Raw genomic sequence first — 72,089 nt, forward strand, 5'->3', positions numbered from 1 at the left:
CGACTATATGATGAGGACCACAGGCGTAGCCCCAACTGGAATAGGGGCAACAGAGAGGACGACCACCGTGCTCCCCTGTTCAACACTAGGACCGTCATTGCTCATGGCGTGGTTGACTGAGCTCGAGCTGGCAGGGAGCGCCCTGGTGGACTAGGCGTCTCCGGCCTCGAGTGCTTTGCCAGGCACATTCGCGAGTATGAAATCCCCTCCAAGTACAAGTTGGCTACGGGATTTGGCAAGTTTAACGGCGAAACCAAGTCAGAGAGTTGGTTCGAGGATTATCGAGTGGTCGCCTAGATCGGCGGCGCTGACGACTTCGTCGCGATGAGACATCGTCCCCTCATGTTGGAGGGGTCGACAAGGGTGTGTCTCAACCAGCTACCCACCAAGAACATCCTTAGCTCGGAAGACCTTACCCGAGTGTTTGTCAGAACATTCGAGGGCACTTACAAGAGCTAAGGCGGTCTGACTGAGCTGCAGCACTGCGTCTAGAAGAGTAACGAGACTCTCCACGAGTATGTCCAACAATGGACCACGCTGCACAACACCATGGAGAATGTGACCGAGCACCAAGTCGTTTGTGCCTTCAAGGCAGGCACTCGGTATTGCGAGCTCATCTTGAAGTTCGGTCAGGCTGGGGACCTATCCCTCAGTCGGGACATGGAGATAGCCCATCGGTACGCCAATGGAAAAAAGGAAGACCGTCTTTGTAGTGGAAAGGGGCAAGTGAGTGAAGCCCCTTACTCGAGGGGTAACGCTGGGAAGAAGCAGAAATGGAAAGCCGATGCCTCGAGTAAGGCAGAAGTTGCGACTATTCGCAAGCAAGGCCAAGGCAAGTCAAAACAGAAGAGAAAGAAGGACTGGCGGCCAAGAAGAAGAGTGAACCCACCAAGAGAGACGAGGATGGCAACCCCATCTTCCCTAAACACACCGCTCGGGATTGTCGTGTGCTCCAACAGGAGATGAGCGGAGAACCCTCTAGGGAAAAGGACAATAAAGACGAAGGGGAAGATGTCTCCTGGTACCCAAACATAAAAAAATCCTCATGATATTTGCCGATGTCGAGAGAAAGAGCCGATTAAAGTCCTTCAATGAGACGTCAACATGGCAGCTCCGACTGTCACCAAATACCTTAACTTGGTGAAAACATCCATCACATTCGATCAGTCGGATCATCCAGCCCACATAGCCACCCCCGGGCAGCGGGCGCTGGTTGTGGATCGGGCTCTCAACGGAGTCTGAGTGCGCAAGGTCCTCATGGATGGATGTGGTGGGCTCAACATAATCTACGCCGACACGCTCAAGGCAGTGGACATCCTGATGTCCCGATTGAGCAAGAGCAACATGCATTTCCATGGGGTCATCCCCGGGAAGAAAGCATAGTCACTCGAAAAAATTGCTCTTGACGTCGTGTTCGGAGGCGAATAAAACTTCCAGAAGAAGCGACTGACCTTCAAGGTGGTGGACTTCCGCAGTGCCTAGCACATCATCCTGGGTAGGCCCGCATACGCATGTTTCATGGCCCGATGATACGTATCCAACGTATCTATAATTTTTGATTGTTCCATGTTGTTATGTTATCATTCTTGGATGTTTTATAATCATTTTATAGGAATTTTATATCAGTATTTGGGACTAACCTATTGACATCGTGCGTAGTGCCAGTTGCTGTTTTTTGCTGTTTTTCCTTCGCAGAAAATCCATATCAGATGAGGTCCAATTGCCATGAAACTTTACGGAGATTGTTTTTGGACCAAAAGGAAACTTGGGAATCAAGAATGAGTAGCAGACGAGGCCCAGGGGGCTCACTAGACATTAGGGTGCTCTAGAGGCCCGTGTCGCAGTGTGGTGTCTAGTGGGGCCCTCGGGAACCTTCTCCACTGCCTCTGAGCTCTATAAATACCCCAATATTCAACAAACCCTAGGAGTCAACGAAAAATCGTTTTAGCCGCAGCAAGTTCCAGAACTACGAAATCCAATCTAGAGCGTGTTCCGGAGAGGAACACGATCACGGAGGGGTTCACCATCTTCATTGGTGCTCCTCCGATGATGCGTGAGTAGTTCATATCATACATATGGGTCCTTAGGTAGTAGCTAGATGCCTTTATCTCTCATTTTGTTTCTCAATACAATGGTCTCTCGGAGATCCATATGATGTAACTCTTTCTTTTGCGGTGGTTTTGTTGGGATCCGATGAATTGTGAGTTTATGATCATATCTATGAAAACATATTCATGCTTGATTATTATGGTCTCGTATTTCTTCTCCGATATTTGGTTTTTGTGTGTCCAACTTGATCTTTTATCTTGCAATGGGAAGAAGTGCTTTGTGATGGGTTCGATCTTGCGGTTCTCTATCTCAGTGACAAAAAGATACATGACACACATGTATCGTTGCTATCAAGTATAAAACGATGGGGTCTATTCCTACATGAATAGATCTTGTCTACATCATGTCATCGTTCTTAAGGCATTACTATGTTTCTCCATGAACTCAATACACTAGATGCATGCTGGATAGTGGTCGATGTGTGGAATAATAGAAGTACATGCATGCAGAAGTCAGTCTACTTATCTTGGACGTGATGCCTATATAGATGATCATTGTCTTGAATATTGTCATAATTATTTTCTCTTCTATCAATTGCCCAAAAGTAATTTGTCTACCCACCGCTTGCTATTTTCTCGAGAGAAGCCACTAGTGAAACCTACAGCCCCGGGTCTACTTCACATCATCTATTTGCAATCTCTACTTTGCTATTTGCTTTTCTACTTCATTTGGTCTTTTATTTTCATATATATATATATATTATCAAAACCCCAAAAATACCTTGCCGCGTTCTATTTGCTATCACTCTTATTTGCATCTATCAATCTATCCTTACTTTACCCACGAGGGATTGACAACCCCTCTATGCGTTGGGTTGCGAGGATTTCCTATTTCTGTGCAGGTGATGCTTACATAGTCTTGTGGATCTTCCTACTGCATTGGCACCTTGGGTTTTTTAACTGAGAGAAATACTTACCATCGCTGTACTACATCACCCTTTAATCTTGGAGGGAAACCAATGCACCCGTGAAGACCGTCACCCGACCATGTTATGTGTATCTTAAACTTAAGATGCCAGGGCCTAAATGCGTGATCACGGTGAATGGCAATCGGGGCATCGCCGAGGAGTGCCTCTAGAAGGGCTCCTAAATTTCTAACAAGAAGGTGCTTGCTCTCGAACTCGAAGGATAAAAAAACGGTGGACACCGCTGATTTTCATAGGTCAAAGCGGCCGGCTACAAAATCTGCTTTAGGTCGCCCGACAAGACAAAGTAGGTCCACGTTCAGCCAAACGACCCGAGTACCTCTGCGATGAACATTTCCATGTCACTCGGTGAGAAATTGGAAGCTGAGCTCATCCAGTTCCTTCGTTAAAACTAGGACATCTTTGCACGGAAGCCGTCTCACATGTCGGGTGTTCCCAGGGAACTGGTTGAGCATCGACTCCGAGCCGACCCCAAGGTCAAGCGAGTGAAGGAGCACTTGCGCCGATCTTTCATTAGGAAGCGGAAGGCGATTGGCGACGAGATCGCTCGGCTCCTAGCTGTTACGTTAATTCATGAGGTATACCACTTCGAGTGGCTCGCGAATGTCGTCATGGTGCCCAAGAAGAAAAACTTACTCCGTATGTGTATTGACTTCAAGCACCTCAACCGGGCCTGCCCGAAAGATAATTTCCCCTACCCCACATATACCAGGTAGTAGATTCTACTACCGTACGTGAACACATGTCATTCCTCGATGCATACTATGGGTACCACCAGATACAAATGTATGTGCATGATGAAATAAAAATGGCCTTCATCACCCCATTTAGGTGTTTCTGCTGCATCACTATGCCATTCGGTCTCAAAATGGCGAAGCTACTTTCCAACACATGATCGAGAAATTCTTGCAAAAGCAGATTAGCTGGAACATGGAGGCTTACATGGATGAAATCATGGTCAAGTCTAGGAAAGGTTCTAACTTCTTGACTAACCTCACTGAAATCTTCGCGAACCTGCGACGCTTCGGGATAAAACCTAATCCGGCCAAATGCACTTTCGGAGTGCGAGTTGACAAGTTGCCTAGTTTCATTGTTTCCGAACATGGGGATCGATGCAAAACCCGAATTTTTTTGTGCTATCGTTCGAATGAGACAACCAAAACGTCTACATGACATGCAAAGGCTCATAGGTTGCCTTGCAGACCTAAGCTGATTCATCTCAAGATTCCACGAGAAGGCACTGCCTCTTTGGTGATTGATGAAAAAATTTGATAGGTTTGAGTGGATGCTCGAGGCGCAAGGTGCGTTCGAAAAAATCAAGGCCTTCCTTTGCACCCAACCGGTGTTAGCTGCTCCACGCAGCCGGGAGCCATTGCTCCTGTACATCGCAACCACTAGCCAAGTGGTCAGCACCATCCTCAATCTGGAGCGCGAGGAGCGAGGGAAGGCATACAAGGTTTGAAGACCCAACTATTACATCCCAGAAGTCTTGAAACCCTCCAAGAAAAGGTACCCACACTATGAAAATGTAGTCTATGGTATTTAGCTGACCGTAAGAAAGGTGGTTCACTACTTCCAAGATCACCCGGTCACGGTTATAAGTGATGGCTCCTGCTGGAAATCTTGCATAACAGAGATGCCACTGGCTGAGTGATGAAATGGGCAGTTGAGCTCCTCTGGTTGGAGATCATGTTTGAAGCCAATAAGGCAATCAAGTCTCAAGCTCTCGTAGATTTCTTGGCCGAGTGAATAGAACAAGAGCATCCAGCCCCAAGCACCCCCGATCATTGCACTATGTTCTTTGATGGATCCAAGATGCTCCATGGCTCGGGGGATGGAGTGATTCTTGTTTCCCCTAGGGAGACCGACTGAGCTACATACTCCAGATCCACTTCGATTCATCTAACAATGAGATTGAGTATGAAGCCCTCCTGTATGGGCTCCGTATGAGCATCTCGCTCTGCATTTACCGTTTGATGGTCTATGGTGATTCAGACCTTGTTGTCAACTAGGTGATGAAGGAGTGGGACATTTGGAGCCCAGTCATGACTGGTTACTGCAATGCAGTTAAGAAGTTGGAGAAGAATTTTGAAGGCTTGGAGCTGCACCACGTACCTCGGGCCAAAAATCAGGCGACAGATGACTTAGCGAAGATCGGATCCACTCGGCGAGCCGTTCCAAAGGGCGTATTTCTTGAACATCTACGTGAGCCTAAAATTAAAGAAGATCCTTTCATAGAGGAGCCCCCACAAGAAGTCAGCCCATCAAACCCGATTGAGGTTGACATTCCAACAGTGGTCGAATTGGTCCATGAAATGTTGATAATCAGTCCCGAGTGGACTCAACCTTATCTAGCAAACTTGCTCCAGCAAGAGCTCCCTGAAGATGAATAAGAATTCCGCAAATCATCCGGAAGTCTAAAGCTTTCGAGGTGATGGGAGATCAGATATACAAGAAAAGCACTACATGAGTCATTGAGAGATGCATTTCCCTAGAGGAGGGGCTGCAAATCTTACGCGAGATTGACTAGGCAACTTGTGGCCACCATGTGTCCTCTCGAACATTGGTTGCCAAAGCCTTCTGAGCGGGTTTTATTGGCCCCAAGCCAATGAGGCAGCAATAGACTTGGTCGAGCTATGTGTCAGATGCCAGTTCTACAAGAATCAGTCGCACAAGCCTGCATCCGCACAGAAGACAATTCCGCTCACCTGGCCATTCACCGTTTGTGGTCTCGACATGGTCGCCCCCTAAGGACCGGGAAGAGTGGATTTACCTACATGCTAGTGGGAGAGGACAATTTCACCAAGTGGGTCAAAGTGAAGTAAATTAAAAGCCTCGACTCAACGACTGCCATCAACTTCATTTGGCAGATTATCTTTAGATTCAGAGTTCCACACGACCATCACCGGCAACGTGCCCAATTTCGACTCGGATGAGTTCCACAAGTTCTCTTACTCCCAAGGCACTCGGGTTAACTAGGCCTCTGTGGCTCACCTGCAGTCAAACGGAAAAGCAGAGCGAGCGAATGGAATTATATTACAAGGACTGAAGCCCCGACCGATGAGGGATCTAAAGTATGTTGTAGGGGCCTGGGTTGAAGATCCGCCGTTCGTCCTCTTGGGCATGCGAACGACCCCAAATTGCTCCACCAGGCGCACTCTTTTCTTCATGGTGTACATGTCCGAAGCTGTCTTGCTGAGTGACCTGCGTCACAATCCCCTCAGGTGGAACAATACAATGAATCTGAAGCCGAGGCAACACGTCAAGTCAATCTAGATCTCCTAGAAGAGGAGAGAGAGAGAGCTAACCCTCATCCTTTCAACGATGTATCAACAGTATTTGAGGCGCTACCACGACAAACAGGTCAGAGGGAGCGCCTTCCAGGAAGGTGACCTTGTCCTCCGACTGGACCTTTTTCTATCTCCAAAGCCCGACAAGATGGCGCCTCCATGGCAAGGGCCTTTTTCTATATCCGAAGCCCTGCACAATGGAGCCTATCGGCTTTATCACTTTAAGAACGTTGTAGAAGAGCCCCGAGCTTGGAATGCGGATGTGCTTCGCAAGTTATACACATATAACATATCAAACCCTTTTTATTTTTCATTCCTGTAATGAACCCGAGTGATTTTGATGAATAAAAAGTTTAACTTCTTTATACTTTGTCAAAATTTTACCTTTTTCACTACGGTGAAATACTCCCTCTTATTACCCTGAGTGGGTGAAAATTTTAGCTGCCAACTTGACTTTGCCAAAGTACATAATTCTTCGAGTGAGGACATCATCCACACTTCGGGGCTTAGCAGCGAACCTGATTTCGCCTAAGTTAAAACCTACTCCGAGGGAGGACATCATCCACTCTCGAGGACTTAGCTGTGAACTTAGCTTCACCCAAGTTAAAACTGTTCATAGTGAGGACATCATCCATACTCGGGGGCTTATTTGCGAACCTGATTTTGCATAAGTTTAAAACTATTCAGAGTGCGGACACCATCCACACTCGGGGGCTTAGCAGCGAACCTGATTTCGCCTAAGTTAAAACCGACTTGGAGTGAGGACATCATCCACACTTGGGGTCTTAGTTGTGAACCTGGCTTCACCTAAGTTAAAACTACTCCGAGTGAGGAATCATCCACACTCGAGTACCAAGATGGACAAGACCACCATTGTTCGCAGGAACAACTACTCCAAGTGTGGTCACCATCCACACTCGAGGGCTTAGTAGCGAACCTGATGTTGCCTAAGTTAAAACCTACTATGAATGAGGACATCATCCACACTCGGGGACTTAGTTGTGTACCCGGCTTCAGCTAACTTAAAACTACTCCAAGTGAGGAATCATGCACACTCGAGTACCAAGATGGACATGACCAACATTGTTCGCAGGAACAACTACTCCAAGTGCGGACACCATCCACACTCGGGGGCTTAGCAGCGAACTTGATTTCGCCTAAGTTAAAACCTACTACGAGTGAGGACATCATCCACACTCGGGGACTTAACTATGAACTTGATTTCACCTAAGTTAAAACCTACTCGAACTCCAAGCGAGGACATGATCCACACTCCGGGACTTAGCTGCGAACCTGATTTCACCTAAGTTAAAACTGCTTCGAGTGAGGACATCGTCCACACTTGAGCACCAAGATGGACATGACCATCATTATTCGTAGGAACAACTACTCCGATTGAGGACATCATCCATAGTTGGGGGCTTAACAACGAACCTGATTTCGCCTAAGTTAAAACCTACTCCAAGGGAGAACATCATCCACACTCGAGGGCTTAAAAGCGAATCTGATTTTGCCTAAGTTAAAGCCTACTCCGAGTGAGGACATCATCCACACTCAGGGGCTTAGCAGCGAACCTGATTTCGCCTAAGTTAAAACCTATTCTGAGTGAGGACATCATCCACACTCGGGGTCTTAGCAGCGAACCTGATTTCTCCTAAGTTAAAACCTACTCCAAGTGAGGACATCATCCACACCCAGAAACTTATCTATGAACCTGATTTCACCTAAGTTAAAACTGCTCCAAGTGAGGATATCATCCACACTGTGGCACTAAGATGGGAAGGACCATAATTGTTTGCAAGAACTACCTTCATTTTTAGCTACGAACCTAATTTCGCTTAAGTTAAAGCTACTTCGACTGAGGGCTCACCCACACTCGAGGACTTAGCTGCGACCTATCAGTCGCCTAAGTACTTTGGTGCTCCCTGCGAGAACCTGCTAAACACTCGAAGATAAAGAAAATAGAAAGTGCATTTTGTTCAAAGCAAAAGTATGAATAGCACGAGCCTCAGGGTCACTCAAAGTTTACGGCTACAAAAACCACTCGAGTATGAGGCAAGTCAAATTTGAAGTCTCTTATCCAAGAACCAGTTGGAGGAAGATGGGACCACTCCTTGAATGAAGGTGTTGAGCTTGATGTCGTATGCAATCTTGGTGGCAGCCCCCATGAACATCTCCATGAAGTCCTGAAGCTTGTTGGTTTTCCCGTTGACGACCTTGAGGTTACTCAGCTTCTCCTCGTCCACTCCCATGCAATGCACGTGGACGAGCGAGAGGGCAATGTCGGCTCTGGCTCGGGCTGCCGATTGCTTCGGCTTGGTACCTCCTTTACTCGGTCGAGGATGGAATGCAAGTCCTTCAAAAACTCCTCGCTAGGGGCGACTTCTCTGTCACGACTGAGCTAAGCCATCTGAGGTAGACGAGTACCTGTTCGATGCGCTCCTCCATTTGTAGAAGGGCCATAGGTGAGCTATCCTTGAGAAGTTGCTGAGACGGATCTAGCTCCTTCTCGATTCTCCCGGTCTCTTCCCCGATGTCAGTACATAATTCTCGACAAGGTTAGGTGAATAAATAAATCAGAGGTGAACAAAATGTCGAAGCAATACAAAAATCACTTTGGTCGATGGCTTACCTCTAAGCTTCTCACTCGCCTCATTCTGAACTCCTCAACAAACTGCTCCAGTTTGAGCTTCTTGGACCAGACGTATTTGAACTTGGAATCCCACTCGCGTAATTGAAAGGATGTGGATATCGCCTAGAGGGGGAGGGGGGGTGAATAGGCGCTTTTAAATAATTATGGTTTAGGCTTGAATAAATGCGGAATAAAATTAAAGTTTAATTAGTCAAGCACAAAACCTAAAACAACTAGGCTCACCTGTGTGCACCAACAACTCACGCTAAACAAGATAAGCAACTAAGTGATAGCAAGATATATAACATGAAATAATATGGCTATCACAAAGTAAATTGCATAAGTAAAGGGCTCGGGTAGGAGATAACTGAGGCACGCGGAGACGACAATGTATCCTGAAGTTCCCTTGCGGATGCTAATCTCCGTTTGGAGCGGTGTGGAGGCACAATGCTCCCCAAGAAGCCACTAAGGCCATAGTAATCTCCTCACGCCCTTGCATAATGCAAGATGCCGTGATTCCACTAAGGGACCCTTGAGGGTGGTCACCGAACCCATACAAACAAGGTTGGCGCAATCTCCACAACTTAATTGGAGGCTGCCAACAACACCACGAAGTTTCACCAGAATTGATTGTCGCTCCGAGATGACCTCAAATGCTTGGGGAAATATCCACAACCTAATGGGAGACCCCGACGCTTAGCCGGAGCTTTACACCACAATGATTGAGCTTCAAGACATCACCAAGCTTCTAGGACACCAAAGTACCCAAGAAGAACAAGCTCTAGGGTACCAAGCACCCAAGAGTAATAAGCTTCTCAACTTTTCACTTCCACGTATCACCGTTGAGAACTCAAGCCAATGCAACTAATGTAATGGAAATAATACACGAAGTGGTCAAGTCCCTCACACTCAACAACAGAAAAATCTATGAAGGAATATGAGAGGAAGAAGGAGCTCACAAAGAACTCCAAGATCAAGATCCAAGGGGTTCCCCTCACATGGACGAAAAAGTGATTGGTGGAAATGTGGATCTAGACCTCCTCTCTCTTTTCCCTCAAGAACTAGCAAGAATCATTGGAGGGATTGAGAGTTAGCAAGCTCGAAGAAGGTGAACAATGGGGGAAGAACATGAGCTCAAGGATTAAAACCATTGGGGAAGAAGACCCCCTTAAATAGGTCTTCCCAAATCCAACTGTTATGTGCACATGTCGTGCAAAAGCGGTACTACCACTTGGCTGAGTGGTACTTTCACTTGAGCGGTACTACCGCTCGGGCCACATTGGTACTTCCACTTAAAAAGAGCAACAACACCCCAGAAGCAAGATAGGAGAAATAAGCAAAATAGGGGCCAGTAGGGGAGGGCGGCAGTACCGCCGGAGCGGTACTACCGCTCTGCGCCCAACGATAGATCCGCTTAAAATAGGCAACGCCGCCCAACATGCCAGAAATGGAGAATAAGCGGAGAGGTCGACAGGGGAGGGCGGCAGTACTGCTTGGGCGGTACTACCGCTGTGCCCCCAGCGGTACTTCCGCTTGATAAAGAAAGCCTTCCCTCGTATTACAACTCCCATAACTTTCACATACGAGCTCCGAATTGAGAAAACACAAGCTTGTTGGATAGCACATGACAAGTAATGTCCAAACGAGTTATCTTAAGAATGCGCGGTTATGAAGATGCTAGTGATATAGAGATGTACAACCTGTACGGATGAAGAACCGGTAAAAACTCCAACATCGAAAACATCATAGAAGATGCACATGAACTTCGTTTTCGATGAACTTGAGCTTGTCATGAAGATGACCATAAGTTCAAGAACCCACATAGACAAAAGCCAACCAAGAACTAAGAAAGATGATGATGCCAAGAATGCAATAGTTTGAGCTCTCAACGAACGATATGATCAAGCTACTCACTTGAGAGCCCCCCTTGATAGTACAACAATCTATCGTGTAACCCGTTCTCCCAACTAACACACTGAGACCGGTAAAATAGAAAACCTATCAAGGACAAACCTTTGCCTTGCGCATAGTCCACTTGATCTAGATGATGACGATGTTGTCCCCCTTAAGATGGACCACCTTTCTTGATTGCGCCGACTCGATGAAGACTAGTAGATTGCTCCCTCATACTCCACTATGGGTGAGCCACTCTGCAGCACATTCTTCACAATTCAATTGCCACCACAATGGATGTAAAGCTTCAACCATGATCTCTTTGTGATGCTCCACTTGAACTTGCACACCGCAATCTTCCACTGGTTGAATGAGATCTTCCTCTTGACTCAATCCCATGGAAACACACCTAACCCCACATAGAACTCTCACGAAGACCATGGGTTAGTAAACAAAGCGTAATGGACAATGCTTACCATACCATGGGATCACTTGATCCCTCTCGGCACATCTTGTACACTTTGTGTGTTGATCAACTTGATTCACTCTTTGATCTAGCCTTGATAAACCTTGTGTATTTATGACAAATATTTGGATAAAACCTTGAATACCAGCTTGGTCATCATATAAACTCCTTGAAACAAACAGATGAACTTCCAGAAGTGCATATGGACAAATACTTTGAATATAACTCAAGGCAACCATTAGTCCATAGGGATTGTCATCAATTACCAAAACCACATATGGAGAAATATGCTCTAGCAGTAATGCTTCTTCATCTCAACGATATTCTCCGTGGACTTCTTCATGGCATCCTCTAAGGTTTTCTTCTCTTCCTCCAACTTCTCGACTGACTTCAACTTGTCATCGGCCTCCTTGATCTTCCGATTGGCCTCCTTCCAAGTGGTTGCAAGCTCCATGTCATTATTCTCGAGGGATTCCTTCATGGTGTGTAAATGAATACAAGTCCTCGGCCTCTCAACAAGTTGATGATTTTTTCTACAGACATCTGATAAAGTAATCTTAGTCGGACAGGGAGAAAGAACAAATGCTAAGGCAGTCATGTGGAATGTGCTTACCTCCAAGTGAGTGCTTCTCCTGCTCAAGGAGCGCGCTCTTGTTCTTCTCGGCTTCAAGGCTGAGGCATTGGTCCAACACATCCTTCCCCTCACAAAAATTCTGCTAACAGAAAACACACTAGTCAAACTTCAGCAATATAAATTATAAGAGTGCTATCGACTGCTTCGATCGACGACAGTCTAGGGGACTACACCTAGTGGGTGCGCTCAGCGTGCCCCCACAGGAGGGATAAAGAGATGGATACCATGTTCTGTACCCCAATAGTCTATGCCAAATCAAAATAGAAATTAAGACTACTTTTGAAAGTGCGTTATATCGACTAGAGGGGGTGTGAATAGGCGATTTTTACAATTTCATCACTAAGGAAAATCCTGAGTCATGAACTGAGTGCAACGGAAATAGTACTAAGTTAGAAGTGCAAAGACGTCTACAACAAAGTACTCGGCATGAATAAAGAGAATCGATTTACACAGGTCAAGAGTACAGGATAAGGAGGTGAAGAATAACTCAGGTGAAGAATTTGAGGTGAGGAATTCAGAGAAAGTCTTCAAACAGTATAGATGAAAGTCTTCAACATGCAATTGAGGAAATGTAAAGAGTTGAGGAAATAGAACGAGTAGCTTGATGAAGACAGTTGGTGATGACCGAGTGCCAACTACTTTGACAGTTGTATATCTGGATTGGAGCGGCTTGGTATTGAAACCAAAGCACACACAGTCTCGAGACACACAGTCCCTATCGTATTCTCCTTGAGCTAAGGACACATAGTCCTCACCCAACAGTCGTGGTAAGTCTTCAGGGCAGACTTCCAAACCCTCACAAACTCGGTCATTCGGCGATCCACAATTGACTGTTGGATGCTCTAGACCATGATGCCTAGCCGTCTGGACGATGCACAATCCTCAGAGGTAACAAGTGTCGGTTCCACACAGGAAGAACTTCTTAAGTGATGCTCAATCACTTGGGTTTTGGTTTGGGTTTGGGTGTTTGGGGTATTTCCTCACTTGATGATTTTCGCTCAAAGGCTTTGAGGAATTTGGGTTGCTCTAAATGACAAGTGTTAGTTTTTCTCGGAGCAGCCAACCAGCTAGTGGTTGTGGGGGGCTGCTAATTATATCCTGGGATCATCCCGACATGATTAGACATAAATGCCCTTAATGATATGACCGTTGGGTTGATAAGATTTGGGATAGGTGGTGCGCGGCGCCGCAACGGTCGGAACTTTCAACTGTGAAAGTCCTCATGTCTCTCATGTTCCTCACTTTGAGGATTTGGTAGGCGTAGGTTTTGAAAATACCTCGATGATGCCTAGAGGTGGGGGGGGGGTGAATAGGCTATTTAAAAACTTCTTTGGATTTGGCTTAAACCTAATGCGGAAATAAACTAAGAGGATACTTGTCAAGCACAAATCCTAAATGCACTAGGCACTGCAACGTGTATCAACAACACGATCTTCCAAGATGGACACAATATAGTTACTAACAAGCACAAGTAAGTTACACAAACTTACTTGAGCTATATCACACGACAAGTAGGTGAACGACACAAGATACTAGATCACACTAGCACACGATATATCAAAAGCTGCAAGTGTGAACGTGTGGATATAGAAGGTATGCTTGATTAATCTTGTACAAGAAATAGCCAACACAATATAATGAGCACAAAAAATATGCAATGTATGTATGCTCAAGTAACACAAGTAAACCACAAGTAAGGAGTTAGGGTTAAGGATAACCAAGGTCACTGAGACGAAGATGTATCCCGATGTTCACTTCCTTAGAGGGAAGCTAGTCACTGTTAGAGAGGTGGATGTTACCACGAAGGCACACCAACGCCACGAAGGCTCACCCTATTCTCCCTTTGAGATAACACCACGAAGGCGTTTCTCAACCACTAGTGGTAAGCCTTTGAGGTGGCTTCCAAACCCTCACAAACTTTTCCGGGGGGTGATCACAAGGATTGATTCCTATCCGAAGAACTCCTACCGCCTAGGAGTCTCCAACCTCCAAGAGTAACAAGATCACGAGGAATGCTCAAAACTTGCTCAAATCTCAAATAGCTTGGGTTGAGAGAAGGAGAGGGAGACGATCTATCTTTTGATTGGAACAACTCTCAAAGGGGCTCACAAATGCTCTTGGGATCTAAGATTTGGTGTGAGCAAATGTGTGTGAGGTAGAAATGAGTTCTTACGAGGATAAGGCTATGTTGGGGCACACTCTCACGAAGTGGGAGGGGGGGTATTTATAGTGGGGAGAGAAAAACAGCCGTTGGGGACACTTTAAGTCACACAGGGGTCGGACATCCGGCAGTTCAAGGATGTCCGGGCGTCCACAAGGGTCGGAGGTTCGAGGGCTGTAAATATATCTGGAACCACTGTGGAGTTGAACAGGGACCGGACATCCGGAGAAGGCCGGACGTCCGAGTTATTCAACTCAACCTTCTCTGGAGCAAGATTCCGAATTTCCGAAAGGGGGCGGACGTCCGGAGCGAGCCGGAAGTCCAAGTTATATGGCTCAAGTTTCTCTCGTGCAAAGCTCCGGATTTCCGAAGCTGGTCGGACGTCCGGCCCTCGGACGTACGGAGGGAGCCGGAAGTCCGAGTTATATGGCTCAAGTTTCTCTGGTGCAAAGCTCCGGATTTCCGAAGCTGGTCGGACGTCCGGCCCTCGGACGTCCGTAGGGAGCCGGAAGTCCGAGTTATATGGCTCAAGTTTCTCTGGTGCAAAGATCCGGATTTCCGAAGCTGGTCGGACGTCCGGCCCTCGAATGTTCGGAGGGAGCCGGAAGTCCGAGTTATATGGCTCAAGTTTCTGTGGTGCATAGTTCCGGATATCCGAAGCTGGTCGGACCTCCGGGCCTCGGACGTCCGGTGGAGGCCGGATGTCCGGGCCTCGGACGTCCGGAGGAGGCCGGATGTCCGAGGCACTCGTCCTGTTTTCTGATAATAGCAGAGCAGTGGAGATGTGGTAAGAGCAGAACAGTGGATATCTAGTTTGAGCAAGTTCATCACAAAATCTGTGATCCCCTCTTAATAGTGCGGGATCCCTAAAGAGTCAAGAATTATAAAAGGGGTACTGATGATGCATACTTGAGGGTATACATTTATTCACTAATCATCACTCCGCACCACTGACGTCAAAGGAACTGATACCTTTGAGTTAGCCCTTTCACTTGAGGTTGATGTTGTTGTTCCTTCATGGCTCAAGTTGAAAGCAAGACATGATGAAGTCTTCAAGCAGCTCTCCCATACACAATGTGGAAAACCTAGCTTATGTATTCATCTTCATTTGTTCACCATGTGAACATCCACAAGAATCAAGCATGTAGTGCTCAGGAATGCTTATCTTGATCTTGTCCTTGTTAGCACATGAGGTTGTCCTTATCAACACATGATCATTAACAATAGTTTCAATGATATATTCGTGCTGATCCACTTGAACTTGCACACCACAATCTTGATGACGATCACCACTTGACGTCATCCTTCATGGGTTGTATGAGATCTTCCTTTTGACGCAAGCCCATGGAAGCACACCTAACCCCCCATAGGACTCTCACAAAGACCATGGGTTAGTACACAAACACGTAATGGACAATGCTTACCATACCATGGGATCACTTGATCCCTCTCGGTACATCTTATATTCTTTGTGTGTTGATCATCTTGATTTACTGTTTGTCTGAGATCTTGATCAACCTAGTGTCTCTATGACCATTCTTTGGATAATACCTTGAATACCATCTTGGTCATCATATAAACTCCTTGAACCCAATAGATGGACTTCAAGAAGTGCCTATTGACAAATCCTATAAATATAACTTAAGGCAACCATTAGCCCATAGGAATTGTCATCAATTACCAAAACTACATATGGAGATATATGCTCTAACAATCTCCCCCATTTTGGTAATTGAAGACAACCACTTCAAGAGAGTTTATATAAGGTAATGAGCATAACCAAGCGCACACATACAAGGTAATAATGCATGTGTGCGAGATGTAAATGCTTACGCAATAAAAGCAAAACCCTCTAAACATATCCAAAGTAAACTCTCTGAACTTCTCCCCCATTGGCATCAATTGCCAAAATGGACGAAAAGTTTAGAAAGCCAATATAGTAGGTGGTCCTCCAAAAAGTGTGTACTTCTCAGCACATGAGTGCACAGAAATAGACAAATACAATGATAAGTAGTTGGAGGAAAAAAAACTATATGGAGGACCTAAAGATTGCAAATAAAAGGATCGTATGCCACAAAGACATACAAAAATAGAGGCAAGCAATCAAAAGATTCCAGATGGAACAAACAATCATATGGTCCTTCGAACCACATGAATAAAAGATATTATGATAAAGGCAACTGATTGTTTTATCAAAAACTAGAGAAGCTCCCCATGATTTGCGCACTAATATGAGATTTTTGTAGTTGATACAGGTGCACAAAATAGGATCGTTGCTCCCCCAAAATGAATAAAAACACACAACGAGTGCAAGAAGATAGATGAGACAATAAGCATATCAATTGCACAAAACAAATGGTTGAGCAACATGTAAAAGAGGCAACTTAAGAATAGGCTCAACCAAAGTAATGTGTGTGAGTCATGGCAAAGCACTTGAGAAGACTAAGATAAGGATGAGCATTACTCATCAACATAGTCTTGATGAAATGAGATACAAAGTGCAAGACATATCATTCCCACACACACATACTAGAAAATGGGTTCAGAAGCTTACTAATAAACAAAATAAGAACCAACGCTTGTGACAACCCATTGTGAAGCTAGGAAGTAAGAACCTTCTCAAGAGGAGGGATACTAATTGAAATGGCAAAACCCTCATCAAGACAAGCATGAGGAAAAATAATCTTCACGGCCAAAGAGTGCATCAAGATGTAGGGAAATAAGATACACACTCAAAACAAATCCTTTCACGAAGCCACCAAAAACTGAAAAAGGAAATGCAACGATGGACGTGAAAGAAAAGAGGATTTCAATTAGAGATGTAACTTCTCTCATGTGTAAAAGATTCTAAGTAGAAGACAATCATGATGATATATATCCACAAAGAAGGATGTACACACGAAATGGTTACAAGAAGGAACAAACTAGATATCCAAAAGGAAGTCATAAATATATCAATGAGATCTTTTGCTTGGAAGCATAGCACATGGCCTAATATTTTCTTATTGTACAATATGAACTTCCAACATACGAACATCAAAGACATCCCCACTAGTACTAAGACATCATCGTTCGGATGCTTTGAGAAAGCAAACAAGTACTACAAGAACGAATCAAGAGATTCATGCCATGATGCAACCTGGAGAAGAAAAGACAGGTTGGGGCCTTTGCGAGAAAAGAATGCATGAAGTGGATACTTGTTACCGAGACAACATTGGATTGATGTAGTAGATAGTTGTTCTTTGATCATCCTTACTTGGCTCCAATAATCACATGGTCTCAACACCTTCCTTATAGGTGAGCCGAGCATCCAATGCATCTCCAGTTGTTCCTGGAACAGCAAAAACAAACAAAATGGTGCCCAAACTCATTGGGACCAAAGAGTTAGAAAACCAACAATACATAGGACAAACTCCACATGTGCATATAGATATGAATTTGAATTTCATGCACACTTTAGCCAATTTATGACAAGGTGGAGTTTCACCTATATATTGGGTCAAAGAAGGAAAGCAAGCAAAATAATTTGTATATAGTAGATATGCATGCTCAAGACTCTCAAGAATCAACTCAACACAAAGTTGATAAGTCACCAAAAGACAAGGTATCAAGTGATAATAAGATTTTAAACAAAAAAAGGAACTATCACTTGAAGGATATCAATTAAAAGATACCTCAAGGAATGATATATCCATTGACACATGCCAAATAAAAGGAAACAAGAAACCAATTGAAGGAAAACAAACACGAGGTATCTAATTTCCAAAAGAGAGCTAGGTTCCAACAAACCAAGCCCTCGACAAATTTTCATGATGGCACAAAGCATCATAAAGTGCAAGACTTGCCTCCCATCAACACACACTTGATGGGGATCAAAAGATTTTATGATGGGTGAATAAAGAGAATGTTCTAAAGAAAATAGGATAGCTCCCCCAAGGGACGTGCATTATATAGAATTTAAATTTAAATACAAAATGCATACGATGGGATCATCACGTTCTCTATTTCTGTAAAAACACTAGACATGTTAAAATAGATCCATAAGAGGCAAGGAAGACAAACGAAACACAAAATCCAATGTAAAGATGATTAGCAATTCCTATCACATGATGGGAATACCAATTGTCAAGGACAAGAGGTATTTTGGAAGTGATACTCATTGGTAGATCGCAAATATATCCAAGATCATCTTTACCCATAAAACGCAAGCAAATGACACTTGTAGAGCTAACATGCCACCTAGGAACAAGATAATTTAGAATATCAACACTAAGTGGCAACACCTCAAATGTACACATTTTCTAGGTTTGTAATATGCACATAGCATATTACTCCCCCATAATGTGATAAACCAACAATATTAACAAGTGGCAAATTGAAACCAACAATAGATAATTAATGGACCATATAGAATTTGAATTTCTCATGAGTAAGACATACCACATAGAAACTAGATAATCTTGAAATATCAAAACTAAGTGGTATTCCCCATGTATACACATTTATAGGACTATGAGATGTGCAAAGCACATCACTCCCCCACAATGGGATAATCCATTAGTCTCTCACAAGAGCCAACAAAAATACAAACAAGATGCAAAAGGCTCAATACAAGACCCACATGTACATGATATGCAAACCAACATACACATACTCGATTAGTCAAGATAAGCAAGTTGGAAGCACAACATATACAAACATATGCAAGGTACAAAACCATAGCATGCAAAGGGGCAAGCACCTAACAATGTAAACAGTTTAAGTACAAGTTACCGTAAGGAGGCACATTGGATATAAGATAGAAACTCGATAATCCAACTGACTTGGCTTGAGATAATATGAATGATGAAGACCCCTTAATTCTTCATTATGTATCCAAGTCTCTAATGTCCTCCATAGTCACCTATTGATCAAGTTTGAGCTTGTTGGTCCCCAACTACGTTGGGTCCTAAGAGGTTCATCACAATAGGCTTGGCAACCCAAATGGTTCTTTTCTTGACACCATTTTGAGTACCAACAAACTTGGCAAACACATTGCCAACCTTATCCTTCCCAAGGGAATAGATATCATCAATAGTGATTGGGTTGGATAAGTTACCTCTTGTGCAAGATGAAGCGACGTGACCCTTCTCATGACATAAGTAGCAACATCTACCCTTTGCTTTCTTCCCAGTTGATTTCTCACCTAGGGGAGTGTTGGCTTGGGTCTTATTGGGAAGAGGCCTTCCTTCAACTTGTAGCTGAATATGTGATTGAGTTTGTGGCCGCTTCCCTTGTTGCTTGTGACTTTGAGACTTCGTCTTCAGAGGGCAAGATCTAACATGGTGCCCTTTAACTTTGCACTTGAAGCAAATGATTTTGGCCGAATTCTTGACTTGTGCTAGGCCCCTCTTGTTCTTGTTTGAGTTTACTCCAACATCATTTTTTTCATTCGGAGATGTTTGCTCACACAGGACGTTGTTGAGTGTGGACATCCCTTCATGACACTGCTCCAAGTCTTTCTTCAAAGAAGTGACTTGGGCCTTGAGCTCTTCGATTTCCTCTGCACGGTTAGTATCAATGCAAGTACTAGAGGAAGTGTAAGCTTCAATGTTAGAGCAACAAGGCAAGGAAAGTAATTCATCACACGAGGTAGCAACATTATGAGTAGACGAATTACGAGGACTAGCACATGGAAATATAGTACTTTGACTAGAAGTTGTGCCATTGTCCACATGAGGCTCACTTGATGTTTCCTTGGTGGTGATAGCCTCATGAGCTAACTTTTGCACATTATGGGATGTTAGAAGATCGGCATGAGAGCTTGTGAGCATTACATGGTTTTCTTCCAACTTCCCATAATTGCTAGTTAGTAAATCAAGTTCAGAACGTAGCTCAACATTCTCCTTCAATGTTGATACTTCAAAAGAGATAGGGTTAGATGTACAAGTATCATCAACAATATGAGAGGAGTAAGTAGCGATTAGAGACTTCTCATGAGTAGATTGAAGCTCGTCATAGATCTTAGAGGTTTTGACGAGCTCTCCCTTGACATTCTTGCATTCAAGGAGAAGGACCTCAAAATCCCTTTTAAGTTTATCATGAGTAACTTCAATCTCTCCTTTTGAAGATCTTAAGTCTCTACATGCTTGATGACTCTTCTCAAGTTCATGTTCAAGTTGTTCACTTTTAGCTTGTTCATGATTAAGTGAATCATTACAATTTTCAAAGTAAGCAAGAACATCTTGGAATCTTTGAAGAGTGTTATTTTTAGCTCTACGAAGAATTTTACTGATCACATAGATATTTTCACTCAAGTCATCATCATCATCCTCATGGCAAATATCATCGTTATTGCACAGGGAAGATGATACCTCATTATTACCTCTTGCCATGAGGCACATGTGAACTGGAGGAGTTGATGATGATTCTTTTGGTGAATCATATTCTTCATTAGTCAAAAGTACTTCATATTTCTTGGTTTCCCCTAAATGATTAGTCATAGAACAACAAGGAAGAAACAAGATATTTTGATCAAGAGGACATGGGAGAGCAGTCATATCACCACAGACATTTGTCGAGGGATCTTTAGGTGAAATGCATGACCTATCAGCACAATAATTTACACTATGTGTGGTGCTAGATATGCTCATGTCCATAGAGGCTATAACATTTTCATCAACATATATTTCTTCACTCACCATGTCATTACCTTGTGAGATTGAAGATGCTGAGGTGTGCAAGCAATCGGATATGGAAGTAGTGGTGGACTCTTTATGATCGAAAAGAGTGAAGAGCTCATGCACCAACTCCTTCATCGTAATATCCTCTTCATCAAGATTGGACCCACCATATATATCTTCAAGTTTAGTCCAAACTTCATGAGCTGACTTGCAAGTCGAGATAGACTTAAACACTTCAGGACTTATGGTTCGATGAATGGAAAGAAAAGCCTCACAATCAAGATACATTTCATTAGTAGATGAAGATGCATCATCCTTTTTGTCGGCAATCGCTACAAGAACAATTCGTAAAGTATTTGGGCCCATGGCCCGGAAGTGATGAAGCATACGAATTCTCCATAGGGTATAATTTGTGCCATCAAAGTCAAAGGTGCCATTGTGCACTAATACAATAGTCGACATCGATACTCTCTAGGTTGTGAAACCTAATTAAAGAGAGACCTAGCTCTGATACCAATTGAAAATACCTCGATGACGCCTAGAGGGGGGGGGGTGAATAGGCTATTTAAAAACTTCTTAGGATTTGGCTTAAACCTAATGCGGAAATAAACTAAGAGGATACTTGTCAAGCACAAATCCTAAATGCACTAGGCACTGCAACGTGTATCAACAACACGATCTACCAAGATGGACACAATATAGTTACTAACAAGCACAAGTAAGTTACACAAACTTACTTGAGCTATATCACACGACAAGTAGGTGAACGACACAAGATACTAGATCACACTAGCACACGATATATCAAAAGCTGCAAGTGTGAACGTGTGGATATAGAAGGTATGCTTGATTAATCTTGTACAAGAAATAGCCAACACAATATAATGAGCACAAACAATATGCAATGTATGTATGCTCAAGTAACACAAGTAAACCACAAGTAAGGAGTTAGGGTTAAGGATAACCAAGGTCACTGAGACGAAGATGTATCCCGATGTTCACTTCCTTGGAGGGAAGCTAGTCACCGTTAGAGAGGTGGATGTTACCACGAAGGCACAACAACGCCACGAAGGCTCACCCTATTCTCCCTTTGAGATAACACCACGAAGGCGTTTCTCAACCACTAGTGGTAAGCCTTTGAGGTGGCTTCCAAACCCTCACAAACTTTTCCGGGGGGTAATCACACAGATTGATTCCTCTCCAAAGAACTCCTACCGCCTAGGAGTCTCCAACCTCCAAGAGTAACAAGATCACGGGGAATGCTCAAAACTTGCTCAAATCTCAAATAGCTTGGGTTGAGAGAGGGAGAGGGAGACGATCTATCTTTTGATTGGAACAACTCTCAAAGGGGCTCACAAATGCTCTTGGGATCTAAGATTTGGTGTGAGCAAATGTGTGTGAGGTACAAGTGAGTTCCTATGAGGATAAGGTTGTGTTGGGGCACCCTCTCACGAAGTGGGAGGGGGTATTTATAGTGGGGAGAGAAAAACAGCCGTTGGGGACACTTTAAGTCACACATGGGTCGGACATCCGGCAGTTCACGGATGTCCGGGCGTCCACAAGGGGTCGAACGTCCGACAGGGGTCGGACGTCCGAGGGCTGTAAATACATCTGGAACCACTTTGGAGTTGAACAGGGACCGGACGTCCGGAGAAGGCCGAAAGTCCGAGTTATTCGACTCAACCTTCTCTGGTGCAAGATTCCGAATTTCTGAAAGGGGACGGACGTCTGGAGGGAGCCGGAAGTCCGAGTTATATGGCTCAAGTTTCTCTCGTGCAAAGCTCCGGATTTCCGAAGCTGGTCGGACGTCCGGCCCTCGGACGTCCGGAGGGAGCCGGAAGTCCGAGTTATATGGCTCAAGTTTCTCTGGTGCAAAGCTCCGGATTTCCGAAGCTAGTCGGACGTCCGTTCCTCGGATGTACGGAGGGAGCCGGAAGTCCGAGTTATATGGCTCAAGTTTCTGTGGTGCAAAGCTCCGGATTTCCGAAGCTGGTCGGACGTCCGGCCCTCGAACGTCCGGAGGGTGCCGGAAGTCCGAGTTATATGGCTAAAGTTTCTCTGGTGCATAGTTCCGGATTTCCGAAGCTGGTCGGACGTCCGGGCCTCGGACGTCCGAAGGAGGCCGGATGTCCGGGCCTCGGACGTCCGGAGGTGGCCGGATGTCCGAGGCACTCGTCCTATTTTCTGATAAGAGCAGAGCAGTGGAGATGTGGTAAGAGCAGAACAGTGGATATCTAGTTTGAGCAAGTTCATCACAAAACCTGTGATCCCCTCTTAATAGCGCGGGATCCCTAAAGACTCAATAATTATAAAAGGGGTACCGATGATCCATACTTGAGTGTATACTTTTATTCGCTGATCATCACTCCGCACCACTAACGTCAAAGGAACTGATACCTTTGAGTTAGCCCTTTCACTTGAGCTTGATGTTGTTGTTCCTTCTTGGCTCAAGTTGAAAACAAGAGATGATGAAGTCTTCAAGCAGCTCTCCCATACACAATGTGGAAAGCCTAGCTTATGTATTCATCTTCATTTGTCCACCATGTGAACATCCACAAGAATCAAGCATGTAGTGCGCATGAATGCTTATATTGATCTTGTCCTTGTTAGCACATGAGCTTGTCCTTATCAACACATGATTATTAACAATAGTTTCAATGATATATTCGTGCTGATCCACTTGAACTTGCACACCACAATCTTGATGACGATCACCACTTGACGTCATCCTTCATGGGTTGTATGAGATCTTCCTTTTGACGCAAGCCCATGGAAGCACACCTAACCCCCACATAGGACTCTCACAAAGACCATGGGTTAGTACACAAACACGTAATGGACAATGCTTACCATACCATGAGATCACTTGATCCCTCTCGGTACATCTTATACGCTTTGTGTGTTGATCATCTTGATTTACTGTTTGTCTGAGATCTTGATCAACCTAGTGTCTCTATGACCATTCTTTGGATAATACCTTGAATACCATCTTGGTCATCATATAAACTCCTTGAACCCAACAGATGGACTTCAAGAAGTGCCTATGGACAAATCCTATAAATATAACTTAAGGCAACCATTAGCCCATAGGAATTGTCATCAATTACCAAAACCACATATGGAGATATATGCTCTAACAGGTTTGAGTTGAGCATCATGAGGAAATTCTTTCGAAAGTTTTACCTCGACCCCCTTTAATAGTATGGTGTTCCTATGAGTCAAGAGTAAAGAAAATGAAACAGAAAGAGTAAATCTTCAAGCTTCAAAGCCTTCAGAGTATTTTCTTCGGGACACACCGAATTCCTCATCTTCAATGTCTTCATGAGGAATATCATTTTCTTTGCAATTTCTTTACGATCAAAGTCTTCAAGGACTGACCAAAGTCTTCACCCGAACATACATTTTAGGGGTCGATATTCATCGAATAACTCAAACTCCTCAGTGACTTATAGAGCATGTGTACACTTACAAACGTATCAGTCTCTTAACCTATAAGTCTTCAATACACAAAAATCACTAAGGGGCACTAGATGCACTTACGATCTCCCCCTTTTTGGTGGTTGATGACAAATAGGTTAAGTTTTCAATGGGGATAAAACTATGGAATGCAAGTACAGAGTTTGAGGAATTTGAATGCAAGATACAGAGAAACTCCCTGTGAAGATGTGCATATTTGAGGAATTTGTGTTGGACAACAAATGCACATTGATGATATAGATCATGGAGATCTCCCCCTGTATCTTGTAATTCATCCATGCATTCGACATATGGAATGAGGAATTTGAAATGCATGCTGAAAAATGGTGTCTGACGAATTTCAGCATGCATGCATTAATTAACTTGAGGAATAAGCATGCGAGGAAAAACGTTCAAAAGTGTCAGAACACCATCGGGCTTAAGTTACAACTCATTACATGAAACACTTTAGAAGAAATGAGAGTTTGTAACTTAATAAAGTTTATAAGCCCATAATTTTGACCCGCTTGAAGACTAACTCTCAGATTTCTCCCCATTTATCATCAAGTGACGAACCTGAGGACTAACGCCCAAGAAGAATTTCACTTCTGTGTTGGAGGAGAGGCGTCATCGTTCTTCGTGCATGTCTTCTTGGTTGGGCCGGTTGAAGTATTAGCAGGTTCTTCATCTAAATCAGCAGTGCGGAATGAAGAATAAGAGCTATCCACGAGGTCGGGAACTAGGATCTTCTTGAATTTCTTCTTTGGTGGCCACGACCAATCAAAGTCTTGAGTGGATTCGAGTTCTTTGAGTTCCTCGGGAGTCTTGAGATGTGACAGTATGGCCGAGGTGCGATCAAATAGCTCAGGAAGACAATAGTGATTTTTCTTCACTGCATTTTCAGTATCATTGAGGGTTTTCACAATAGAGCCAAACTGGTGTTTCACCCACTTATGGTTTTGATCAACTTTCTGATGAAGACTGAGGAGAAGCTCTGTGTGAGTCATCACCCGTGGGGTAGTTGGACCTGGAGGTTTTACTCTGCCATCAGATTCTTGCGTGTCAGTGTCATCATATGAGGAGTAGGATGCAGCCTTGCGAAATTGACCATCCAGTGGCCGATCTCCTTCATGAATCACTGACTTGCCTTTGCCCTCAACTGGATCAAAATATTTCTTGATGACTTTGAGAGGAGGCAGATAGCCGAGGTGATTCTGATAGTCAGCTTGATAGTTGATGACGGATCTAGTTCTGATGAATCTCATGATCCAAGGCGCATAAATCTTCAGCTGGAATGACGACAAGGCATTGTTGGCCAAAGTCCTCAAGAATAAGTCATGAAGATTCATTTTGATTCCATGAATGACGTTGAACATGATGTTCTTCATGATTCCAACAACATCTTCTTCATTATCATGCCCTTTGATAGGTAACATTTTGTAGACAGTTCTGGGCATATACTTCAATTCCCACCAGGTATCTAGTCCTTGGAGGTTGGCCTCGAGCTAAAGGCTCCATGAGTGCCTCCATTAACTGATTTGGCAACTCACTTTCATCATATAGGTTAATTGCTTCATCTGAAGGAACTGAGATTGGTAGAGCTTGAAGCAATTCTGTGGCTCGAGCTGTTAAGTGAGTGTGCTGAGTCATCCAGTCCAAGACCCAAGGGTTGATGTTTTTGGGGTTACCTGAGATATGCAGTGTGGCACATAACTGAAGAATGATATATGTATTCCACTCAACGATATCTATGCAGAGTGGCAGTAGCCCTGCATCATGAAGAACACTCAGAACGGGGGTGAAGCAAGGAATTTCCTCCATATCACAATGAGGAATGTGCGTGTGATGAAATATGTTCCTCTTCCCCACAAGCACAACTGCATAGTAAGTGACTTGAGTTCTGATCCAGAACTTCTTGTGCGTGATACGAAGCTTATCGTATGGATTTTCTCCCGTGAAGAAATGATGTTCATCATAGAAGTCTGCTTTCAGAAACTTTGGCCTCTTTGAGTAGGGCTAATGAGGCTTTCGTTGAAGATTTTGATGTTGAATTTATCATCTTGAGGGATTTTGGACACTACAATTGCAGTATCGGGATTTGCAACAAGTGATTCATCAATTGTATCTTTATCCTGTCCTGAAGTATTTTATGTTGGGGAACGTAGTAATTTCAAAAAAAATCTACGTCATGCAAGGATCTATCTATGGAGAAACCAACAACGAGCAAAGGAGTAGAGCATCTTCATACCTTTGGAGATCACTAAGCGGAAGCATTGCTAGAATGCGGTTGATGGAGTCGTACTCGCAAGGATTCATATCGTGGTGGATTCCGATCTATGCACCAAACAACGGTGCCTCCGCGTTCAACACACGTGCAGCCCGGTGATGTCTCCAATACCTTGATCCAGCAAGGAGGGAGGAGAGGTTGAGGGAGATCTCTCGCAGCACGACGGCGTGGTGACGGTGGAGCTACGTGGTATTCCGACAGGGCTTCGCCAAGCACTATGGAGGACGAGGAGAAAGACAGATAGGGCTGCACCGAGGAGAGATCAAACTTGTGTCTCAAACAGCCCTAAAACCCCACATATATATAGGAGGAGAGGGAGGAGGGTGCCCACCCTTTAGGGTTTCCACCCCAAAGGGTGCGGCAACCCTAGATGGTGGACAGGTGACGCACCAAGGTGGGCTTTGGGCCCAAGGCAACCCCTCCACTTCTAGGGTTTGGCCCCTTACCCCTTTGTTGCGCCTTGGATTGATGGTGGTGGCGCACCAGGCCACTTAGGGGCTGGTTCCCACACACCTATTGGCCCATGTAGCAATTTGGGGCTCATGGACCCCCGGAACCCTTCTCGTGGTCCCGGTACATTACCGGTGACGCCCGAAACATTTCCGGCGATCAAATCCTCACTTACTATATATGAATCTTTACCTCTGGACCATTCCAGAACTCCTCGTGATGTCCGGGATCTCATCCGGGACTCCGAACAACCTTCGGTAACCATGTACAATTTTCCCATATAACCCTAGCGTCATCGAACCTTAAGTGTGTAGACCGTACAGGTTCGGGAACCATGCATACATGGCCGAGACACCTCTCCAGTCAATAACCATTTGCGGGGTCTGGATATCCATGTTGGTTCCCACATGTTCCACGATGATCTCATCAGATGAACCACGATGTCGGGGATTCGATCAATTCCGTATGCAATTCCCTTTGTCTACCAGTATGATACTTGCCCGAGATTCGATCGTCGGTATCCCTATACCTTGTTCAATCTCGTTACCGGAAAGTCTCTTTACTCGTTCCGTAACACATCATCCCATGGCTAACTCCTTAGTCACACTGAGCTCAGTATGATGATGGATTACCGAGTGGGCCCAGAGATACCTCTCCGTCACACGGAGTGACAAATCCCAGTCTCGATTCGTACAACCCAACAGACACTTTTAGAGATACCTGTAGTGCACCTTTATAGTCACCCAGTTACATTGTAACATTTGATACACCCAAAGCACTCCTACGGTATCCGGGAGTTGCACAATCTCATGGTCTAAGGAAATGATACTTGACATTAGAAAAGCTTTAGCAGAGGAACAACACGATCTATGGCTATGCTTAGGATTGGGTCTTGTCCATCACATCATTCCCCAATGATGTGATGCCGTTATGAATGACATCCAATGTCCATGATCAGGAAACCATGATCATCTATTGATCAACGAGCTAGCCAACTAGAAGCTCACTAGGGAGACATTCTGATCCATATATTCACACATGTATTATGGTTTCCCGTTAATACAATTATAGCATGAATAATAGCAAATTATCATGAACAAGTAAATATACTAATAACCAATTTATTATTACCTCTAGGGCATATTTCCAACATTTTCATCAGGGGCTTGTTCTTCAGGTTGAGGAATTTGCTGTGCCGGAGGAGCAGATGCACTTTCTGGTACAACAATTTCCTTTTCAGTTTCATCATGTGATCCAGCTGATTCTTGGTCCAGTGTTGATCTCACACATGAGATCTTTTCTTCAGATCCAGTCAAAATTTCTGTACCTGAAGCATATGCAGTAGTTTGAGGAATTTGTGAAGTCATTGGCGAGTTTGGATGATCCTTTTCCCGGTAATCACCATGAATTATAGGTGTGGTGCAGCTAATGTCCACATCATCTTCCATTCCTTCAACAGTCATTTCTGGGTTTTGAGGAGGAGGTGTTTGGACTTGAGGAAATTGATGAGCTTGAATTTCCTCATCTATTGGTGTAGATGCTGCAGAGCGATTTTCATCCATTTCCTCATCCTGTTCAGGAATGATATGCTCTTCACCGAATGGTACAATCATGTATGATGGTGCAATGCTGAGAGGAGTTACATCAATAGGAACCAATTATGAAGTAGGCAGAGTCTTCTGGCGTTTTGCCTCTGAAGATATTAGAGGTGTTGATGGCTTTCTCTTCTTGGCTTCCTTCTCAGCGGCTTTTGTTTTCTTCACGTCTGAGGCAGACGGAAGTGTCATTTTCTTCACTTTTGAAGACATTGGTGACAGAGCATTTCCATCAGGTATTTCTTAAGCAGTTTTTGGCCTCGCAGATTCTTCAATAGGAACATTCTGAGTAGTTTCATCAGCAGCTGGTTCTTCATCTTCGTCAGCCAGTTGTACAATGTAGCTGGCTTGAGGAATAGTTGGTTGCTTTGGAGCGACAACCATGTTGTTGTCTTCATCAATGGCATCAGTTGCTGCCTTGACAAACCTGACTTTGACAAACACACAAGTCTTCATGCAGACCGAAAGGGATCAGTTAAGGATGTTTTGTTTCAAGTACTTCTCCTTTTTCACCTTTGCAACCCGAGCTTGTTTTGCTTGCTGATCCTTCCACTTTGCTTCATTGATGAATGAGGTTACCATGTGGCTGAGTCCAGGTGGAAGTTTCAAATCATCAATGGGTATGTTTGGATCTTCATACCAAAGATCGATGAAGTTCAGCACCACTTTTGGATCCAATGCGCGGGGAATGGTGTTGCGAGTAGCTTGTGCAACCCTTTCTTGTTTATTCCTGATGATGGCTTGAAGAGTTTCATCATCATATTCCTCACTTCCCTCTGATGCAGAAGGGATATTGACAATTTTGCTTGGGCTCGGCCTTGTTCCTCTTCCAGCAGTCATCTTTGTCTTCAGTATGCGAGGTGAAGATTTCTGAGCTCAGCCAGAGGCTGATGGTATAGAGGAATTTGGATTCCCTGTTTGAAGCTGCCTAGGCCGTGGCTCCAGAGGAGGTGAAGATTTTGCTGCAGTTGAGGACTTTGCAGCCGTTGTTGCTTCTTTCTGAGGAATTTGCTCTTTGGATAAAGCTGTTGGGGGTTTTGACTTGACACCTAATTTCTTCATCAGTGTCTTTTTGGGAGGTTCTTCTGTAGCAGAAGCCTCAACAGGAGAGGAGGAGGCAGCAGTAGCTGCAGCAACAGAATCCTATTGAACTTTGTTACAACAATGTTTGCCTTTTTCTACAGCCTGGAAAAATACTTATCTTTTTTCATCAGGATAGTCTTCAATTGTGGCTACATGGAGGGATGTGCAGTTTGTTGATCTCCCTGAGGCAATGTTTTGCAAGGAGGTGTGAGGGCCAACTTCTTGGCATACTTTGGAGTGACATACCTGTCTTCCTTCCACTCTTTGCCCATCTATGTTCAATGCTTTGAAGTCTGATATTGCGTTTTGAAGTGGTTTATTTCCCATGAATTTCTTCATCTGGCGTGCAGTAATGAGCATATATTTCCTCTGGGATTTCAAAAGTAGTATTCTGTTCCAGCTTGTTGCCATCCTTCTGTTTTTTGTCTTTCTCCATTTTCTTCAGTTGAAGATTTTTGCTAAGGAATTTGTATTCTTGAGGTATTTGTATTCTTGAGGAATCTAAGGACACGGGTAATGTTTCTTCAAGAAATGATGCAAATGAGTTAAGTTGATGAGCACATAGTGATTCATCAACTGACATTTTGTAAATGTGAACAAAGTATAGGTGCGAAGAGTTTGGAGAGATCATATGCGTTCTCAGATTTGAGGAAATTTTAAAATGACTTAGGTCGAGGAATTTGACCGGTGCAGTGTTGAGGAATTTGACCAAGCATTCTGATCTTGGGTTCGAGAGTTGTGTAGATTCGAAAATTTACACAGTTGAGGAATCTCATGAAGAACTTTGTGTCTTAGTGAAATTCATCAAGTGTTCTAGACATGGTGTGCATAGCTAAAAGATTTTTTAAGGAATAACTCATTTCACAAATCTAAGGAAATTAAATGCATTAACACGGGTAGCAAAATAGGATTTTAATTACCCTGAATGAAGAACACGATGAACTCAGGAAGTAAAAAACAGAAGTTCTTCGGTTCAGATCTTCAGTGCCCTAACTCGGCGACTGAAGACAGCTATGGCAACGACGGAGGGAGATGATCCACAGTTGACGTCAGTCCGGCGACGGCGAGGTCGAGGCAGTAAAGATGTTCCTCACCGGCAACGAAGATTGCTAGCGGTGGCGCTAGGTTTTGAGCTCGAGCGGAGAAGATGAGAGTGAGAGAAGATTTTTTCACTGGAGGGGGGAAGGGGCTATTTATAGCTCACGTGAAAATGGTTCGGAGCAAAATCTTCGGACAAAACTGCCCGTGCCCTTTCGTCTCCGCATGACACGTGCTACCCACTTCCGAAGCTGTGAGATAGTGGAGATCGTGGTTATCCGATCGTGAGTAGTGGGTGCAGTTACAGTGGTAACGGTATTTCTTTTTGAATTTTGAGGATTTTGTTGCAAAGTCATCATGTCATAAGGACTTAGTGAAGACTTCGAACAAGTCTCAAATATAACGCATATGAAGAATTGAAAATAGACTGGGTTGAGATTAGCATTGAGGGGGGACGGGTCCAATCATATTCACTTAGAAGAAATACCAACTTGAAGACTTAACAATAAGTGAATGTTGTTGAGGACATTGAATGCTCATTATATAATATATAGTCAATGAAGATCATCGCATAAAGTTTTGAAGAAATTGAAATTTTTTGAAGACTTTGAAAATTTTGAGGAATTTGTGAAAAGTCTCAAATTTGAAGAATTTCAACTTTGACGAATTTCCAATTTTGAAGAATTTCAAAGTATGGTGGTGGCGTGACCCACCATATAAGAATGATGATTTCAGGCGCCGCATGATACGTCTCCAACGCATCTATAATTTTTGATTGTTCCATGCTATTATAATATCTCTTTTGGATGTCTTATATGCGTTAATATGTTGTTTTATATTATTTTGGGACTAACCTATTAATCTAGAGCCTATTGCCAGTTTTTGTTTTTTCCATGTTTTTGAGTATTGCACATAAGAAATATTAAACAGAGTGCAAACAGAATAAAATCTCCGGAAAGATTTTTCGTGGACTAGAAGAAACCAAGAAGACTTGGAGTAGGGGGCAGGACACATCCCGGGAGGGCACAAGCCTGCAGGGCGCGCCCTAGGGGGGCGCCCCTGGCTTGTGGGTCCCCTACAGGTCTCCTAACCCTATTCTCCAGCCTATAAATTCCGAAATATTCCTCCATCGCTAAAGAGAGCCATGGAAATACTTTTCCGCCGCTGAGAGCCTCGGTTCCCGTGAGATCCAACCTGGGAGCCTTTTCCGGTAATCTGCCGGAGAGGGAATTGATCACGAAGGGCATCTACATCAACTGCATCGCCCCTCCGTTGATGCGTGAGTAGTTCACCACACACCTATGGGTCCATAGCTAGTAGCTAGATGACCTCTTCTCTCTCTTTGATCTTCAATACCATGTTCTTCATGATCTTCATGGAGATCTATTTGATGTAATACTCTTTTGCAGTGTGTTTGTCGAGATCCGTTGAATTGTGAGTTTATGTTCAGATTATCTATTAATATTATTTGAATCTCTTCGGAATTCTTATATGCATGATTTCATATCTTAGCAAGTCTCTTAGAGTTATTGGTTTGGTTTGGCCAACTAGACTAGTAATTCTTGCAATGGGAGAAGTGCTTAGTTATAGTTTCAATCTTGCGGTGTCCTCACCCAATGATATAGTAGGGGTACCGAGGCACATATTGTATTGTTGGTATCGAGGATAAAAAGATGGAGTTTTCATCATATTGCTTGAGTTTATCCCTCTACATCATGTCCTCTTACTTAATGTGTTACTCTGTTCTTCATGAACTTAATACTCTAGATGCAGGCAGGGGTCGGTCGATGTGTGGAGTAATAGTAGTAGATGCAGAATCATTTCAGTCTACTTTACACGGACGTGATGCCTATATGCATAATCATTGGCTTGGATATCTTCATAATTATTCACTTTTCTATCAATTGCTCGACAGTAATTTGTCCACCCACCATATTATTTTCCTTTTATGAGAGAAGCCTCTAGTGAAACCTATGGCCCCCGGGTCTATTTTCCATATTATACTTTCGTATCTATAAACCAAAAATATCTTGCTGCAATTTTTTTACTTTTGTTTCCGCAATCTTTTATATCTATCTCTATCAGATCTCATCCTTGCAAATAACTCTGAAGGGATTGACAACCCCTTTTTAGTGTCGGGTGCAAGTGTTTGATTGTTTGTGTAGGTACTATGATTGGGGCATTGCTTGTTCCTCCTACTGGATTGATACCTTGGTTCTCAACAAACTGAGGGAAATACTTATCTACTTTGTTGCATCACCCTTTCCTCTTCAAGGGAAAACCAACGCAAGCTCAAGAAGTAGCACCGCGTACAATTGTCGTAGGGACCTGAGAATCAAATTCTTCATTAATTTCTTCACACTTAGAGTGCTATTCTGCATTGGTTGAAGAAAAATGTTAATTCATGTGTTGCACATCTAAGTCATCAATTTTGCATAAGTGTTAGGATGTGTGCATGTTTAGAGAACATTTGAAGATTCTAGGATATTTAGCTCACACCGCAACTTGCAGAACCTTTTCTCATCCAAGGGCTTTGTGAAGATGTCTGCTACCTGGCCATCAGTCTTCACATGGTCGATGATGATATTCCCTTGAGTACATGATCACGAAGAAAATGATGAAGAATCTGGATGTCCTTGGTCTTTGAGTGTTGTACTGGGCTGTAGGCGATCTTGATTGCACTCCCATTGTCGCAGTAGAGGGGCACATTATTCATGTTGATGCCGTAATCTCAAAGGGTTTGCTTCATCCATAGCAGTTGAGGACAGCAAGATCAAGCAGCAATGTATTCAACTTCAGTAGTGGAGAGTGATATGCAGTTCTTCTTCTTCAAGGACCAGCAGACTAAGGATCGTCCAAGGAAATGACATGTGCCTGACGTTGACTTGTGATCCACACGGTCACCAGCATAATCAGAGTCAGAATATCCAACGAGGTGAAGATTTGAGCCCTTGGGGTACCATAATCCTAGTGTTGGTGTGTGATCTAGATATCGAAGAATATGTTTCACAATCTTATGGTGTGATTCCTTCGGGTTTGCTTGGAACCGTGCACACATGCCAACACTAAGGATAATGTCTGGCCTAGATGCACATAGGTACAATAAAGAGCCAATCATAGAATGATATACCTGCTGATCGAAATCTATACCATTTTCGTCAGTGTAGAGGTGGCCGTTGGTAGGCATAGGAATCTTGACGCCTTTGCATTCATGCATGCCGAATTTCCTCAGGACACCCTTGAGGCATTTCTCTTGAGATATGAAGATGCCATTGCATTGTTGACAAATTTGCAGACCTAACAAGAATTTCAGCTCCACCATCATGGACATTTGATATTATTTACCCATAATGTAGGCAAATTCATCACTATAACGTTTGCCAGTCCAACCAAAAGTAATGTTGTCGACATATATTTGGCACACGAATAGGTCATTGTCATAGGATTTTGTGAAAAGAGTAGGATCAAGTATCATACCACGCCCGAGGGGCTTTCTTGAGTCCATAGAGTGCCTTTTTGAGTGTGAAGACTTTGTCAGGATGCTTCGGGTCTTCAAAACCTGGGGGCTAAGCAACATATACTTCTTCCTCAAGCTTACCATTGAGGAATGTACTTTTCACATCCATTTGATATAGTGTAATATTGTGATGGTTAGCATAGGCAAGCAATATTCGAATAGCTTCAAGTCTAGCAACAGGTGCAAAAGTTTCATCAAAATGCATTCCTTCAACCTGTCTGTAGCCTTGGGTTACAAGCCTGCCTTGTTTCTCACAACTTGACCATCCTCATCTTTCTTATTTTGGTAGATCCACTTGGTGCCGATGATATTGTGCTTGCGAGTATCTGGTCTTTTGACGAGTTCCCATACGTCATTTAGCTTGAACTGAAGAAGTTCATATTGCATGGCTTGAATCCACTCAGGTTCCATGAAGGCTTCAACAACTTTTGAGGGTTCTGTGATAGACACAAAAGAGGAATACCCACAAAAGTTAACTAAATGTGAAGCTTTTGAGCGAGTGAGAGGACCTGGCGCATTGATGTCATCGATGATTTTGTCAATTTCCACTTCATTTGCAATCCTTGGATGTGCTCGTTGAAGACTTTGATTGGGTTGAGGAATTTGGTCTGTAGCATTTTCCTTAGGTTCACGTGCTTGATTTTCACCATTGTTGGGGACGAATTATTCAACAAGGGGTTGTTCCTCAGCCGGAATGATATCGTCAGTAGCCTTGTGCTTAATAGCTTCCTCCGGAGTCAATTTATCGGGCACAGGAGGCAATTGCTCTATTTGTGAGCCATTAGTTTCATCAAACTGCACATCTATAGTTTCAACAACCTTTTTGTGATAGGTGTTGAAGACTTTGTAGGTGTGCGAATCCTTTCCGTAACCAAGCATAAAACTGTGGGGACCCCGACTGGTAAGTCGAGATCGCCGTGCCCAGTGATCCCAAGGATCAATGCTCACTGAACACAGATACTCAATAATAGAGTCTTACATCCATACATACCGATTGATACAATAAATGACCACTTCGGTCGAGTCTTACATACATAGGGCCTTAAAGGCCAAAGCACCAAGCTAGACCAATACACTACTGGAATCTGCTAGTTTGCCGACAGCTTTAAGCTTAGCCGTCAGCAATTTTACGGGGCTGACGGCAAAGAGACTTTGCCCTCAGCCAACATAAATGCTGACGGCATAGGAGGGGCTGACGGCAAATAAAATCTATGCTGTGCGCTTTATCTAAGCCGGTAGCCAGCTGACGGCAAAGGACAAAAAAGCGGTCGGCATAGGAAGGCTGACGGCATAGGGGCTAACCCAGTAGCTGCCTCGGCCAGAAAAAAAAGGGGGCCTTCTTTGCCGACAGCCAGCTGAGGGCAAAGACTAACGGCTGTCTTTGCCGACAGCTGGCTGAGGGCAAAGAGGCTAACCCCATACACCTGCCTTATCCCCCCGTGCCTTCTCTCTCTCACCGCGCCTTCTCTCTCTCACCGTCCCGTGCACGCGCGCCCTGCTCTCCCACGACGCCCCTCGCCCGCCCTACGCCGCCCCGCCCTGCGCCGCCCCACGGCCGCCCCGCCCTGCGCCGCCCCTCGCCCGCCCCGCCCCGCGCCGCCCTGCGCCGCCCCCTCCGGCCCGCCGCCAGCCGCCGGACGACGAGGCGCCGCCGGCCCCGGCCGCCGCCGCCCCCCCGCCCGACGCCGCCGGAGTCCCCTCCTCCGCGGCCCCCGCCTCTCCCTCCCGCCGGTCCGTCCGTGCTAGGTTCGGTATAATACTTGTACGTGAATATGCAGGGAAACAGAATACATGAAGTTATGTTAGATTTTGTTTTGGAGTATAAAATCTCAGGTTAGAGTTTGTTCTTACTATGTTCTGTATACCAAAATCGGTATATTAAATCGGGACAGTTAACGTAGGTTGATCGAACAAATCGAAAGTTTTTTTAAGCTAATATATGGGAAGTTTTAGATTGATTGAGATAATAGTTAATTAAAATCAAGGTTTTTAATATGAAGGATGAGCTGGTCGTTCCATATTATACTCGCATGCACTACTATACATTATGTAAAAGCTATGGCCGTGGCAAAATAGAGAAGATTGACTGAGAGGGGAACAAATTCAGAGAGCAGAAGGTAATTAATTTTGTTTCCAGGTACTACTGAGATGAAGAAATAATTAGCTTTGAGAGCGTACCCAGCGTACATGCTCACATGTCGCATATATGATCTGCATCATAGTAGAGCACAACGCATCAATGATCGAATTGCCGAAATTCGCATCCATGCATTATGAAGTGTGATCTAATCATCTAAATAGGAATAAAGCAAGGATAAAATTATAAGTAGATCAAACCTGGATCAATCTTTCCCTATCCCAAGGTGACAGCCGGCCTAGGATAGAATGTGTGCTGGAGAGGAGTGCGTGAGGCGGAGGATCAGAGCAGCCTATATTTGTTTCCAGGAGAGAGAAGGCGCTATTGTACTCGCTGGACTATGTTTGATTTAGAACGTGGTGCAGTTGTAAAAAACTTGGACTATATGTTAAGAGAGAGAGATACGTTAGAGATATTATTTTTTGAGATAGAGATACGTGAGGGATGCGTAACTGACAAAAACGGATATGTGAGAGATTGAATTGGAAATATCTGGTATTTCCATAGTATAAAAATAACATAATATATATTGCAAACTTCATATTATATAGAGTAATCTACACCGTAATAACTTGGTCCCACCAGATTAACGGCTCCTAATTTCTAATTAATGTAGGAATTTCTTGTGTTGATTGAGTGCATTTAAATGTGCAGTGGCTTCTCCGCGAGGGATTGGTTTTCGACGACCTCCCCTGCATTCGAAAGTGAGCACATTTGTTAACTCCTCCTCCACCCCCTTTATTTTGCTCTGTTCCGGCCTTCGTGCCGATGACACTATCTAGCTAGGTATTTTTAGTATTAAAATGCAAAGGTGTTGCGTAACCAATATGCGTCTCCCGTTCGAAAGGGTTCCTGTCATAAATATGCATGCATTTGCATATTTATAACGGTGATTCTTTCGAATTGTCCAACGTTATCCGTGGACAGCCCGGGTATGTGTAGATTGGGTCGTTTCCCACGCTTTGCTCCGGATCCCATGCAGAGTTTCGACAGCTCCTCCTTGTTGTTCTCCGGGTACACATCCTCTCGGTTAGTTGCCGAGACGTGTATCAGGAGAACAGCGGGGAGGTGCTGCCGAAATTTTGCGTTGGGTCGGGAGCAGAGCAGTGGGAAATGACCCAATCTACACATACTCGGGTGGGATTAGGACCCATCTTTACCTAGTAGCTGGTAGGTGTGCATGCCGTGCATCCCAATGTATTAACCATGATTAAAAAATGGCCATAATTAATTTAACATACTTGATGAATTGATATTTTATATTGATTTATATGTGGATACTATGTAGCTAGCTTGCCAGAATGACTGATCGTGAATGGATGTACACCGGTCACCATAGTCACAGAGATATGACCGATGAATGGCTGAGAAAAACCTATGAATTCATGGAAACGGCGTTTTCTAAAGGCCAGCCAAAAACATGGTGCCCCTGCACAAAGTGCAAGAATTATTCGCGACAAACAAAGGATGTAATGGGTAAACACCTGCAGATGCGTGGTTTTACTCCCGGCTATACCTTGTGGACATTTCATGGTGAGTCGGCCCAACGTAACAGAGACGAGGTGTTGCGTCGGCGCACCGATGATCATGGTACAGGGATTGAAGACATGGTGAATGACTTTGATGATGCTCGGAACAAGGACGAAGAGATGGAGGAATCCGCGAAAGCCTTCTATGCCATGTTGGAGTCTTCAAAACGTCCTCTTCACGAGCACACTAAGATTTCTCAGCTAGATGCCATCGCACAAGTAATGGCTCTGAAAGCCCAGTTCAACATTGGAAGAGATCTGTTTGACTCAGTGATGACCCTATTTGGGCGCTTTCTACCAGAAGGTCATATTATGCCTTCAAACCTATATGAGTCAGACAAAATCCTTAGTGCACTCAAGATGCCGTATGAGCAGATACATGCTTGTGAGAAGGGATGTGCCTTATTTAGGAAAGAGTATGCGGAGGAAACATATTGTCCATTTTGCAAGTCCTCCAGATATGTTGAGGTAGAAAATGGTGAAGGTGAGAAGAAGCAGAGCAAAATCCCCGTGAGTGTCCTACGGTATCTGCCGATCCTACCAAGACTTCAACGACTTTACATGCTCGAAGAAACAACAAAACAGATGACATGGCACAAACATGGAATTAGGAAAGAATTAGATGAACACGGAGTTCCGATGTTGGTACACCTTCACATGGTGACGCATGGAAGGCATTCGATAGTATACATAAGGAAAAAAGCTAAAGAACCAAGGAATTGTCGAATCGCCATCAAACTCGATGGGTTCAATCCTTTTGGTATGACGGCTACCCAATATAGTTGCTGGCCTGTATTTGTCATTCCCCTCAATCTTCCACCATCATCCATTATGCAAAGAAAGCACATATTTCTGACGTTGATAGTTCCAGGGCCAAAATACCCGAGGAAGAATATGAGTGTGTACATGCAACCACATACGACGCAGCTAAGAAAGAGAACTTTCAAATGTATGTTTGGTACCATTACTCGTTGCATGATCTGCCAGCATTTGCGCTTTTCGTTGCCTGGTGTGTGCATGGAAGGTTCCCATGCCCACAATGCAAGGCAACTCTTAAGTTTAATTGGTTGCCGGTGGGTGGGAAGTATTCATGCTTTGACTTGCATAGACAGTTCTTGCCTATGAACCATCCATTTAGAAAAGACAAGAAGAATTTCATGAAAGGTAAAGTTGTCAAACACTCTGCACCACCTGCGTTGACGGGGGCACAAATTAATGAACAGTTAAAATCTATGGAGCCTGATCCAAACCGTCCAGGGTATTTCTTGGGTTATAATGAGGAACACGCCTGGACCCACAAGCCATGCATCTGGGATCTCCCCTACTTCGAGGACCTCTTACTTCCACACAACATTGACATGATGCACACTGAAAAGAATATCGCCGAGGCCCTTCTTGGCACATTTTTTGGCACTGATAAGGGCAAAGATAATACAAAGGCTAGAGTTGACCAGGAGACTCTGTGTGATAGGCCATCACTAAACATGCGAGAACCGAAAGGAAGAAAAAATTGGTCCAAACAACCTGCCTGGTACAATCTTGAGAAGGGAGCAATAAGGGAAATCCTCTTGTGGGTGCAAAAAAAGTTGTTGTTCCCCGATGGGTATGCTGCGAATCTAGCGAGGGGAGCGAGCATTGAAAAAATGAAAATTTTTGGGCTCAAGAGTCATGATTGGCACATATGGCTTGAGCGGATAATGCCGGTGATGTTGCGTGGCTATATCCCCGAGGCTGAATGGCTAGTATTGGCCGAGTTGAGCTATTTCTTCCGTGTTCTTTGTGCTAAAGAGTTGTCGCGTGCTTTGATAGATGACATGGAAGAGTTGGCGCCTGAGTTGCTCTGCAAGTTAGAGAAGATTTTTCCACCGGGCTTCTTTAATCCGATGCAACACATGATTTTGCATCTCCCAACCGAGGCAAGATTGGGTGGCCCTGTGCAAAATCGTTGGTGCTACGCAACTGAAAGAATGCAGAAGACACTTCGAGGAAAATGTAAAAATAAACGTAGAATTGAAGCATCGATGGCCGAGGCGTTCATTACCGAGGAGGCGGCAAATTTCGTAACAGCACACTATGATGCCACTATGCACAGCTTGCATAATCCAAAGCCTCGGTACAATCTGGGCGACCCCAAACGACGTGAATCCAATCTCAGCCTTTTCAAAGGGAAGCTCGCACCTTCTGGTGTGGGAAAACCAAAGTTGCTGTGCGTCGAGGAGTGGCGCACACTAACGATGTATATATTGAACAATTTAACAGAAGTTCGGCCATACATCGAGTAAGCGCTCTATACATTGTTTCGCAACTTTTAACAAGTTTTGTGTCTAACAACTATTATTAATTGATACAGTCGATACGTCGAACAATTCTCGAATGGTGTTGCAATCGAGAAAGAATCCATTCTCGAGTATGAACTTCTTGAAAAGACAGGAGGCGGCTATCCCGGTTTCATCTCTTGGTTCAAAAAAAGGTACCTCCCTTATATATAATAAGTGATTTCCTTTGTTGCTATTGCTCATGAGTAACACACCAAACTCTATCTTTTCTTAACTTCTAGGCTAATTCAGATGAGCAAGTCGACGATGAATTGAGACAAATAGCTAATGGTTTTGACTTTAAGGTCCGTACATTTCAGAAGTATGACATCAACGGGTATCGCTTTCGTACTGCTAGCAAAGAGCTTTCAATGCCCGGTCGAAAAACAAACAATTCCGGTGTCTCTACTATAGGCGAGGGAGGTGTCGAGTATTATGGAAGACTTGAAGAAGTCTACGAACTTCATTATTATGGTGAAAATCCTCCGAACGTTGTTGTGTTCAAATGTCATTGGTTCGATCCTACTAAGACAAGACAGACTCATGAACATCTTGGGATTGTCGAAATTCGACAAGACAGGCAGTTAAGTGGTGCCGATGTCTATATTGTGGCTCAACAGGCCACCCAAGTTTTCTATCTGCCATACTGTCGTCAAAGTGTTAAGAACCTAGAAGGTTGGTATGTCGTGTTCGATGTGCCGCCACATCTTAGACCACCTCCCCCAAATGAAGACGATTATGAACCTCAAATTGACCCAATAACATATGATGGAGAATTTTTCCAGGAATCACGTGGTGTCAGACGTCGTACCCGAAACTGCTCTACGTCCACCCTGAACACGGAGGAACAAGACTCACGTGATGATGAGGAAGAAGTGGAAGTAGAAGAAGTTACCAATGACGATGAGCTATCAATGCTTGATCGGTTACAAAAAGGCCTTCCACATGATGTCCTTGAACCCGATGACGATATCAGTCATGACGACACGTGTGATACTGATGATGATTTTGCTTCAATTGACCATGGAGAAGAGACAGATGATCCAGACTATTAGTACTTTGTATGCATCCAAACATTGTTGTTTAATTATTCAATTATTAGTTGAATTATTCATGTATTTATTATTGTTCACTTAATTATTGTCCTTGAATTTGTACTAATTATTTAACTATTTATCGTTACAGGTTGTGAGACATGGCAGGCGGGGATAAGTTGAGGATAGCACCTGGGCAGCTACGGAGAACTGTGTTGCAGAGCTTTGCCGAGGAGCCCCGTGGGAGAGGCGTAGGAAAGAAGAGAGGCAGAGGACGTGGTCGTGGGAGAGGGAGGCTGCATGATAGGAGCCAGTCGCCACCACCCTCGGCCACTTCACCCTTGCAGACGAGGGTGTCGCCGGTGCGGGATCCTACCGTCCAGGAGGAGACACCGATGCAGGGGGCTGAGGCGGAGGGTGCTGAGGCGGAGGCTGCTGAGGCGGAGGCTGAGGCGGAGGGTGCTGAGGCGGAGGCTGAGGGGGCTGCCAGGAAGTCTGTCTACCAACGTGGTATGACACGAGTTCCAGACCGATTGGACTTGCAGCACAGGCCGTTAATTAAGCCAGAAGGTGAGAAGTAAGTTGATATATATTGTGTACCTTATATCATTATATTTCACCAAGTAGCTAATGTCTTTGCCTTATCATTATGTACGGGGTGGGATTACCCGCAGAATACCTGGAATCCAAACTGCCTCCTTGGTGCTTTACTTAGGGAGCACTTCCCCGGGATAGTGCAGTTGCCCGGTGAGGGTATGGTTCCCGAGCCAGGACTCAACTGGGAGCACTACCAAGCCGCTCTTCTCCCGGAAAACACACATGTCAATGGTGTTGTTTGCGTGAGCGTGGCCGACAAGGTGTTGGCTGATTTTTGGGTAACTATTATTTTACCCAATAAAAAGTATACAATGTTATATATTGTTATTTCCTTCCAAATCATTTCACTATTCATCTGTGCATCTATTTGGCATAATTGCAGAGTCACTTTAGGGTCGAGGAGGGGACGGAGGAGGCGGCCAAGAAGAACCTCGTGAAAGAGTGCAAGAGTTTATTGAATAACAAGAGGCACGAGCTGCGTGTTCAGGCTGTTCGAGATTGGTACGCCAAGCAAGGGGAGCCGAAGACAAAGACTGAATGTCGAAAGATTTTCCTTGATAAGACCGAGTACTTGGAGGTATGTACATTCCAAAGATCAATTCTTAGGGCTAGTTAGGTCTATTTAGTTATAATACTTAGTTTCATTCTTCATTAACTTACATTCATAGGTGCCCCCGAGATGGTTGGCCGATATGATGGATTTTTGGGAGATGATAGCGGACAGGTGGTGCACAGAGGCTTGGTTGAGCACCCACACTATGGCCAAGGACCGTCGTGCCCAATTGGTTGGTGTGCCACACCACCAAGGCAATGCCAACATCAAGCAATATGCCAAAAAATGGGTATGTGGGCCTTGTTTTGTTTCATCAATAATTCGTTCGTTCATGATTTTTGTTGTACTAATTCTTTGTCTTTTCGTGTAGGCCAAACACAATAACCAGCCCGAGCCTGAGGGATACACCACGTTTAGCATGGCCCATAAGGGCTCGTACAAGACGGCGAAGGCATATTCTGAGGGGGACGGGCCGTCGGCGTACACAAGCCTGTCCGCCTACAGCAAGATGACGTCTTATTCTGAGGTGGTCAAACAGCTGCGCGGGCCTGACTTTGACCCGAGCCAGAATCCTATCGATCCAGAGGCGTTAATGATCTCTGGTGGCGGTAAGAGTCATGGCACGCTGGCCATGTGTGATGGCTTCGTCCCTATCATTGAGACTCTATCTCAGGTCAAGTCGAGGCAAATGAGCTCCGCTATTGGAATACGGCAACGCGCGAGGCCAGTTGATCTTGCCATCGAGGTTAGTTTTCTTCATTAGTTCTTTCGTTCTTTTGTCCCTGGATGGATGATGAATTTTTTTTTGAGGAGTGGTTGCAGGCCGCACTTATGAAGGAGAGGGAGGCCACCAGGCTCTTGTTGGAGGAGAGGGACCGGAATAGGCAGAGGTTGCTTGACGAGGAGAGGGCACGCAATAATGCCCATGCGAAGGCCATGCACGACTTCGTTGCGGTAAGTCAGTTGTGTGAGAAGCAAGGCCATGTGTGAGATGCAACAAGGCTATTTCTTTGACTCCTGGAAAACTAATTTGCAGGCTATGTGTGAGAAGCAAGGTTTGCCGCCCCCTCCGCCGATGCCTTTTCCGGTGGGAACGGTGAGTTCCCTTTCAATGACCAACCTTGCACGGTCTTATACCATTGTCTGTTGCCGTGCTAACCACATATTTTAACTCTTGCCTTGTTGCAGCATCATTCAAGAGTTGATCCCATGATCCCTTTACTTCTCCCGGTGAGAGCCCTAGCAACCCAGCGACCAACGGAGATGCAGCTTCTCCTTCGTTTCCTGGCATTTGGTAAGTTATTCCTCTCCTTCTTATTCTTCTTATTGTTTAGATCAACTTAGATTATGCCAGGATTTAGTTAGCTTAGTAAAGTCTAGTTGATATTAGCCATGGTTTAGTTAGCTTAGTAAATTCTAGTTGATATTAGAGCTCAAAAATGACATAATTAGTTTAGAAAGTTTTAAAAGAAACCAGAAGAGAAGAACAAACAAGAGATGAAGAAATAAGAGAAGAAGAAAGAGGAGAAAAAGATAACTTCTCTTCTTTCTTTTTCTCTACCTTCTTCTTCTTCTTCTTCTTCCACTTCTTCCAGTTCTTCTTCTTGTTCTTCTTCTTCTTCTTCCACTTCTTCTTCTAATTGCTTAGCTTAATTTAGATAACTTCTTTCTTATTGTATTCTTCTTCTAAATTCTTTCTCATGATGCAGATTTTGATAAAGCAGCATGGCATATGGATGGATGCTCGAGACTTTGTAATGCACTTGTGTAGTCCTAGATGAACTTTGTAATGCAATTGTATTTGTGGATGCACTTGTGATGCTTTGTAATACTTTGTGATCTTGTTTGCACTTTAATGACATATATTCGTGTTGTTTGCACTTGTGTTGTGCTGTTTGCACTTTGTGATGCACTTGTGGTGCTGTTTAGGGGCAGATTCAATATATATATATTGCTGTTTGTATCTATGTTTTGCAAATGCAGGGAATTAACAGAAAACAAATATGAAAAAAAAGCAGAGAGGGTCTTTGCCTACAGCTCACTGATGGCAAAGGCTTTGCCGTCAGTGAGCTGTAGGCAAAGAGGACACGTGGCGGCAGCCTGTGTATCCTGGCAATTCTACCAAATTCTCGGCTTTGCCGTCAGCTGGGCTACGACTGTGGGCAAAGAGGAGAGGCTTTGCCATCAGCTGGGCTATGGCTGTGGGCAAAGAGGGGACCTAGGGGGCCTAGGGGTTTTGGCTTTGCCGTCAGCTTTGCTACGGCTGTGGGCAAAGAGGAGAGGCTTTGCCGTCAGCTTTGCTACGGCTGTGGGCAAAGCCTGCCGTTAACCTTCTAACGGAGCTCGGCCTGCACCGTTGCCGGCACTGCTCTTTGCCGTCAGCCCGTGCCGCAAAACTGATGGCAAAGTCTTTGCCGTAGGTGGAGCTCCAGCTGTCGGCAAAGAAGGTGATTGCCGATAAAATCTTGGCCGGTACCTTTGCTGACAGCACACTGACGGCAAAGCCTTTGCCATCAGTTAAACTGTCCTTCGCCGTCAGCTCTGGCTGTGGGCAAACCAGCAGATTCCAGTAGTGATAGCGGAATTATTGGTTGAAAGCGTGAACCCATGCCATCAGCCTTAACCTACAGGCATTCTGACTGGGAAGCGTCCTAGCTCGCAAGAATGTCACCGAGTTAATCTTCACCGTATCCTGTCTTTCACACCTGGTCAATGAAATAACCAGTGGCAAGCCAATGAGTACTTTGAATGTACTCGCAAACAGCCCATGATATGAAGATTGATAGAGAAGAATAACAATAACATGCGTCTTTGGTGGAATGCAATTTGGTGGAATGATCAGTTATAAGCAACAAGTTAAAGAACTACTCTTGAAGAACAAGTTACAGATATCGACATATCTGACAAGGGTTGAACACACCGGGTTCACCCTATAGGCCAAGTCACCGAACTTGGTCATATCAATTCCTCAAGTAACTCCAGTTATTAACACCATTCACCGAACTCACACATACACACTTGGTTTGTGCGGAAACGCTGGACGTAGTTTAAGCAGCACCGCCCAACTGTCCTTGACCGCGGACACGGCTATTCGAATAGTTTGACACTCAGCAGAGGTAGTACGCTGGACCCATGAGAAACGGGAAACTTCTGTGTCATCCACGACTCGCGGTATATCACATATACCCGAGGTAAGTACCCGATCATCATCTTTCCCCTGACGATACTAGACAAAGAGGTCCACTCGATTGGTACCCAGCCCACATGTTACGTCTTACGAGCACCGACTCTGGACAGTATCAACCATGCAGGGACCAACGGTGTGCCTGGAACTCATAATAATGGCATAGTCGTCCTACCTGGCACGACCCCATCACGAGAGTGACACCGATCACTCCCGCCACTAGTAATGTGGCTCTTTGCTAGTACCGACCAGAGTAATCAACAAAGCCCCGTCCCATAAAGGGGTATCGTGGTCGTACTGGTAAGGTTGGGACGGTCGACACATCATAAATCTAATCCCATTTCCGAAACCACACACGCAAAATACCCGGTGCACCACTTCTCCAAAAGTGGCCACCAACTCATCATCACCCTCGGGCATTAGTGGCACCCGACGGGGTTTTCATAAACTCTTGATTTAACTCATCATCATGCTCATGATAATATGCTCTCTCTTTACTTGTCAACATGGTATTAACATGACCCTCAAGGGGTAGGGTCAAGCTCAATGCAATGATCTTACTCTACTAGTCAACATGACAGTAGCATGATCCTCATAGATGGTAGGGTCAAGCTCATCATGTTTTTGCTCCGAGGAGCCATATGTATAACATCACTATCATGCAAGTGCTTTGAAGAAGCCTCCGGTGCCATCACCACGATGATGAACCGGCATCGTGATCACATGCAACGGGAAAATACCAGCTATACTAGCATGCAACAATGTTTATGATCAAGTCATGATCAAAGGGCTGCTTGCCTTGCTCACGTAAGTCCTCGGGGTCTTTGAGGTCTTCCGCTCCGTCCCCGAATACTCCGTCTACCGTCAACTAACGTCGGAAATAACCATAGTAAGCCACACATCCAGCAGAATAAAAGTGTCCTATAAATAGAAGTTTTATTTTTCTTGGACCTCTCTGGTCATAAGAAAAATACCTGAAGCTTCTCACAGGAGATTTGAATCATCAAGGATTTTTGAATAGGTGAAAGGAGCAATAGGTGGCCATTGAATAAGCCAACAGAAATCATTCTGTTAAAAATGAGTGGAGGCACCCATTTAACAGAGAATGATTTTAGATATATTTAGGAAGTGGTTTCACTGGATTTGGAGATGGTATGAATATTCTAGAGATTTTACAAGGAGGAATAAATAGCAATAGGAACTATTTATTTATTGCAACAAAAGTAAGCCACCCAAAAATGTTGACTAGGGTTCTAAAAATAGAGACGGATTTTAGAAGGCTCTCGGAGTTTGAATCACTCCATTTGGAGTTGATTTGAATCTGCTAGGAATTTTGAAAGGTGGGATATTTTATATCCAGATTGGGATTTTAAAATAAAACACCACAGAAAGTTGGGAGGGAAAAATGTGCAAAGCACTTATTGGGATAGGCCTCATTTTTAGGATCCTGTAGAAATTTGAATCAATGAAATACGAGTTAGTATGAATTTATGGGAGATTTTGGAAGTTTAACAGAATAGAAAAATGGGAAAAGACTTAGCCTGAGGGTTATCCAACGCTCAAGGCGTTAAATAGGACTTTGGGCCGGCCCAGTGGCTCGGCCACCAGCGAGGGAGCCACGCAAGAGGCGTAGTCCTAGAAAGGCGCCTTCGGCGAAGTGGAGACGCAAACAACCAGGGCGCCTCCACTTAACAGGAGAGGGCCCGGCCGGTGGCTGGCTGACGCGGGGCCCCGCCTGTCGGGTCTTCTTCCTCCTTCGCCTGATCTGAAGCGCGCACGGGGCAGGGCCAGCCGGTGCAGAGGCTGGCTCCGGCGGCTTCGACCGCTGCTCGGCGGCGCTCCGGCCAGCAGGGGCTCGGGGCGGGTACCCTCCCGCGCCTGAGCAGGAGCCTGCTCCCGCTGGGAGCTCCTGGAGGCAAGGCCTTCGGCCTTGGCGGAAGCCGACAGCAACTGCCAAGGTGGGGCGGTGGCTCGGCCAACTAGAGGAAGAAATGGGGCGAGGGGGAGAATGCGGAGGGCTGTAGGGCCCCCGGGGCACCCCTACGCAGCCGGAAGAGGAGAGGAGAGGGGCTGGAGAACCCTAACGCACGCATGGCCGAAGCTGGCCATGGCGGCCATGGAAGAAGTGGTGGGGAGGAGGGCTTGGGAGAGAAGGGGAGGCTCAAGGGGTTCCAGGGAGTGAAGGAGAATGAGAGAGAGCAAGTGAGGGCTCAGGGGAGAGAAGATAGGAGAGGGGAGGGCCGAGAGAGCTCGAGAGCTCTCTGGAGCTCTCGGTGAATGGTCGCCACACATGCCTGAGGGGATTTGGATGGTAGCTAGCATCGTGGAGGGGGTCAAGGATGCTCTACGACGCTCTGTGATATGCTCCCCTTGCTGGACCCAAGCTGCAGCTAGAGCCCAAGGTGCAGAGCACCGTTTCAGCATGCCAGGGGGGTGGTCACCACCCCACTTAGTGTCATGGGACACCCCTTGGCCAGGCAAAGGTGTCAAACATGCAAGGCATGTTTGCCATGAAGCACTCGTGCAGTTTGAACCCAATAGGACAAGTTTTGACTGAGGTTTGACTGCTGTAAACATTTCAGCAGGAACCTAGAGGCTGATACAAGTGGTTTTTACACGCAGAGATGGGAGGTGAAACCATGTCCTGGAGCATGTGGTATAGAAGGACTACACACCTGCAAAAATTCAGCTCAAGAAAAGAAGTGTAGCTAGCACTTGCTGTACAAAGCCACATTTTAGCCAAAAATAAACTTGAAGAGGTGCTGCTCATTTTCTCCACGTGAGCATGCCATATCTTGGTTCTAAATGAAGCCTTAGCATATATTAGATGCTCTGGAAAGAGTTGGGGGTGATAGATTAAGCAGAAGAATGGAAAGAAGGGTAAAATAGTGTTGCCAAGGGTGAAAATGAGAGAAAGTTACAAAGGGACCTTCTCCAATAATTGACCAGTGGCCATGGGAATGTTACTGGAGGTGAAATGTAACTATGTGAGGTTGTGGTAGAAAGTTGAGCTCAAGGAATAAAGTGGAAGGGGCAAAAGAAACAAAATTAGTGAGTGCACACAAGGTGTTTGATCCGTGGTTAGGCTACCAGATGGAGTCCAATGGCTATGAAACTTAACAGGGTAAAATAATATATGAAAATAGGCTTGCACACCAAATTTGGGATCTGCTGGAGGAGTTTTCCAATGTAGACTTGAAAAACCCTAGAAATGGGCAGAAATGGGTTTCTGCTTAGAACCCTATTCAAATGAATTCCCAGAAATCCAATATTTGGTGTAGGGGCATTATTTGAGCATTAAGGCATGCACAAAAGGTTTGAGGATAATTGGAGAAACTTTATAATGTAAAGTTTGTCAAAGTCAGAAATCAACAGAGAGGGTTTTGACGGTATTAGGACAAGTTCTTCTATTCTCCTTGGTGTACCACTTGGTGTGGATCCCTTATTGGAGTATTAGAACATGTCCACCAAATTTGAGCACAATTGGCGATACTTCACAATGTAGAGTTGCTCAAATTTGATTCTGGACAGATAGGGTTTTAGAGTGATTAGGGGAGCCAAATCAACTTGGATAAAAATGAAACATGGCAAGATCATCAATAATATCATAGATGACATGCTAGAATTTTACTGGAATTTATTGAGAATATTTCTTATAGAAATATTCCAAAAGCTTGAAATGGGCAGGAATGGTTTTGGAGGGGTTTGCCCAATATTTTGAACATGACCATGTGTTGAAACTCATAAATATGGAATAAATATATCCAGTGAGTTTCCCTACATTTTCTTAAATATTTTGAAGGCAATAAAAATAAAGTTCCTTCGTAGGAGACCATTTCTGGCCTCACAGAAGGGCTTTTAAATAGAATAATAAAACAACTTTTAAAATAATAATATGATGATTTTTGGAAGAAATTTTGATAATAGGTTTTAAATAAAAGTATTGGTGCAAAAGAAATTCCCTAATCTGAGGACTTGTAGTACAAACCTCATCTCACGGGTTTGAAAGTTTAATTCAAAGAAAAGCTTTTTGGTGAAAATATTATTTGGTAAAAATAGATATTTGTCCTAAACACATGGCATGATCATTAGGCAGGAGGTCATGGAGTGAGAAGGTGATTAGGAGGATGGCAAGAATTTAATGGGGAGCAATCACATGCAACTAAACAACATGCAAACAATAGTCACTCCAAGCATCACAATCATTCACAAAAATTTTAATTGGTCCTAAATTTTGAAATAAGTTAATTAGTCAGGAAAGCCAAAAACTGGGGTGTTACAGACCTTACCCTCTTAAGAAAATCTCGTCCCCGAGATTTCTAGGCTAGGGGTTGGTGAGATACAGAATCTTGAGTTGGAGGTAGTCTTCATGTCCGCATGTTGTTGTCGTGGTCTTGAGGTGCTTGGTGGTACAACTTCCAATGTTCACAAGTCCTCGACTGATTGTGAGCGGAATCTGGCAATAAGTTATGCTTGACCGAGGTCAAGGGCTTGGTAAGCTAAGTCTGTGCAAGGTTCTGGCTTGCGAATGTATTCCAAGTGAGAATACGTGGCAAGATAGTGTGTCTAGGAGCTGGTCCGGGCTTCGCATGTCGGTTAGTGACATCAAGATGTCTCGTGTTAGAACGCACTACCAAAGTCTTCGCATGGCTTCGTGCTTACGGGGAAGTCCTTGACTTCCTTTCGGCAGTCAAGCTATGGTCGCAATTAGTCTTTGAAGGCTTCTCTAGAAAGGTTCCGGGCTGGGTCTCACCTATGAGTCTAAGCTCGGAGGCTCAGGTCCCGAACAGGTCCTGCCATCTTGGGAGTTTGCGAGGGTTTCTGGATAAGCTGGTTACCCAAGAGCATAGACCAGTCATCCATTCCCAAGGTCTGCGACTCGGCAAGAGGAAATCACCTTTAGCAGGTTTCCACCACGACTCACTAGTACTCTCGTCCTTGATTTAGACCAAGGAGAGGTTGTCTGATTCTTTCGCTTGTCCAAGGGCTTCGTCATCTGGAATCGTCGAGGCTTCTTGACGTTTTTGATGTGGTCGGTTCGCGGTCGGTGGTTGACTTTTGTTGCTTCATCGTCGTTGTCGTGGCTTCCTTGTCACGGCGGTTCTTCGTCTTGACTTGCGTAGGATAGCCTTTCGTTGTCTTGGGATTGCTTCAAGAAGTCCATCTTCTCGAGATAACACTGCACCCTCAAGAGGCACAACAATCGGCATTCCTGGGTTCGTCCAAACAGGACTAAGGTGTTCTTCCTCTTACTGGGTGAGTAAATACGTCATCAGTGAGGATGACATCATACCTTCCCCAAGCACGACATAAGCACGGTGCTCATGGGTCAAGCGAGGAGAACGGGGACTTGCTATGGGCGGGTACTGGCCACATTCTAATGACTTAGAGTCGTCTTCTATGGTCGTAATCCGTCCATCTTGTGGCTCAGCGAAGCTTTAGGGTCTCAAGGAATTTAGGATGTGGGCGAACAGTTATCACTTTATCTCTAAGCACATTCCTTAGATTCCAGTAGTTCGACTGCTAACTTGAGACAACATCACCTCATCTCATCAAGGATACCATCCCACACGGTTCAACTCCACACCGCTCAAGCTAGTCAAGTCCGGGTTGAAGGAAGAACTAAACCCAACCACTACAAGTTTGGTGTAGCCCCAAATGCACATGCATTACTATGCAAGAGCCTTGGGGAGACATACAACTACCACGATTGATTCTGAGGCACAAAAAATCCAATTGTCCACCTAAGTCATCCAATGGACAGGGTACTACACTACTATATTAAGGAAACACGTAGTAGACCAATCCAATATTTTGTTTCCTTCCTATGAATCCGATCAAGTGATCCATCAATCTGATCAATCATCACTGAACCTATCACTCCTACAAACCCGACATTGATGGGTTTCTACATAGTCTCTTAGAGTCCACATAACTCACATATTACTGCAAGAATTACATCGTAGTGTATCCACCAACTTCAATAAACATGGCCATCTAATCTCCAAGGCCAACTACATAGGTTGTAAATCTATTTGACAACTCCAAGTATATGCACTCTATATCCACCGAGAAACATGCTATCATGATCGAGATTAACGAGCTAAATCCAATTTACTCCGAACCATGTGGTCTTTGTCATCCTCAATACTCTATTAAGATTACCTATTTAAATCCAAGACTCAAATCGAATAAGAAGTCTACTTGATACTCCAAGTCATCATAATAATTATCTCCAAACCATGCCATCTACTTGCTAAACTCATGTATACCACCAAGAATAAAGTTCATGATCATAATCGTCCTACAAAATCCAATCTTACTCCAGATTATGTAGGTCATGCTACTATATCAATTTGTTCCACCAAGTCCACCTACCTTTATAAGGATCCACCAAAATTAGTCTAGCTATATCCTCAAGACACATATCATCACAACAATCTTAGTCTAATGCTCTCATATCGGAGATCGGTCCTCTTATGGCATCAAGGTTACAGTGCTAGCTTGAGATGGAAGGATACTTGTTCACGGTGATCACTTGTTCCACAAGGAACCCGGTGCTTAGCGGGTTTATCGGGGACCTACACGAGTTCTGGCAAGTCCGTGTACTAGACACGTGACCAGAAAATTTGAGCCGGAAAGGCTTGTGGAGGTTAGTATGGTCTGGTGTGGTTTTTCCTATCTTGAGGGAAAACACACTCCTACGGGTTGCGTGTGGTTAAGCATAGCACAATCAGTGTCTTCAAGTCAGCCGTCCTTCGAAGCGGATCCTTGGCGCATCTGCCTTGCCGTCTTCAGTTGTCAAGAGGGGTGTGAGAGAGAGAGAGCACCAAGGGGAAGGTCTAAGGGTCTTAGTGCAATCAAACAACCGTTGAAAAATGAACTCAACAAGTGCAAAAATTATTTTGAACATCAAAATAAGACAAGTGATATAACCTCATGCTTGTTGCCTAAGCAAAAGTGCGGCTTATATCAAAGCACAAACAACCAAAGCAAACAACACATAACATGGTCCATCCGAACCATTCCACGGACTCGACTTCGCATAGGGGATTCATGACTCATCCTATCCTAGGTTCAGGGACTCGACAGTCGTGCTTGCTTCTTGCTCCATAGAGGAGTCCGCTACATCTTCTGGACCTTCTCATGGTGTTGTCACGCCTCTGGTTGTTGCTTGCCGAAGCGATTCACTTGAGTTTGCAAGGAACTCTTGTTGTCTTCTCGTCTGGGAAGTTGCTGACGAAGGTGGTTCTTCATAGCTGTCACTGACAGGGTCTTCTATTGTCTTCATGATCTTGTCAGTGTCTTCTTGTCTTCCGAGGCTTCGAGAGTCTCAAGGGGACATCTTCATGCACTGATATTTGCATGACACGATAGAGTTCTGATCTGTCAATCATACAAATTGCGGTATCGACACCTAGAGCGGGGGATGAAGAGAACCGTTTTCCTGCTCACTAAGGTGAGGAGAACCAAATGGCGAGGTTCTCATCCACCGGTGGTGGTCGACACAATTACTTATAACTCACAGGGTCGCTCTAGTAGTGATGCAGATCAAGGTTTGCATATATTATGTCCATATTATCGTAGGCGAAAGTAGCATCACTCTGGAACAGTGCCCAGGGTTTCACCATCTTCTAAGCCTCGATGTGCTCGTTCCTCTTAGAGGTACTTCTGTTGGTGTCGTCCGGTCGCGGAGTGGTCTTCTCTGTCCTTCAGCACATGTGTTTGCCTGGAAGGTTACTTCCTTCCGGGCTGCCCACGAGGATTTAAATTTATCCCGTGGTCAGAAGGCATAGGGTACTAGCGACCGTTTGCAAGTTTTGAAAAAGTAGACGAGGAGTGTCAAGAAAATAAGAGTGGAAGGCTAGAGCATAACCTTCATTTTTCTTTGAAACTTTAGGAGAGTCAAGAAAATATATAAGTTTTGTAACTATTTTGAAGGATCTGGAAAGCAGTTTTATCCTAACTAACGTCCGTTCTAACTAAGGGCTTCCTACAGCCAGGATGGCTCTGATACCAGCTCTGTGGGGACCCCGACTGGTAATTTGAGATCGCCGTGCCGAGTGATCCCAAGGATCAATGCTCACTGAACACATATACTGAATAATAGAGTCTTACATCCATACATACCGATTGATACAATAAATGACCACTTCGGTCGTGTATTACATACATAGGGCCTTAAAGGCCAAAGCACCAAGCTAGACCAATAGCGGAATTATTGGTTGAAAGCGTGAACCCATGCCATCAGCCTTAACCTACAGGCATTCTGACTGGGAAGCGTCCTAGCTCGCAAGAATGTCACCGAGTTAATCTTCACCGTATCCTGTCTTTCACACCTGGTCAATGAAATAACCAGTGGCAAGCCAATGAGTACTTTGAATGTACTCGCAAACAGCCCATGATATGAAGATTGATAGAGAAGAATAACAATAACATGCGTCTTTGGTGGAATGCAATTTGGTGGAATGATCAGTTATAAGCAACAAGTTAAAGAACTACTCTTGAAGAACAAGTTACAGATATCGACATATCTGACAAGGGTTGAACACACCGGGTTCACCCTATAGGCCAAGTCACCGAACTTGGTCATATCAATTCCTCAAGTAACTCCAGTTATTAACACCATTCACCGAACTCACACATACACACTTGGTTTGTGCGGAAACGCTGGACGTAGTTTAAGCAGCACCGCCCAACTGTCCTTGACCGCGGACACGGCTATTCGAATAGTTTGACACTCAGCAGAGGTAGTACGCTGGACCCATGAGAAACGGGAAACTTCTGTGTCATCCACGACTCGCGGTATATCACATATACCCGAGGTAAGTACCCGATCATCATCTTTCCCCTGACGATACTAGACAAAGAGGTCCACTCGATTGGTACCCAGCCCACATGTTACGTCTTACGAGCACCGACTCTGGACAGTATCAACCATGCAGGGACCAACGGTGTGCCTGGAACTCATAATAATGGCATAGTCGTCCTACCTGGCACGACCCCATCACGAGAGTGACACCGATCACTCCCGCCACTAGTAATGTGGCTCTTTGCTAGTACCGACCAGAGTAATCAACAAAGCCCCGTCCCATAAAGGGGTATCGTGGTCGTACTGGTAAGGTTGGGACGGTCGACACATCATAAATCTAATCCCATTTCCGAAACCACACACGCAAAATACCCGGTGCACCACTTCTCCAAAAGTGGCCACCAACTCATCATCACCCTCGGGCATTAGTGGCACCCGACGGGGTTTTCATAAACTCTTGATTTAACTCATCATCATGCTCATGATAATATGCTCTCTCTTTACTTGTCAACATGGTATTAACATGACCCTCAAGGGGTAGGGTCAAGCTCAATGCAATGATCTTACTCTACTAGTCAACATGACAGTAGCATGATCCTCATAGATGGTAGGGTCAAGCTCATCATGTTTTTGCTCCGAGGAGCCATATGTATAACATCACTATCATGCAAGTGCTTTGAAGAAGCCTCCGGTGCCATCACCACGATGATGAACCGGCATCGTGATCACATGCAACGGGAAAATACCAGCTATACTAGCATGCAACAATGTTTATGATCAAGTCATGATCAAAGGGCTGCTTGCCTTGCTCACGTAAGTCCTCGGGGTCTTTGAGGTCTTCCGCTCCGTCCCCGAATACTCCGTCTACCGTCAACTAACGTCGGAAATAACCATAGTAAGCCACACATCCAGCAGAATAAAAGTGTCCTCGCAAACAGCCCATGATATGAAGATTGATAGAGAAGAATAACAATAACATGCGTCTTTGGTGGAATGCAATTTGGTGGAATGATCAGGTATATGCAACAAGTTAAAGAACTACTCTTGAAGAACAGGTTACAAATATCGACATATTGACAAGGGTTGAACACACCGGGTTCACCCTATAGGCCAAGTCACCGAAATTGGTCATATCAATTCCTCAAGTAACTCCGGTTATTAACACCATTCACCGAACTCACACACACACACACACACACACACTTGGTTTATGCGGAAACGCTGGACGTAGTTTAAGCAGCACCACCCAACTATCCTTGACCGTGGACACGGCTATTCGAATAGTTTGACACTCTGCAGAGGTAGTACGCTGGACCCACAAGAAACGGGAAACTTCCGTGTCATCCACGACTCGCGGTATATCACATATACCCGAGTAAGTACCTGATCATCATCTTTCCACTGACGATACTAGACAAAGAGGTCCACTCGATTGGTACCCAGCCCACATGTTGTGGATATTGGAGATACTAGACAAAGAGGTCCACTGGATTTGGAGATGGTATGAATATTCTAGAGATTTTACAAGGAGGAATAAATAGCAATAGGAGCTATTTATTTATTTCAACAGAAGTAAGCCACCCAAAAATGTTGCCAGGGTTCTAAAAATAGAGACGGATTTTAGAAGGCTCTCGCCGTTGAAATCACTCCATTTGGAGTTGATTTGAATCTGCTAGGAATTTTGAAAGGTGGGATATTTTATATGCAGACTGGGATTTTAAAACAAAACACCACAGAAAGTTGGGAGGGAAAAATGTGCAAAGCACTTATTTGGATAGGCCGCATTTTTAGGATCCTGCAGAAATTTGAATCAATGAAATACGAGTTAGTATGAATTTATGGGAGATTTTGGAAGTTTAACAGAATAGAAAAATGGGAAAACACTTAGCCTGAGGGTTATCCAACGCTCAAGGCGTTAAATAGGACTTTGGGCCAGCCGAGTGGCTCGGCCACCAGCGAGGGAGCCACACAAGAGGCGTAGTCCTGGAAAGGCGCCTTCGGCGAAGTGGAGACGCAGACAACCAGGGCGCCTCCACTTAACAGGAGAGGGCCCGGCCGGTGGCTGGCTGACACGGGAACCCGCCTGTCGGGTCTTCTTCCTCCTTCGCCCGATCTAAAGCACGCACGGGGCAGGGCAAGCCGGTGCAGAGGCTGGCTCCGGCGGTTCAGGCCGCTGCTCGACGGCGCTCCGGCCAGCAGGGGCTCGGGGCGGGTAGCCTCCCGCGCCTGAGCAGGAGCCTGCTCCCGCTGGGAGCTCCTGGAGGCAAGGCCTTCGGCCATGGCGGAAGCCGACGGCAACTGCCATGGTGGGGCGGCGGATCGGCCAACTAGAGTAAGAAATGGGGCGAGGGGGAGAATGCGGAGGGTTGCAGGGCCCCCGGGGCACCCCTACGCAGCCGGAAGAGGAGAGGAGAGGGGCTGGAGAACCCTAACTCACGCATGGCCGAAGCTGGCCATGGCGGCCATGGAAGAAGTGGTGGGGAGGAGGGCTTGGGAGAGAAGGGGGAGGCTCAAGGGGTTCCAGGGAGTGAAGGAGAATGAGAGAGAGCAAGTGAGGGCTCAGGGGAGAGAAGATAGGAGAGGGGTGGGCCGAGAGAGCTCGAGAGCTCTCTGGAGCTCTCGGTGCATGGTCGCCACGCATGCCTGAGGGGATTTGGATGGTAGCTAGCGTCGTGGAGGGGGTCAAGGATGCTCTACGACGCTCTGGGACATGCTCCCCTCGCTGGACCCAAGCTGCAGCTAGAGCCCAAGGTGCAGAGCACCGTTTCAGCATGCCAGGGGGGTGGTCACCACCCCACTTAGTGTCATGGGCCACCCCTTGGCTAGGCAAAGGTGTCAAACATGCAAGGCATGTTTGCCATGAAGCACTCGTGGAGTTTGAACCCAATTGGACAAGTTTTGACTGGGGTTTGACTGCTGTAAACATTTCAGCACGAAACTAGAGGCTGATACAAGTGGTTTTTACACGCAGAGATGGGAGGTGAAACCATGTCCTGGAGCATGTGGTATAGAAGGACTACACACCTGCAAAAATTCAGCTCAAGAAAAGAAGTGTAGCTAGCACTTGCTGTACAAAGCCACATTTCAGCCAAAAATGAACTTGAAGAGGTGCTGCTCATTTTCTCCACATGAGCATGCCATATCTCGGTTCTAAATGAAGCCTTGGCATATATTAGATGCTCTGGAAAGAGTTGGGGGTGATAGATTAAGCAGAAGAATGGAAAGAAGGGTAAAACAGTGTTGCCAAGGGTGAAAATGAGAGAAAGTTACAAAGGGACCTTCTCCAATAATTGACCAGTGGCCATGGGAATGTTACTGGAGGTGAAATGTAACTATGTGAGGCTGTGGTAGAAAGTTGAGCTCAAGGAATAAAGTGGAAGGGGCAAAAGAAACCAAATTAGTGAGTGCACACAAGGTGTTTGATCTGTGGTTAGGCTACCATATGGATTCCAATGGCTATGAAACTTAACAAGGTCAAATAATTCATGAAAATAGGCTTGCACACCAAATTTGGGATTTGCTGGAGGAGTTTTCTAATGTAGACTTGAAAAACCCTAGAAATGGGCAGAAACGGGTTTATGCTTAGAACCCTATTCAAATGAATTCCCACAAATCCAATATTTGGTGTACGGGCATTATTTGAGCATTAAGGCATGCACAAAACGTTTGAGGATAATTGGAGAAACTTTATAATGTAAAGTTTGTCAAAGTCAGAAATCAACAGAGAGGGTTTTGAGGGTATTAGGACAAGTTCTTCTATTCTCCTTGGTGTACCACTTGGTGTGGATCCCTTATTGGAGTATTAGAACATGTCCACCAAATTTGAGCACAATTGGTGATACTTCACAATGTAGAGTTGCTCAAATTTGATTCTGGACAGATAGGGTTTTAGAGTGATTAGGGGAGCCAAATCAACTTGGATAAAAATGAAACATGGCAAGATCATCAATAATATCATAGATGACATGTTAGAATTTTACTGGAATTTATTGAGAATATTTCTTATAGAAATATTCCAAAAGCTTGAAATAGGCAGCAATGGTTTTGGAGGGGTTTTTCCAATATTTTGAACATGACCATGTGTTTAAACTCATAAATATGGAATAAATATATCGACTGAGTTTCCCTAAAGTTTCTTAAATATTTTGAAGGCAATAAAAATAAATTTCCTTCATAGGAGATCATTTCTGGCCTCATAGAAGGGTTTTTAAATAAAATAATAAAATAACTTTTAAAATAATAATGTGATGATTTTTTTAAGACATTTTGTTAATAGGTTTTAAATAAAAGTATTGGTGCAAAAGAAATTCCCTAATCCGAGGACTTGTAGTACAAACCTCATCTCACGGGTTTGAAAGTTTAATTCAAAGAAAAGCTTTTTGGTGAAAATATTATTTGGTAAAAATAGATATTTGTCCTAAACACATGGCATGATCATTAGGCAGGAGGTCATGGAGTGAGAAGGTGATTAGGAGGATGGCAAGAATTTAATGGGGAGCAATCACATGCAACTAAACAACATGCAAACAATAGTCACTCCAAGCATCACAATCATTCACAAAATTTTTAATTGGTCCTAAATTTTGAAATAAGTTAATTAGTCAGGAAAGCCAAAAACTGGGGTGTTACAAAAACCCTCATGTGCTTTAGGTGGAAAATTTGAGCTATGGTGAGGATCTCTAATCCAACATCTTGCACCGAAGACTTTGAAATAACCTACATTTGGTTTCTTGTCAGTGAGGAGTTCGTATGAGGTTTTCTTGAGGAATTTGTGAAGATATACCCCGTTGATGATGTGGCAAGTAGTGTTGATTGCTTCAGGCCAAAAGTGACGAGGAGTCTGATATTCTTCAAGCATAGTCCGTGCCATGTCAACCAGAGTCCTGTTCTTGCGTTCCACGACGCCGTTCTGTTGAGGAGTATAAGGAGCAGATAATTCGTGAGTAATACCAAGTTCATCAACATAGTCATCAAGACCAGTATTTTTGAATTTTGTACCATTATCACTCCTCATGTGTTTGATCTTGACATCAAAGTTTGTTGAGGCCCTTGAGGAAAATTGTTTGAAGACTTCCTGCACTTCATTTTTGTAAGCAATGATGTGTACCTAAGTATAATGAGAATAGTCATCAACGATGACAAAGACATATAAAGATGTTGCATTGGTTAGAGTAGCATAATGGGTAGGTCCAAAGAGATCCATTTCAAGCAATTGAAACGGACGAGTAGTAGTCACGATAGTCTTTGAGGGGTGTTTGGATCTTATCATTTTTCCAGATTCACAAGCACCGCAGAGATGGTCCTTGAAGAATTTACGAGTTTCGATGCCAGTGACATGCTTCTTCTTTTCTAGTGTGTGCAAATTCCTCATGCCAGCATGACTAAGTCGTCGATGCCATAGCCAACCTTCTGAGGTTTTTTCTAGTAAACACATGGCTGGTTGAGGACCTGTAGAAAAGTCAACAATGTACAGGTCTCCTCTGCTAAAGCCTTCAAAGACTTTGGATTTGTCAGTTTCCATGATGACTACACATCTATATTTTCCAAAGATGACAATCATATCAAGATCACAAAGCATTGAGACTGACATGAGGTTAAACCCAAGGGATTCGACAAGCATGACTTTGTACATGTGTCGGTCCTTAGAGATAGCCGCTTTACCAAGTCCCAATACCTTGCTTTTACCTTTATCAGCATAACTGATTTGCTTCAGTGGTGATGGAGTCAGTGCTATATTCATCAATAATCTTTTATGACCAGTCATGTGATTTGTACATCCACTATCAAGAACCCACTCTGTGTTCTTGGGTTTGTCATCCTGCACATGAATTAGTACATCTTACCATCTAATATGCTTCAGATTTAAAGAATATGATATCAATTTCATTAGACTTGAATTTCATCACGAACAGTAAATTTGAGGACGTGTGAAATGTTAGATCATTTCATCATGTTTTAGCTTGCGTCCAATCAAGCAATTTCCTCAAGTCTCCATTAAATTCTTTAGTTGATGACTTTCATCTGGAGACCTGACATGCAGAAGTGATTAGTTCAGTTTCTTCCCCACCCACATCTGAAGGGGTGGCAAAGAGTTCATCATCCTGCGAACACCATATGAGAATGGAGGCATTGAAGCTAATGCACTTCTTTTCATAGTAGGGGGTTAGAGTACTCAAATGAATAGGCAGATAAGTTCATTGAGGAATTATGAACATAATGATTCAAGGAATAGTGCTGATATTCATGTCCCTTGTAGTTTCCCTGCATATTAGAAGCATTAGTGCGAGTACGAGCATAATTTTGACCATTTGAGGAATTTGTCCCTCGTGAAGACTTTGGTCCACCTGAGGAATTTGATCTGAGGTTCTGGTTCTTCACTGGTGGTGTCATGAGGACATTCGCCTGAAGATTTTCCAAGCAACTTTTGGGAACCCAGATTTTCCTCAGGTGAGGTCCATTCCAGCAGTTAGTTCCAACATATCGAGCAAATACTTCACTAGATTGATTTTTGAACAGTTTATAGTTGGAGTCAAATGACTCATCAGAGGAATAGGACATTTCACATGCAAAGCCTGTTAGAGTGGATGGATCAATGGGAGGCTCTTTAGCAACAACCCATGAAGTTTTGTGGTACTGCTCAAGTTTCCATTATGATCCATCAACATTCAGTTTCCTCTCGAAGGTAATGCCCTCTTTCCTCGGGTTCATGTTCAGAATATGCCTTTTGAGCACATTGCAAAGGGTTTGATGCCCTTTGAGACTTTTGTATATGCTTGTCACATACAATTCCTTCAATCTTGCATTTTCGTCAGTAGCATTTGTGGTTTCCTCAATTGAAGAATTCGATACCACATGAACAGTTGAAGAATTTGTAGCGATAGAAGCATTTGAGGTTTTAGGTGAAGAATTAGCAGTTTCACGTTCGATGCATTTCAGACACGGTGGAATGAACTCTTCCTGACCGGTACTGATCTGTTGAGCATGTAATGTATCATTTCCCATTCTGAGATCATCATGGGACATTCTTAACTTCTCAAGATTAAGTTTCCTTTGAAGAAATTCATAGGAAAGCTTCTCATGATCAGCAAATAGTGTGCCATAACGATCTTGAAGACTATCAAATCTAGACTGAAGACTTCAAATATCTTCAGTGACGATTTGAGTACGATTCATTTCATCATTCAACATATCATCACTTTTGTCTACCAGTTTCTCAAGCTTTTCAATAACACTTTGTTTCTTAGTGGCAATGTTGGCAAGTTTATAGTAACTGGGTTTTTGATAATCATCAGGTTCACATTCACTAGAATCAGAGGAGGAAGTGTGGTTTGGTACCTTCGAACCTTTTGCAATGAAGCAATAGGTGGGAGAGAAGTCATCGGCATATTCATCAGTGTAGTTGCCGTTGTCATTTTCTTCAAGTTTGAAGATAGACTTGCCGAAGAATGTTGTAGCAAGTGCAAGACTTGCCACACCAGACTCTGACTCCACTTCAAAACCTTCCTCTTCATCACATTCCTCAGATTCTTCTTCAGGATCCATTTCCTTGACAATGAGTGCCCGAGCCTTTCTGAAACTCGTCTTCTTGTGCGATGAGGACTTTGAAGATTTCTTTTTTTCTTCGAGTCATCAGAACTTTCATCCTTGTATTTCTTCTTCCTTGATTATTTCACCGAGAAAGGACAAGGAGCAATGTATTCCTCGAATGAAGATTTTGATTTCCTCATATGTTTTCTTGATGACTTACCCAATTGGTCGCGCTTAGTGAACTTCTGGAATTTCCTCACAAGCATGGCGAGTTCCTGCCCAAGTTCTTCACGATCACTAAGACTGCAGTTAGATTCTTCTTCTTCAGATGAGGAAATTGGCTTTGCCTTCACTGCACGAGGTCTTGAATAGCTTGCTCCATATAGGTCTCTCTTTTCTTCTTGGTGGAATTCATAAGTATTGAGTCTCTCAAGAATATCAGCAGGATGAAGCATCTTGTAGTCTCTTCATTCTTAAATCATTAGAACCAGTGTGTCAAATGATGGATCAACATATCGTAGCAGTTTCATCACAACTTCATGGTCAGTGATGTCTCTGTCTCCCAGAGCTTGCAATTCATTTGAGATGTTAGTGTGGCGATCAAAGGTAACTTGGCAGCTTTCATTGTCAAGCCTCTTGAAACGGTTGAAGAGATTGCGAAGAGCATCGACACGAGAGTCACGCTGTGTTGAGACTCCCTCAATTACTTTGGACAGCCTATCCCAAAGAAGCTTAGCTGTGCCCAAAGCACTGACTCTGCCATACTGACAAATGATATTCCACGCTTGTGAGTCGAGTTGCTTGAAATTCTTCACATCAACGACAGAGATAGCAGCAGTGATGGAGGGAATGCCAGTTTCCACAATATACCAGAGATCGTTGTCAATTTCTTGAAGATGCATTTGCATCTTGGTCTTCTAGTAGGGGAAGTCCTTTCCTTCGAAGGTAGGACAACCTACGGTAACCTTGATCATACCTGCGGTCCACATAACTACAACTCCAGGCGCTGAAACCAAAGTCACACATAACAAGGGAGTACCTTGCTCTAATACCAATTGAAAGTGCGTTATATCGACTAGAGGGGGTGAATAGGCGATTTTTACAATTTCATCACTGAGGAAAATCCTCTGTCATGAACTGAGTGCAGCAGAAATAGTACTAAGTATGAAGTGCAAAGACGTCTACATCAAAGTTCTCAGCGTGAATTAAGAGAATCGGTTTACATAGGTCAAGAGTACAAGATAAGGAGGTGAAGAATTTGAGGTGAGGAATTCAGATATAGTATTCAGTCAGATTCTTCAAACAGTACAGATGAAAGTGTTCAACATGCAATTAAGGAAATGTAAAGAGTTGAGGAAATAGAACCGGTAGCTCGATGATGACAGTTGTTGATGACCCAGTTCCAACTGCTGTGACAGTTGTACGTCTGGTTTGGAGCAGCTTGGTATTAAAACCAAAGGACACATAGTCCTGGGACACACAGTCCCTACCGTATTCTCCTTGAGCTAAGGACACACAGTCCTTGCCCAAAACTCGTGGTAAGTCTATAGGGCAGACTTCCAAACCGTCACAAACTCGATCACTCGGTGATCCACAATTGACTGTTGGATGCTCTAGACCATGACACCAAGTTGTCTCGAGGATGCACTGTCCTCAAAGGTAACAAGCGTCGGTTCCACACATAAAGAACTTCTTCAGTGATGTTGAATCACTTGGGTTTTGGTTTGGGTTTGGGTGTTTGGGGTATTTCATTACTTGATGAATTTGGGTTGCTCTAAATGAGAAGTGTAAGTTTCTCTCGGAGCAGCCAACCAACTAGTGGTTGTGGGGGCGGCTATTTATAACCTGGGAGCATCCCGACATGATTTAACATAAATGCCCTTAATGATATGATCGTTGGGTGGATGAAATTTGGGACAGGTGGCGCGTGGCGCGGCAACGGTCGGAACTTTCAACTATGAAAGTCCTCATGTCTCTCATGTTACTCACTTCGAGGATTTGTTAGGTGTAGGTTTGAGTTGAGCATCATGAGGAAATTCTTTCCAAAGTTTTACCTCGACCCCCTTTAACAATACGGTGTTCCTATGACTCAAGAGTAAAGAAAGGGAAACAGAAAGAGTAAACCTTCAAGCTTCAAAGTCTTCAGAGTATTTTCTTCGGGACACACCAAATTCCTCATCTTCAATGTCTTCATGAGTAATACCATTTTCTTCACAATTTCTTTGCGATCAAAGTCTTCAAGGAATGACCGAAGTCTTCACCCGAAGACATACATTTCAGGGGCCGATATTCATCGAATAACTCAAACTCCTCAGTGACTTATAGAGCATGTGTACACTTACAAATGTATCAGTCTCTTAACCTATATGTCTTTCATCCACCAAAATCACTAAGGGTCACTAGATGCACTTACAACCGCCGACTACTTCAGTCGACGGTAGTTTGGGGGACTACACCCGGTGGATGCACTCAGTATGCCCTCATTGGAAAAGAACACACAGTGGGTGTGCCCCGCACAAACCCACCCAGGAAACAAAACAAATATACGCCCATAGAGAAACTCCCGAGTGAGACAGGTACTTACAAGAGTATTTACTCGAATGTTCTTCCCCAGAGCTTCACTAGCGTCATACACCTCCTTCAGCCAGCCAATCATCAACTCCACCTAGATCAAGGTGTCCATGCACACGCCCACCTGGTCCTCCGGGACATGGTGCAATGCAAAAATATTGGCCATTGGAGGAGTTGGTGGAGGGACAGATGAGCCTGCTCCGAGTGAGGTCCCGACCTTTGGAGTGGTGCGTTGCACTGGACTTGAAGCCTTAGCAGGAGAGGACCTGGTCACTCGGGTGGGAGTAACATCTTACATCATGATATCCTCGATGATTGAAGGGTTAGGAGGATCAAGCTTGATCATGTCACTCAGCCCTGCAAGCGTGGAAGGTCACTCAATCGTTAATGGCAAGAGAAAGCAAGACTTTTGAATCAAATATGAACAAGTTTTGATGCTACCTTTTGAAGACGCGACGTTAGCGTTGTTCTGGCCCTTCTCTAGGCCTTGGGCTTGAGTGAAGCGGTTGAGGTATCAACTTTGCATCAAAAACATTCATGAAGTTATATCATTCGGCCAACAATTGAAAAGAATAGGCAGAATGGAAATGTCACTCGGTGAAAGGTCTTACGCTGAGGCCACATGCACGTACACCTTGATGCGTGGAATGATGGCCTTCCGGGGCTTGTTATCCGTCTACTTGGGCTACTTGGCGCCCTTCTCTGGTGACACCACGGACTCACTCCACCCTTGCTTGGAGCTGGGAGTCGGAGCGGCTGACGTTGTCGGCTTAACAACACTCGGAACCTTGGTGTCGTTAGCACGGACCCCGGGGTGTTGGCGCGCCTTGGAGCGGGTCTCGGCAGGAACATCCTTAGGCGGGGAGGACTCCGCCTCGTCCTCGTCCTCCTAGTCGTTGCTGCTCTCCTCAGACTCTTCCTCGTCATCATTGTCGTTGTCACCTCCCGAACCTTAGGGATGCCTAGTGTCACTCGCCATGTTGATTTGCGTGTGGTCGACTGCCGACACGAGGCCGATGAACGTCGTGAAAGCCTGCCGAGTGGAAAAATCAAGTCCAAATCAAATAACAGAAAGACAATGGCAATAAAATCACTTGGGCAGATGAGACTACAAATTACCTCATTCGACGGATTCTCTGCACAGAAAGGGGCACCAGTCTAGTACCCCTAGGGATGTCGTGCATCGGGGTGAAGGCCTTGATTTTCGCCTCCAGCTCCTCCATCTCGAGCTCCTCTGAATGAATGCGGGTTGTATCACTCGTCCCCTCGTACATCCACAGGGGACGGGCCCTATCCTCGAGGGCCTAGATGAAGAAACTTACAGCACGTCCATCCCGTTGACGCCCGTCCGCACTTTAATGCCCCAAGTGTGTAGCTTTCCATATTTGGAACCTTTCCATGTGGGTCCACCTTGTCATTGATATGAGAGGTTCTATGCATATGATTTCATGTGGAGCTCCGCTTGTTTATTTCTCATTTGCATGCATGCATCCATGCCATTCCATTTCATGCCATGGTGTTATTTGCTTGGTGATCTTTGTGGTGTTGTGTTGACATGATTTGTGATGTGGTAGGTGTTGTTAGTGGAGTGGTGCTAATGCTAGTAGGTGACCTTGTGATTTGCATAGGTTTCAAAACCATCTTCCCCCCTCTCTATTTCATCTCAAGGTCAAGTTTTACTTGATCCTTTTCTGTTTTAAAAATGTCCCTGATTTAGCTTTTGTTTGTGGTGAATTTGTGATGTGGATATGCTGCTTTGAAAAGGTGTTTTAAAGGGTGCAATAATTACAAAACAGATGCAAACAATACTATTTTGTAAATATTAACTTGCTCCTAAAATCTTGTTTCTATTTTTATTAAATAGGGCATAAATTCTTATGTCCAGGAGCGTGCTTGTTTTATTTTTAGTATCTATAGTTTAGGCTATGCTTTATTTGTTTTCCTAGTGTTGCTAGTAAATAGAATAGTCCCAGGAATATATTTTTCCATCCATTCTGTGCCACTGGTGGGCTTTCTCCCTCTAGCGTGGCCTAGTCCCTCTCTCCTCGCGCGGTGGCCCAGGCACGCGTCCCTCCTTTCACCTTCAGACGCCGTTTCCCCCCTGTGCTCGCATTCCGTCAGGCAACAGAGAGAGCGCGCGTGCCGCCGTGAGGGCTCGGACATCGAGTTCCCCATATAACGTGGGCGTCCGTGCCTCCCCTCTTCCTAGGGTTCCTCCTCTCCCATCCACCAACGCCACTCCTTCCTCCATCCCCATCAATCTCTCTTTCCCCCCTCAAGTAGGCTCTGTAGCTAGGTTGTAGAGAGAGAGAGAGAGAGAGAAGGGCCTCGCCGGCGTCTACCCCGCTCCCGTCGTTGTCCGGCGCCGCCACCATGTCCAGGGGAACGGGAGAGGTGCCCGCGCCCCATTCACGTCCTCGGTGAGGCCGGGAAGCGTCCTCACCGACGGCTAACACCTCGTCAATGGCTCGGACCCGGAGTTCTTCGTCCTTCTTCTTCAGTGCGGCACAGTGATGACCCACAAGTATAGGGGATCAATCATAGTCCTTTAGATAAGTAAGAGTGTCGAACCCAACGAGGAGCAGAAGGCTCTGATAAAAGATTTTCAGCAAGGTAATAACTGCAAGCACTGAAAGTAGCGGTAACAAGTGATGAAGTAGCGAGGTGAAACGTAGCAAGTGAAAAGTAACAAGTAACAAGTAGTAGCAATGGTGCAGCAAGTGGCCCAATCTATTTTGTAGCAAGGGACAAGCCTGAACCAAGTCTTATAGGAGGAAAAATGCTCCCGAGGACACATGGGAATTTCTGTCATGCTAGTTTCATCATGTTCATGTGATTCGTGTTCGTTACTTTGATAGTTTGATATGTGGGTGGACCGGCGCTTGGGTACCGCCCTTACTTGGACAAGCATCCCACTTATGATTAACCCCTCTCGCAAGCATCCACAACTATGAAAGAAGAATTAAGACAACGTCTAACCATAGCATTAAACTAGTGGATCCAAATCAGCCCCTTACGAAGCAACGCCATAGACTGGGGTTGAAGCTTCTGTCACTCCAGCAACCCATCATCTAATTACTACTCCCGAATGCCTTCCTCTAGGCCCAAGTATGGTGAAGTGTTATGTACTCGACGTTCACATAACACCACTAGAGGAAAAGACAACATACAACATATCAAAATACCGAACGAATACCAAATTCACATAACTATTATTAGCATGACTTATCCCATGTCCTCAGGAACAAAAGTAACTACTCACAAAGCATAATCATAATCATGATCAGAGGTGTAATGAATAGCATCAAGGATCTGAACATAAACTCTTCCACCAAGTAATCCAACTAGCATCAACTACAAAGAGTAATCAACACTACTAGCAACCTTACAAGTACCAATCGGATTCGCGAGACGGAGATTGGTAACAAGAGATGAACTAGGGATTGGAGAGGAGATGGTGCGGATGAAGATGTTGATGAAGATGCCTCCCCTCCGACGAGAGGAGTGTTGGTGATGAGGATGGGGACGATTTCCCCCTCCGGGAGGGAAGTTTCCCCAGCAGGATCGTCCTACCGGAGCTCTAGATTGGATCTGCTCAAGTTCCTTCTCGTGGCGGCGGCGAAACCACGAAAAAGCTCCCTCCTGATTTTTTTCTGGAACGAAACCCTTCACATAGAAAAAGAGGGGGGCCAGTGGGCCGTCAGGGAGCCCACAAGCCCTGTAGCCGCCACCAGGGGTGGCGGCTACCAGGCTTGTGGGGCCCTGGTAGCTCCCCTCTAGTACTTCTTTCGCCCAGTATTTTTTATATATTCCCCAAAAATTCCACGTAAATTTTCAGGGCATTTGGAGTTGTTCAGAATAGAGGACTCAGATTTGCTCCTTTTCCAGTCCAGAATTCCTGCTGCCTGAATTCTCCCTCTTCAAATAAACCTTGCAAAATAAGAGAGAAAAGGCATAAATATGGTACCACAAAGTAATATAACAGCCCATAAAGCGATAAATATCAACATGAAAGCATGATGCAAAATGGACGTATCAACTCCCCCAAGCTTAGACCTCGCTTGTCCTCAAGCGAAAACCAAGTTCCATAAACATGTCCACATGTTTAGGGACGAAGGTGTCGATAAAACATAATACGAACATGAGGGCATCATGATCACACATAGAACAACAATACATCATAAAGATTCTTAAGGGAAAGTAACAATTCCTTCACAAAGTAAAGTATGAAGAAAAAACCTTACCGAGAAGTAACCAACAACAATCCAAAGTCATTGAAGCAATTGCAATTTATCATAACATCAGAAAGAGTCAAATAAGAGCTTGTAAGGCAAACCCGCATACTCGATCATCTCTTTTATTTTCCACAATTGTTACAACTCGCGTGGTACTCATGGTATCGAAGTTTCAGCTGGACACAGAGGAATATAGGGGCTTATAGTTTTGCCTCCTAACTATTTACCTCAAGGGTAAAGTCAACAATAATAAAGCATAAGTACTCAACTCCAAGTTGATATATGAATATAGATCTTTCCCAAGCATGTGACGGTAGACAATACAAAGGCAAAAAATAGGGAATTGGTGAAGATCACCATGACTCTGACAAGGGCAAAAAGTAAAGGTACAAGATAGGCCCTTCGCAGAGGGAAGCAGAGGTTGTCATGCTCTTTTGAGGTTTGAATGCGTGTCCTCTTAGTGCGGAGGAACGTCACTTTATATTGCCTCCTGTGGTAAAGAACTTTATTATGCAGTCTATCGCTATTATGTCTTCCTCATTACAGGTTCGTACAAAGCTTATTTTCCACACACTAATAGATCATACATATTAGAGAGCAATTTTTATTGCTTGCACCGGTGACAACTTACTTGAAGGATCTTATTCAATCCATAGGTAGGTATGGTGGACTCTCATGGCAAAACTGGGTTGAAGGTTCATGGATGCACAAGTAGTATCTCTACTTGGTGCGGGAGTTTTGGCTAATATGAGGTGGAAGCAATCGTCACATGCTATTGGATCTCTAATCATATAACATTGTTTGGAACCAAGCAAACACAATTCATTATGTTGTCTTCCTTGTCCAACATCTACTCCTAAGCATGTAATAGTTTGGTGAGTGCTCACAATTGTAAAAAGTGTCTAAGATGATATATTTATATGTGAACCCCTCTTTCCTTATTACTTCTTATTAATTGCAACAATGATTGAGGTCTATGTTGATTTATTCTCAACAAGTTTCAATCATCATACGTGTCATATGTGAAACTATCACTTTCCATAAGATCATCTCATGATCTTTCATGCTATCGTTCTTTTCATACTTTTGATCACGACACAAAGCAAAACCCTTGACTAAGGTACTCTTTATTATATAACTCGCAAGCTCGAATACATCGGGGGAGATAAAAGGCAAAAGACTCAAACTAAATACTAAAGACATATTCCTCTAAGAGAAGAAATAAAAACTGATAAGGAAAGAACTAAAACAAAGGTAAAAGCAAAAGATATAAGGGTGATACGATACCAGGGCAACTCCCCCAAGCTTGGCAGAAGCCAAGGGGATTGCCCATACCAATGCTTAGTTGTCTTCCTTTGGTGGTGATGGTGGTGGAATTGTTGAAGTAGTCTTGAGGTTGTCTAATTTCCATTTGAGCAAAAAGTTCTGCTCCCTGAGATCGTCATTTTCCTCCTCAAGTTTCAATACTCTATGGCAAAGTTCCTACTTACTCTCCTGCAAGAAACGAGAGGGGATAAACAAGGTCTTAGGCTTATTCCTATGGTCAGGGAGGCTTGGCTTCTTGAACTCCACATGAGTGCGTCCAGGTTGAGGTAGAGGAGCCTCCTCTTCGTCGGAACTCGTTTGTTCCTTCCCCTTGGGCTCATTGTCCACTTCCTCGTCAGTGGTCCAGCCATATGGTTCCAAGTCCCCATAGACCTTGGGGTTAGCAAGGTAATCATCCACATAGCTCTTCCCCTCTGAATCCTGAGAAGACATCTTGACCTAGATGTGCGGCAGAAACAAGCTCGAAACGAAAACAGAGGAAAACTGCGCGATACAGAGATCAAAACCTTCAGGCGTATATATAATGATTTTTTCTGGACCAGAAGGAGTGCTATGCAAGAAAACGGAGTCCGGGAGGAAGACGAGGTGCCCACAAGCCCTCTAGCCGCCGCTAGGGGGGGGGGGTGGCGGCTACCAAGCTTCTGGCCGCCTCGTGCGTTCTCCGGACTGCTTTTTATTTTTCCAAAAATTCCAAAACGGAGGAAATTTCCTATTGGAAAAGCTTCGGAGTCCAATTACTTACCGAAACAGATACCTCTTCGTTTTCAGGGTCTGAAACAGGCTGATAAACATCCCTTATGTACTCCTCTGGAGTTATGATATTGATGATATTGGTCTCAACATTTATGGGAGTACTGGAGATACAATGCTTGATTCTTTGCCCATTTACCACTCTAGGAAAATTTCCTTCTGTGTTATTGATTTTGTTGGCACCGGAGCGATATACTTCCTCGATAACGTAAGGACCTTCCCATTTAGAGAGAAGCTTGCCTGCGAAGAATCTTAAGCGAGAATTGTATAGCAGGACATAATCACCTACATTGAACTCTCATTTCTGTATTCGTTTATCGTGCCATCTCTTAACCTTTTCCTTCAAAAACTTGGCATTCTGATATGCCTGGGCCCTCCATTCATCTAATGAGCTGATATCAAACAACCGCTTCTCACAGGCAAGTTTGAAATCGAAGTTGAGCTCTTTGATTGCCCAATAAGCTTTGTGTTCCATCTCAAGAGGTAAATGATAGGCCTTACGGTAAACCATTTTATACGGCGACATGCCCATGGGATTCTTATAAGCAGTCCTATAAGCCCATAGTGCATCGTCAAGTTTGCTAGACCAATTCTTTCGAGATCTATTGATAGTCTTTTGTAGGATCAATTTGATCTCCCTATTACTCAACTCCACTTCACCACTAGACCGAGGATGATAAGGAGATGCAACTCTATGGTTGACATCATACTTAGTGAGCATCTTGCCGAAAACACCATGAATGAAGTGTGAACCGCCATCAGTCATCAAATATCTAGGGACTCCAAATCTTGGGAAAATGACTTCTTTAAGCATCTTAATGGAGGTGTGGTGATCAACATTTTTAGTGGGGATAGCCTCTACCCACTTGGTGACATAATCCACAACAACTAAGATGTGAGTGTACCCATTGGAACTCAGGAAGGGTCCCATATAATCAAAGCCCCAGACATCGAACGGTTCAATGACAAGTGAATAGTTCATAGGCATTTCCTGACGCTTACTGATGTTCCCTATTCTTTGGCATTCGTCACAAGACAAGACAAACTTACGGGCATCCTCGAAGAGAGTGGGCCAATAAAACCTGATTGCAATACCTTAGGAGCAGTTCTATCTCCAGCATGGTGTCCTCCGTAGGCTTCGGAATGACACTTCTGCAAGATCTGTCACTGTTCATGTTCAGGCACACAACGTCTAATAACACCATCTACTCCTTCCTTATAAAGGTGAGGATCATCCCAAAAGTAGTGTCTCAAATCAAAGAAGAATTTCTTCTTTTGCTAATAGGTGAATCTGGGTGGTATGTATTTGGCTACGATATAG

Source organism: Hordeum vulgare, chromosome 6H (assembly GCF_904849725.1).
Source record: "Hordeum vulgare subsp. vulgare chromosome 6H, MorexV3_pseudomolecules_assembly, whole genome shotgun sequence".
Taxonomy (NCBI): Eukaryota; Viridiplantae; Streptophyta; class Magnoliopsida; order Poales; family Poaceae; genus Hordeum; species Hordeum vulgare.